This window comes from Neophocaena asiaeorientalis, unplaced genomic scaffold, assembly GCF_003031525.2.
Source record: "Neophocaena asiaeorientalis asiaeorientalis breed wild unplaced genomic scaffold, Neophocaena_asiaeorientalis_V1.1 scaffold212, whole genome shotgun sequence".
In the NCBI taxonomy this organism is placed as follows: Eukaryota; Metazoa; Chordata; class Mammalia; order Artiodactyla; family Phocoenidae; genus Neophocaena; species Neophocaena asiaeorientalis.
In genome coordinates this window covers 3482753-3554841 of record NW_020174046.1, presented here as the reverse complement: position 1 = coordinate 3554841, position 72089 = coordinate 3482753, and positions in this window count along the sequence as shown.

Genomic DNA, 72089 nt, shown 5'->3' with positions numbered 1-72089 from the left:
CATGGTTGGTCTTTCTGATATGAGGGCCTGATCTGTTGCATTAGTGTAAGCCCTCTAGGGGTCTACCATCAGTCTCCTTGCTAGTATAAACTACCAAGTGTGGTCTGAAAGGCCAACCATAAATACCAGAGACACTCCATCACTCAGGAAATTCCAAAGGTTTAGAGGTTCCCTCCAAGTAACCAGGACAAAGCCCAGCCAAATTCTATTTTATACAACACTGAGGAAAATCAGGACGTTTTCTTCAGGAAATCAGCAGGAAGCAGGATCACAGTCAAGACCTCTCCACTGGAATGGCTGTCTTAGGACACACCTGACACCTCTGCAGACTTCCCTGGAATTCTCCACTGACATTGCCACAGCCAGCACCATACTCACTACACCCCAACAGCACTGATGACACCTTCAAAATGAATGGATATTGTCTAGCTCCTTTGCATCGTTTCTAGTTTCAAAACTCCTCGATATGAGTCTTTCACTATCCAAGTTTAGGTCATGTGCACACACCTAGCTCACAGAGAAATAGGAACATTTATCCCATGGGGGCTTTTAAGGTGGAACTATCTAATCCTTATTTTGAATCTCCAAATAACGAAGGAATCCCCTAACTTAGGAACTTGAGACCTTGGGCAGCAAAAATATGCCAAGTATCCCTATACTCCACCTATTTCATAACTAAGATCCTTATACACCCTTCTTCTCCCCAAAATCTGCTTCTGTAAAATATAATACTATCACTTGTATAATTAAAACACACTTTTCTACTCTTGGAACATGGAGACCATCCAAAGTCCTATTATGTGCAAATCCTACTACATGTCTCAGATCTTTGGATACCATCCCTTCCTTCTCTAGTTTTGCCTCCATTCCACAGAAATATCCCATATAAATACTGTTCAGCCTCTGGACTAAATATGCCCTATATATAATAGTGGGTATAAATGAGCAGGAAACCAAAGATACATTAGTTAAATATGTAATGTATATATAATGCCATATACACATGGAGAGAGAGAGAGCAACTAAGATCATATAAAAGGGACTACAGTCCCTGTTTATGCAAAACCATATCAACAAATATGCCTCTTCCACTACCCACTGCATGTTCTCTTTGCCATCAGCCAGCACGAAAGCTGGTTGAGTAACTTTACCTAGGATACTTCATACCTTTCCTCCCTAAGAGTTCTGTGTCCTGGATGATCCTACTGTATAAGATTGAAGTCACCTTTAATCTTTTTTTTACTTCTAGAAATGGCTATACAAAAATCTCCACCCCTACCCTCAGCTTAGCTGGTCCTGTCCACATTCTTTTCTGTCTCCATTGTGAAGTAACAACTCCATTTTTCCTTCTGTGTCAGGATTAATCACCCCAGACAGCACCATAAACCCTCTTTTCGATATATTCGACTCATGGTGAAGAACCTAAAAGGCCAGTGGCTGTCTCAGCTTCCAACTCAAAAGAACCCTTATTACGATGCCTCATGGGTACATTCATCCCTTGCTTACCAAATCCTCAAAGCCAGAAGTGTTGGAAGTTAGTACAGTTTTCTGGAGTACATTATGAGTAATAATGAGTAATCTTGAGTCACACCAAACGTTCTGTCATTCACTCTTCCCTAGATTCATCTATTCCGTCTATGAGATAAATGGGTCTTCATATTGTTCTCCTGAACATGCACTCCGATCTCACACACAAGATCTCCTGGCTGGGACCCAAGGGGAGCCTTCCATAGGCCGCGCAACCATTCTACAAATGAGCTGCTTTAGGATGATGGCTACATGATAAAACCAATAATCCCATGAGCAGTAGCACATTGCCTGATTTTACTCACTAAAAACCAATTGTGTGGCCAGAGAAACGTGGAACACAATCTTCTGATGAAGTAAAGGGCATATGTTAAGTCCACAATCAATGGTGCTTTCAGAAGTATAACAGGCAAGAAAAGCAAATCCGGGTACTGAATGTTTATTGGAAATTGCCCAAGGTAATCAACCTGCCAGGACTCTCACCCATGTCCTAAGCCCTTTGCTCAGCATGAACAAAGTCTACTGGAAAATTGAGCCCTCTGCAATGCCAGCAATAAAATAAGTCTAATGTAGAGAAGTCCCAATTCTTGGTATATTCATTCCTTAAGTGCCGTAATAAATTACCACAAACCTCGTGGTTTACAAAACAGAACTTCATCTCTCACAGTTCAGAGACCAGAAGTTAGAAATCAGGGTGTCAGTAGGTCCTATTCTTTCTGAAATCTCTAAAGGAGACCCCTTCCTTGCCTCTTGTGACTGCAGGTGTCCCTTGGCTTGTGACTGTGTAACTCCCATCTCTGCCTCTATATTCGCATGGCCCTCTCTGTGTCTGTGTCTTCTCTCCTCTCTCGTAAGGACACTTGTCATTGGATTTACAATCCACTCAGATAATTCAAGGTAATCTCCTTAATGTAATTACATCTGCAAAGACCCTTTCTCAAAACAAGCATATTCACAGGTTCTGGGGGTTAGGACAAGGATATATTTGAGGGGGGACAACATTCAACCCACTGTAATAAATTCCATCACTATCACCATTGCTACACCACATGAGACTACTAAGTCAACACTGAGGAGAAAGAGAGAGGAAGCTGACTGACATTCAGAGAGTAGATCATTTTATCTATTTTGACCTTTCAGAGAGTCTTGATAATCATTTGAATGGCATACTAATATTTTCCCACCTGGATCCATCCCAAAAGGTTTACCTACATACCTCTACCAAAATAGTCTTATTACTTTCAAATTTCTGACCACCTGCTCACACCACTAACCACTAACTGTTGGTTTGTGTTATTACTTAACTCAATCCATGACTTCTTCCAGGCAAATTAGACAGGAGGTACCTCCCTTTAGAAACACCACTGAAATGAATGGTGCAGTAAGGTAGCATTAGATCCACCTACTATTGATCCCAGAACACCAGGAAGAAATGAAGAAATGTGTGTGTGTGTGTGTGTGTGTGTGTGTGTGTGTATCTGGCTTCTCAAGCTGCTAAGTGGTCATGGGAACCCCTCCATGAGGTCATTCCCATGGTATTGAGAAAAAGCAGCAGTGCAGCAGGAAGACACCTCTGGGGAGGACGCACATCCTCCTTGTACAATTTAACTTATGCATTCAAGATTGGCTTGGGTCCATTCCTTATACGGATGTATCTCTGAATGTATATTCCACTTGATGGACTACACTGGGTATGCCTCGCATTATGATTTGGTGGATAAGCTAATGACCAGTTCATGATGGGAAACTCAGTTCACGAAATCAGGCATTGAGGCTCTACTGAGGTCCAGTGACAATTCAAGAGTTACTTCTCAAAATAGGAATAGTTACTTGCTGAAGAGGCCATAGCTTATATTTCAAAAACAATAATAGGGGTCTTACCTGTGAATTTACTGTTGGGGCTCCATAAGGAACCCCAATCTGCTACAGACTGTTCAAGTTTCATTGGATCTGCTGGGTCCTCTGGGCTGCCTGGTAGACCTGGTTGCACTGCAGCCTGGACTGATTGCCAGGGGCTATACTGATCTGAGTTAGTAAGGAAACAGCATCTGGAACAGCAGCTGCACTTGGAGGCTTCACCTAATTAAGCTTATGATAATCCACTCTCATTCTCCAAGACGCATCTGTCTTCCCCATCAGCCTAATTGGAGAGTTAAATGGAGCTGTGATAGAAATGACCACTCCCTATCTTTCTAGTTGTTGATGGTAGCACTAGTCTCTGGGATTCCACAGGAATGTGGCGTTGCTCTTGGTTTGCTCTTTTAGTGAGGAAGGTGAGATCTAGGACTTCCATCCTTGGTCCTTCCCCTCATAATAATTCTTATTCTGAGTCGAGAAGCAAATGTCAATATCAGGCCATTGCCTAGGATATCTTTTTCCCAGAATGCACTCAGGAAGTGGAGGGGAAAAGAAGAGGATGGTCTGCAGGCCCCGCTGTGCCTACTGTGTGCGGTACCTGGCTCAAGATTCCATTCATCACCTCACCACCCAAAGCTTCCACTCTGACTGCTGAACCACGGTGCCATTTTTCTTTGCCAGGAATGTGTTATTTTGGATCCATTATCCAAAAATAGGTGAAAGGTCTACTTGTATTCCTTTCCTCAGAGTATATTTACACCAGAAAAATGACCACAGGTCTAGAAATAGAGATAATGACTGCCTCCCTTTTGGTGAGCTCTATCAAAAGACATGGATTTTTTAATGCAAATTTGTTAGGAACTTTGTGAGCTGCCCATACATTTCCATAGACTCAACGATCAATAAACCAATGTGAAATACCCATGTGCCTATTAGAGAAAGCACAACCGTCTAGCCTCTGGAGCTTAAGTGCCTGACTTAGCTTCTGCACCTGCCCACCTCCACCAAAGAACTTCCCATCTCTGTTGTAATCAGGCAGATCAGTTCAATATTAGTGTCTCCCCAAAATATCCTTGAACTACAAGAAAAACCACAATCACTTTTTAAAGATACCAGTGGTTCCCTCTTCAAAGTATTTCTCAAGGCTTAATAAGGAGAGGGTTTTCTATGGCTATTTAGGGAACACTGAAAGTATGTAGGATTCACAGTATACATCTAGTCTGTTGATTGCTTTCTGTATATTATGGCAAATGATTTATGGCATCTTAACCTTCTTAAGCATAATCACCATTCAGTACAGCTTTCTGTCCGCCAACCTACCTAAGAATTAAAACTAACTTGCCTTCTCAAAGAATGCAGATAATTGCACTTATGTTAAAAAAAAAAAAAATCAGGTTAACCTGAAACTATACTTTTTCTCTCTTTAGGATGTTTGGAATTTAGTCCCATATATTTTCCTCTATGTATGTTATAATATAAATTGCTAAATATATTTATTTCATTTTTATTTATTTTATTTATCTATCACTAAGGTAAACAACATAGTTGAATGTTTTGAAATCTAACTCTAGTTATCAATTTGAGATGAAGATTGGGGAAAAGAGGCTTAGGACCTGAGGAGAACTGGCTCAAGCGAGGCAGGACTAGCCCACTAAGACCAAGAAAAGAATCTCTATGAGCTACTTTGGTTGCATCCACTGGTAAAGGAAGCTTAAAGAATCTGGGGTTTGTGGATATTCCAAGCCCTTCAAATCCTCCCATAATTCTTATGTCAATATTCTAGGGCTTACTCTGTCCCATTAAATACTTTAACTTTCCCAGAAGAAACCTGGAGAGAGCGCATATTAAATAATATGTTAACTTCACAATCCATAGCCACCCTTTTCCTTTGTTTGTTGGGTACCTCAGCTCTGCAGCTGTAAGAGTCAAAAGATTCTACCAACATCATCAGATAGAGTCTCCTGGGTTTAAGTTGGTGACTTGAGAGTTTCATATTTAATCTTGTTATTCTCTTTTTTAAAAGCCACCTTGTGTGGCTAAAAGCAGCCACTCCCAGCCCCACTTGAATTCTTTCATGTTGTTATGTAACAGCAACAAGTTGATACCCAAAGCCTTATCTTCAGTGTGCACTTGATTCCAAGTGACAGCAGGAAAAGGAACTGTTTCACCACTGCTTACCATAATCTGTCACCTTTCTATCGCTGACAGAGACTGAACTTTCACTAATTTTAGCCCAGTTAGGACAGGTAAAAATCCTAGATTTCCTTCTTTTTTCAGAGGTCTGATACAATAATCTACTCCTGGAAACAAATTCCATACCACTCAAGGCTCTTGATTGCCCAGAATACAAATGTACATATTTGTTAATATGTAGTCTTTACATGTTATTTAAAGATGGAGACTTATATATAGTCTCTTACATGATATTTTGCCCCTTTATCACTTCCTTTATTATCTTTTCTTTCAGATAGCATTCAAAAAAAGCTAGCAGGCTTCTACCCAATCTTGTTTGACTAGTAGGGGCAAATGAAATTGAATGCTTAAGCCAAAGTACTTTTTATTTTGAGATTGAAAAAAATTTTTAGGCTCTGTTTAGAAAATATGTGCATATATATATTAAGGAAATTGAGTCCACAAACAGGTAAAATATATAGATGTGAAGACAGTAATATTCTATTCTCTAATTGTATATTTTTACCAGGTAAACGTAACACATTTCAGAGTAATTTTCCTTGTACAGTGATTATTGATACTATTCTCTTAAACACTAGGTCTTTTCAAAAGTGTCTGTTATTTTAATGCATATTGATCTAAACTGATTAACTTGTTTTGCATTTTTTTAACTTAGTTTGCTTTGCTCCCATCACCTATTTTTTTTTCAGAATTAATGACTGCAAATCTTGTGCTTGCTTTCGCTCCTTAAACTAATTTGTTTTTCTTAGTGTGTCTTAAGACCAATTGGCACACATGTCCCAATATTTTTTATCTTTCCAAGCATTCCCTACACACTTAGAATGTGTCTATTTTCAGTAACTTCATTATCCTCCTAACCACAGGATATATTTCTTCATTGTTTTTCTATTTGAAACCCGATTTTATTACTTAGGCTCTCTCCCGCAATTAATTTACCCTAGTTGAATTGCTGTACTTCACCTGGTGAGAGCAGCATGCCTCTGGTGGTCCAAGTTATCTCTTACCAAAGCATGCAGTATGGGGCCTTGGAGTCATCAAGTTAATTTATTTACAAACATTTGGAAGCTCCTACTGTATGAAGTACATTGCATATAGCACTCCAGAGGGGATACAAGAGAAATAATCTTCACTTTTAATAGATTTGTAAATTCATGAGAAAAACACCCAGAAGAAGTAAAATCAATCCTTCTTTAAAATGTGAATCAGCCCCAAATGGCATAGTTTATTCATACAATGATCCAGCAAATTTTAATCAATGCCTACTATGCACCAATCCCTGGGCCAGATTCTAGGAATGCAGTAAAGTCATGGTACCTGACCTCATGGCCTTTGAAGTGTATCCTGGAAGGCTGATGGTGAACGGAAATTGCAAATTACAAAAGACAAGCATTGAATGATCTGGGAACAGGCAATATGGAAATCGAATCAAATCACGGAGCTCAGAAAAGGCTTCCTTGAATTAATGCTTTTTACACTAAAAAGATTAATAATGTTGGATAGGTAAAGGGGAAGGAGTAGAGTACAAGGGCTGAGTGGGTATTGACTAAAGGATTTAGTGCAGAAAAGACTTTTGGAAAGAGATAAGCCCTGAGATAGTATGTAAATCGATCTGAAAAAAAAAATTTTTTTAAGCATTAGCTATGTTCTCTATAAAAAAAATTCTGTGTACTAGGAAGAACACAGATTAATGTAAACCACTGATGAACATATTCCAAGTGGAAGGAACAGCTTAGCAGAGAATGAAAGGCAAAATTATGTGTATGGATTGGCTTGATCGTAGAAGGAAAGCTGAGGAGTAACGTGAAATGAGGTTGCACAGAGATGAGGAAAGTCAGCAGAATATCTTCTAGAGCATATTTCCTTCAATATCTAAGGAAATATGCTCTAGAAGATAAATATAAAATAAATGAGAGTACGAAGAATTAGAGGCTAGAAGGGGAATCCTTGGAACAATGGGAGTATTCTTGCTTGGATTAGGCAGTGCACCAGATGCTCTTGGTGCCCTGCTCAAATCACTTTGGCATCACCAATCCCGTCTCCACACACACCACCTGCTACCTACCGCAAGCATCTGTGACACTCTGCCCTAGGGCTTTCTCTGGTCGCAGGAGCATGCCTGGCCTATCCAGGGCACGGGCTGGACGTTTTGAGGAGTTTATGCTTGTAAGCAGGACAGGATAGAAATGTAGTGCATCAATACCCCGGTTCTCTCGCTCCAGCAGAGGGGGCAACTCCAGGGCAGGTTCTCCTCAGTCTTCCAGACTGCCAGCAGAAGGGAACACTGAGTACCTTCTGGTAGCTTTCTCCTCTGTGTTACTTCCCCACTCTCCTACAGTCTTCCTGGGATCCCATGCAAATAAGCTGCTTGTACCAAATCCTCATCTCATGGCCTGCTTCTGGGAGAACCCATAGTGAGCTGTCAGTTACTGAGGAGGCTGAGGAAGAAGTGTTTGAACATGGTGATAAAGGGATACTCCCTTATTGGGTATCTAACCTATGAATTAGTCGCCCATCCCCATAAACTACAGACAACTCCATTTTCTCCTAGTAACAAAGATCTTCTAAATCACACTGTTTATCCACTAAATGTAGAGTTGTGGATCACCAATGCTAACAGTGACAAAGAGACATGATCCTTAATTTACACAAATTTACAAAAGTATATTGTTTAGTGCTTTACCTAATTCGGTCCCGGTTACTGATCTCAGGTTGATTTGGTTACCACCCCACAGAGAATGAGCGCCCATGGAACCAGGACATCTCTGCATTAATAAAGACCTAAAAGACACTTACTTAGAACACTCATTTTACAGGTAAGGCAACTGAGGTGCAGGGAAGAGAAATGTCTTCGGCAAAGTCACGCAGTCGGTGAGTGGAGGCCTGTGAATAAGATCTAGTTTCTCTGTCAAGTGCAAGCAGCCCCACAGCTGTCTGCCATTTGGGGGTGTGGGCAGGGGGAACCTTCAAAAATAATAGGAAACTGTTGTTTTAGCATATATAGGGTAACGGACTAGACAAACCGTTTGAAGGCAGTTGCTCTCAGTGCTCATAAAAGAGTAGATTTTAGACACAAAAATGACGATTCATAAAATTCTAAAACTTGTCCTTTTGCCGCATATGTTTTTTTCCCCCTGAATTGAAAGGTTATAGAAGTTAATGTGTAAAAGAAGCAGTTCAGTACCCTCAGGTAATGATAAGGTATATCTCTAAGTGACCTGTGTTATTTAATACAAACCAGACTGTTCAACTAAGACAGAGAGTAGCTGTTAGTTACTTCTCAAAACACCACTGACCAGAATTCAGAAATGAAAATCAAAAAGGGAAAGATGGGATCGAGCTGAACACACCTAGAAAAAGGCAACAGGGACTTCCCTGGTGGCACAGTGGTTAAGAATCCGCCTACTAATGCAGGGGACACGGATTTGATCCCTGGTCCAGAAAGATCCCACATGCTGCGGAGCAACTAAGCCCACGTGCCACAACTACTGAGCCTGGCGCTCTAGAGCCCGTGAGCCACAACTACTGACGCCCATGCGCCTAGAGCCCACGCTCCACAACAAGAGAAGCCACCGCAATGAGAAGCCCGTGCACCGCAACAAAGTGTAGCCCCCGCTCACCACAACTAGAGAGAGCCCACACACAGCAACAAAGACCCAATGCCACTGGAGTCTGGTGGATGTTAATACAGTCGCCCTGCGGAAACTGATTTGGGTCCACAAAATCAGACATATAAGTACATCATTTTTATTAATCTGTAAGCAAAATTGCTTTCCATATGAAGCTCAGTCTCCCAGGTGACAAAACTTAATTTCCATCCAATTATGACCTTCTGCCAGGGTTGCATCTAAGTTTGTACGGGCAATGGGGGATGGGGTCTGACAAAGTACCGGAGCATCACTGAAAGTGAGTGGCCGGTGAGATTTGGATCTTGGTTATTGGTCCACACATTTTCCTGCATCTGCCTCACACTCACATCAGCCTACACGAGGCCGGCTGGCTTTCTGTGCACGTCTGCATCACTCTGGGCATCAAGGGAAAGTGGTCTGCTTTCCTCACACCAGCTGGGGAGTGTGGACCCTGGGGAACTGACGCAGGTCCACCTGCCTGGACACCACTCATGACATGTCTTGGGCTCCCGAGCCATGCTGTTTCCCAAGCCCTCCTCGGGGAAGGTGGCACCAGGCTCTGCTCTGTCTCAGGTTTCCAGCCTCTTCCAGATCCCAGGCCTCTGACCAAAGAATACAGGCAGGAGGGTTTCTAGGGAACAATCCAAGCTCTACTGCTCTCACCTCCCCCAGGCCACACACCTCCTCCAATCTAGACTCTCTAATTGGGAAAACTAACCCTGAGTGATTAAAACTTCTATCAAATTTTGCCTTATATTTTGAACTTAACTTTTGAAGATCCCAAAAGCCAAACTTTTCACTCTTTTTTTCTCTGTTGTTCGATGTCCCATGGATTAGTGGCTTGAATAGAGAAAGGATCATGAAACAACAAGTGCTGTGGTCAAAAAAGTGAAGAGTAATTACCAATTAATGTATAAAAATGTCTCCAGTGACACTGACACCAGTTTTAATCCTCATTCTGCCTTCTCATGTGTAATATAACATTTAAAGTGTGATTAAAATTGAGACTGCTGGATGATAGTGAGTCTGCAAATCCTGGGCCATTTCCAAAACAGTATGGCAACAGTTAGGAAAATCTTGGGAAAAAGCGCTCCTCAAAATCTTCCACTGATAAAAGAGAAGCTTAACACTGCTCAACCCACCTCCCCACCCTCCACCCCCACCAGTGAGCAGAAGTGCCAGCTCTACTCCGCTAATTCCTGGGAGGCTAAAGCCCTCATGATCCCACCCACTGTGATCTACCTGTTGGGTTGAATGGCCCTTGCTGATTCTTTCAATAGGATCATTTTACTGCACTGACCTTTAATACGGTCTCACCCAGATCCACATCGGTCCTCAACTTTTCATCGTCACAAAAAGGTCAGAAGGACAAGTTTCAGCCTCTTGATTTGTGATGTCCAGGACCCAGAACCACGAAGCAAGGCAGTGGCAAACCTGGGACTAGAGTTCAGGCATCTTTTTAAGTCATGTGTTTGGCGTTTGTTTTGTTTTGTTTTGTTCACGCTTTTTCTTGTTTTTAGACACTGGGCCAGGCTGATTCCAGTCTTAGTCTTCATCAGAGACTTAAGCCAAGTGTACCTTAAACTTGAAGCTGTTCATTCTTGACTTCTTGATAAGAACTTGGTAACTTCTCAGTAGATGCTGACATTAGATTGGAACTAAGAAAACTTTATTTGAAATTTATGGAAATACATGTTTCTCCTCAATATACAGCAGCAGTCACTGGATAGAGTTACTTTTCCTGTATATCTAACCATCTTATTTAGCAAGAAATTATTTCTTTTTCTTTTTTTTTTTTGCATAGTGCTTTTGTTTTTTTTAATTTATTTTACTGAAGTGTAGTTAACTTACAATGTTGCATTATTTCTGCTGTACATCAAAGTGATTCAGTTATACATATATATATATATGTACACTCTTTCTCATATTCTTTTCCATTATGGTTTATCACAAGATACTGAATATATTTCCCTCTGCTATACAATAGGACCTTGTTGTTTATTCATTCTACATATACTAGTTTGCATCTGCTTATCCCAAACTCCCAGTCCTTCCCTCCCCTCCCCGCCTCCCCCTTGGCAACCACAAGTCTGTTCTCTATGTCTGGGAGTCTGTTTCTGTTTTGTAGATAAGTTCATTTGTGTCATATTTTAGATTCCACCTATAAGTGATACCATGTGGTATTTGTCTTTCTCTTTCTAACTTACTTCACTTAGCATGATAATCTCTAAGTCCACCCATGTTGCTGCAAATGGCATTAAAGAAAGTATTTCTTAGAAAATAATTTCTAGACGAGGGACACAATTTAATTAAATAGAAGCCATTCAATATAATAGAAGCTACAAATAATTGCTCTGTGGATGTTCTTCTCTGGTCAAAAATAATTTGATAAAACACCTTCCTGAAATTATATCCATCTGGGGTCTCACAACATCATGCAATTGAAGGCCAAATGCAATTCTGATGAGTAGGCTGCTGCTAAATGATACAACATAAAAAGCTAAATGCCAAATAACTGATGAGCAATTAAAAGCTCAACTAGTCTATATACCTTAAGCAAATGAATATACTTCAAAAACAATGATGTGATATCTCGTTATTAATCTGAAACGTAAACTCTAGAACACTCAGGGTACCGAGGAAAGTTTTTCTCTTTGTGCCCAAACACCCTCCCTTGTAAACTTGGAGAAAGATTCGTTCTCACTTATTAACCGGTATTTATTGAGCACCTACTTGGAATGAGTTACCATGCTAAGCATTATAAGTCCTTTACAGGGATAATAAAAGTGTCCCTTCCTTAAAGTAGTTTACTAGATATTTGTTAAAGAAGATGTGTTTTTAAAATGCTAAATTTCTAAAAATAAGTTCTAGATCTAGCCTAGATGTTAGCAAGGGCATCTTGATAGACGCGAAAGCAGCCAACCCTTGCCGGCACCAATCTTCTCCCCTGATGTTCTTCTCTGGCTACCAAAGCAGTTGCTGCACTCTGAGTGGAGAAACTGTTCTCCGTTTAGCTCGATGGCCCAGTTCTGGCTGTCTTATCTTTTCTTTAATTACTCATAGAATGACTGAAGTAAAGCCTGCATATTTGAATGTGGTTAAGTAGCAGTTAAGGGACAACAAAAGACAAAATAAACACACACACGCACACACCACGGCACAAGATCATGTGCCCGGGAATGTATATGTATTTACCTTCAGCTTGGGGGTTTCCTCCCTGCTACTCTTACTCTCTCTTCACCTGGAAGGGGCCACTTTCAAGCTTTACCTCCCTGGGAGCACCCTCAAGGCCTTTCAGAACCAGCAGACAATGAACAGAATGATCGTGATTATGAGCACTGAGGTCAGATAGATGAGTTCAAATCCCAGTTTGGCTACCGTGCCTGCATAGATTTAAACCAGTAGATATGTATTATCTTTTGGACAATAGCATGAAGAATACCTTCTTCATCGGGTTGCTTTTGGGATTAGAAGAGATAACAAGTACTTAGCACACTGCCCAGCTTAAATGCACAATACATGGCAAGTATTATCATCATCAAAATAATAATGATCATTTAAAACCCATAAAAGTTAGCAAGACCCAGAGTGAATGGAGTTCCCTCTCTATTTACCTAAAGCCTGACATCTCAGTTTTCATTTTCTGTCTCAGAACCTGCCTCAGCCTAACTAACGGGCACCAGCAAAATCCACTCCCATCAAAAAAACTATGCTTGCCCTTGGCGATAGCCATATTAACAGGCGTGAAAAGGACAATTCACTCAATAAAATACACCAAACACACAATCATACATGACATATACTGATGGGAGATAATTTAGTTACAAGTGCATAAAAGGATGAACAATAATTAATGTAAGTGATAGTTCAAGGCTCCAAATGATTAATTAGCAAACATAAAATATATAAACAAAAGAGAGAGAGAAGTGTTGATAAATGTTATGCTTTTGAAAAAGGCTCTTTGGTCAAACAAGTTTCAGAAACCCTGATTTTAAAAAGGCAAAAAGTTTATTAGTGCAAGGTTCATCATAATCTATAATAAGCTATGGAGCTTAAATAGTGAATATATAAATCATACTATTTCCCTAATTTATGTATGCTGGACTTTCACAAGCATGTCAATCTTTTTCTATGATGACAGGGATAGTTGAAGAATTTGTTTTCTATGGAACATTGAGAAATACTGATAAATTCAAAAAAACATTATTATTCTAGAAGGCAGACAGCTCTGTGGGCTCTAAGAGGCTGGCAAGTTTTAATGGGAAAGAGATTTAATCTCTTTGAAGAATGGATAGGATAAAGCATTCGATTCCTATTAAGAGGAAAAATAAATAAACTGATACGTAGCTACTTAAAGATGGTTTTTACATATTCACTTATTTATATCCTTCCATTTTTATTCACTCATAATTTTAATATCCACAAGGGATTTGAGGTGTCTCCCAGACACGTTTACACCTCCCTACCACTTCACTGCCACTTCAAAATAGTCCTTTCCCCTGCGTGATGCACTGCCGTTTACAAATTCTTCATCTGCAGGGTTCCAGAAATATAATGTGCTTAAGATTGATAGGGACCGGGGGAGCAGTCTTGTCAGTAATACTGATTCTCAGTGCAAATACAGATTCCTGCACTTTTAGCTAGCATCTCAGATGACTCCGGGCAGGTAATGTAAAACTGTGCTTTTTGAATGTTGTTTTAGATTAATGTTATTTAGAAAAGAGATCTAATTACAAATGTTAATCTCTAATCACACTCTAAAAACACAGATATTTCTCTAGAGAGATGATGATACATAGAGAGATGATAGATAGATCCCAAGAGTTTTTTTAATTGAAGTACGGTTGATGTACAATATTATGTAAGTTATAAGTGTACAATGTAGTGAGTCACAGTTTTAAAGGTGTTACTCCATTTATAGTTATTATAAAATAGTAGCTATATTCCCTGTGTTATACAATATATCCGTGTAGCTTATTTTGTAACTAATAGTTTGTACCTCTTCATCTGTTACCCCTAGATTACCCCTCCCCCCTTCCCTTTTCCCACTGGTAACCACTGGTTTGTTCTTTATATCTGTGAGTCTGCTTCTTTTTTTGTAATCTTCACTAGTTTGTTTCATTCTTTAGATTCCACATATAAGTGATGTAAGTATTTGGATCCAAAGAGTTTTAAAAACAAAAATTATGAATAGGAATAATTTAGACTAGAGATTTCTAATTCTATGCCGGAATGATCTATCCTAGCAAGGAGGTGGATGACTCAAACTTCTAACTAACTTCTTTATTTCAAAGTTAGAAATAAAAAAAGGAAGAAGGGAAAGAAGAAACGAGGGAGGGAGAGGGTGGTGAGAAGGAGAGAACAGAGCCGATAGTTGCAGTTAAATATTTCTGATTTCGTTAAGATGGTTACAAAGGAAGAATTTACCCTATATAATCATGGTTAGTTATAATAAATAGTTTGATTGAGCGCCACTGAATCCAATGCCTGTAGAAAGTAATAGTTAAATCTCGTAGAATCTCAGAGGTTTTGTTCCATTAGTTTGAGTAGCTAACCCTTCCCCCTCATTTTCCAAATGGAGTCCGGGCACAGTTATATGCTGAAGGTCATGGAAGCAGGGAGTTACAGTGACACAGTCAGTCTTTTATTGTGATGGTTGTGTCCTGGTTGAGTCTAAGAACAGGGGGGAAAGGAGGTGTGTCTGAAACAAAGCCTGGGGTGAGGGATTGACAACTTTTCTATGGCAGAGCCTGCAGTTGTGAGCAACAGCCCATGTCCTCATAACTAAAGAACAGGTGCAGTCAGCTGACCCTGCTGGCAGCCCCATCTCTAGGGTTCTTTGGAGGCGGGAGCCTAACAAGAATCATCCACGGGTAAAGAAGGTTTGGGTTAATATCTATAAGCTGCATTAGCGACGCTATTTTTCAATATGATTTATTGACAATTAAGGGATAACAAAAGGGAAATAAACACACACAAAACCTGGCACGTTATGGTGTAGCTTGCATGGTCCTTGAGAAAAGGGGCCCCTCCCTGTGTGAACCAGAACCCCCAGCTGTCAATTTCAGCCTATCCCAGCCCCATCCCCCCTCCCACAAAGATCACCTGCCTTGTGTGTTGTCAGCCGAACCCATCTGGGCACCAAGGACTGACTCAGCCTAGCAGAATTAGAAGCTTTCCCCTGCCCACTTGCAAGTGGGGTCTGGAAGCTGTCCATAGCTGTCTTAAGTCATAGAACCTGGAGGTCAACAGAATCCTCTGGGCCACGAAGAATAATACCACCTGGCCCTTCAGTTCAAGTTTGCAGTGTGTGGTTTCTCTTGACAATATGTTCCTCATGGTGGGGAATCAGGAACCTGATTCTGAACACCAGCCAGCCAATTCAGGAGTTGGGCCTTTCTTTCTTGTACGAGGAGAGTAGGAAGATGCGAGAGGATGGGAGAATTTTAATCCCCAACGAGAAGGAGGTGGGAAGGCAGAAGCGTTGGGAACTGAGCTAAGCAGACTGTGGTTTCAGGCAGGGGCCCAGTCACAGTGAATATCTGGACAGTAGAAACCCACACTACAGGGCTTAATAGATAGCTAGTGGGAAGCAGCCGCATAGCACAGGGAGATCAGCTCAGTGCTTGTGACCACCTAGAGGGGTGGGATAGGGAGGGTGGGGGGGAGGGAGATGCAAGAGGGAAGAGATATGGAAACATATGTATATGTATAGCTGATTCACTTTGTTATAAAGCAGAAACTAACACACCATTGTAAAGCAATTATACTCCAATAAAGATGTTAAAAAAATAAAACCCACACTACAAAAAAGCAAAAATTTAAAAATCTATGATGAAGATTGCAAGGAAGCCCTCAGTTTAGTGAGAACTGGGACCCCTGGGTAATTTACCTAGATGTATCAGTCACCAGGCTCAGGTCTGTAGTGAAGAAGCGTTCATTAAACTCGTACCTAGGGCAAGGTCATACAGGAAGCAGATGTGGCTGTATCTAGGAGATGGAGATCCTGGGTACTGTTGAGAAGAACTGGTAAGACTGGGACTGACTTTCACGGGTGGTATTAAAACAGCAACACTTTTCATTAATTATTCTTTGAATGTTGACATGTTTTCTCTATCATTTTGGCACATCTTCTTCTCACTGCTTTTTCAGTGTGGTGACTAACGCACATCATGTTTAGAAGAAAAACATAAAACTACACCATACTGGGTTCATTTTTATTGCAGCCTTGACATTTTTTAAAGTTTGATGGAATAAGACCATCAGTCCCTGGCGTGTTAGGCATAATAGTGCCTGAAAGACATAACACAGTAATTAAATTTCCAGAGTTCCTGCTCCCAGAAAAGGGCTTTAATCTCCTTCACCGGGAAGCCAGCTCTGGCCTGCTTTGCCCTCACCTCTTCTCTAAGGCATTCTTCAGCACTTCCTTTAGCGGTCTCTGATGGTTCTAACCTTTTGCTTTTTCTATATCCCCCCCCCCCCAGCTTCCTTTCCCTCGTTAAGTCCTCCAAGTTTCCCTTCTGGGTACCTCCCTCCTTTCACTTGCTGGTTCTTGTCTGCATGCCGTCTACTCACAACCTCGCAGACATCTCTGTGCATGATGTTAAGATCTCTCTGGAATAGTTTGACATTTCTGTCACCAAAATTTCTTACTACCTAAAGCACAAAGAAAACAGATCTACTCCTTTTTCCAGGCACAGAGCTCTGTGTTTTTAAAACTCTAGTCAACATTCTCTCTCAAAGCATGGTTTCCTCCATGGATGCATTCACTTATTTATTTATTTTATTGAGATATAATTGATCTATAACATTATATTAGTTTCAGGTACACAACATAATGATTCATATTTCTATATATTGCAAAATGATCACAACTATAAGTCTAGTTAACATCCCTCATCATACATAGTTACAATTGTTTTCTCTTTTTGTGATGAGAACCTTAAAGATCTACTCTCTTAGCGACTTTCAATTATACAATAGAGTGTTACTAACTATAGTCAACATGCCGTACATTCTGTCCCCAGGACTTATTTATTTTATAACTGGAAGTTGGGTGTATCCATTTGTTTATTGGCTTCATATTCGTTTGGGTCTGACTATCTCTTGCTTTGCCTTGGTGTAATGACCTCTCCCTCTTTCTTCCAAACTTACCTCGGTACCTCAGACGTATGTCATTAATATGTTTCAGATATGTCTCATTACCGAGCCCCAGATCCAGTAGCTCCAGCAAGGCTGTTGTGATTACAAAGTTTGGAGGCCGTTGACTGACCTGATTACCAAAGAGAGAACTTGACCTCACAGGGTGGAACACCTACCCCCTCTCTCCCTCCCCCAGCCTCAGGGAGACTCTCCCAGTGATGCATCAAGAATGATGAACTTCCAGAAAATATCTGCTGACTCCACCTGCCCAATCAAGGAATAATTTCAGAATCTCCTGTTTACGATATTCACATCCAAAAAACCAAGGAACCCATAAAACGTTTCCCGGTCAAGTACTCCTCAAAAGAACAGCGAGGAATAAATCTAAGTATTTTCTATCTAGTATTAAAGAAAAAAACTCATCAGAACTTTCAGTTCCGTATGTTTTCCAACTATAATTATGGTTGATGAAAACCAAATTTTTAAAGTAAGAAAGCTTGTTTTTTCCAACTCTCACTTACTGTGTTCAAACTCCTCCTTCTCTACTCTAACCTCCACCTAAACCCACCCCTGGCCCAAGCTGTTGGGAGAAATCCCTGAGAAGCTCCATGGTCCAGACTCACCTACTCCCAATGCATCAGGCCCAGCTCAATGTTTTCTTTTCAGCAAACGTTTATTGTATTGGGGTGGGGTTGTGTGTGTGTGTGTGTGTGTGTGTGTGTGTGTGTGTGTGTGTGTGTAAGAGAGAGACAGAGAGAGACAGACAGAAAGAGAGAGAAAGAAATGCCCTTCCTTTCAAAGCATTTACTGTATAGTAGAAATGTAGGAGTTGACATTTACTTAAGTATCAAATATTTGCTATACACTGTGCTAGGTTATTTACATCCTTTACATCACCTAAGCTTTGTAGCTTTTTAATATTATTATTCCCACTTTAGAAATTAAAAATATAAGAACCTGAGACAGAGAAAAACTAAATAACTTCCGTCGTCATATAGCAAATTTCAGGAAGTGGTTTTGTTTTGGACCCCCGTTTGCCTGGATTTTCTCAAACAGACCACTTGCCCACCACCATTTCCCATCTTTCGAATTCATCCTCTAGTACCACTGTTCCATCAATCCTTCAGCCTACCTGAAACTGACAGTCCATTAATCCTACCATTTTTTTCACTCTCCCTCACACCTCTTCCTTCCCTCCTTCCCCAGCCTAAAACCCACGGTCAATCATCATGAACATCCTTAGCACACACCTCCAGTTCCTTTGTGGTTTGTCCCCTTTGCATGCTCACTTGGCAAAAGCCCAACCCTAATGAGACCCAACCCTCCACCTCCTCTGTGTCTGCTGCCTCCCAGCTGCTTGCTCAAGGTAGGAGAGAAACACACAACCAGGAGGACTGGTCTCTTGTGAGACAAAGACCTTAAGTCAGCCCTTAATGGCGGGCACTTTTACAATTGTGGTGACGTGTGTCTAAATGACTGGCCAGAACATAAAACTGAATGAGATAAGTTCTGTAACTTCACAAGTGCTTCCCAAGACTAAGCCTAGCTTATACATAGATTACTAATCATTGGCTGAAACTGTATTAATTGATAGGGGCTATTTCTCCTACTCTCCTTAAGCTCTCTTTGTTCTTCCTAGTGACATATGAAGCCTACTTTTCGAATCAATGTCCCCACCTTTGCTAAATCCATAAATAGAGAAACTCAAATGGCTACTACAGAAGTGGAAATAGTCTCTCCTGGCCAACAGTGTTGCACACAAATGTCATCAGAAGAAAACAGGCCGGTGGCAACCTGTTTTCCAAGTTGACACTTGGAGGCAACCTGTCCTCACAGCCAGAGCATGTTTACCCTCAGCCTCTCAGGCTCAAAAACCTAATGTTTTCAGGTCACCAAGAGCAAGTATAAGCTCTCAGTGTAAACTCACAGTACTCAAACTTGTAAACAGATGTATAAATCCAGAATCCAACTACAAATAGGTCTATTACAAAGCCTGCAACATGGAAATTAGTATAACCACTATTCCTCTGCTATATAGCAAGCCAAATCATAAGCAGAAGTTTGGCTGGTGAGTTTATAATCAAAAGGAGAGAAATTACCTTAATTGAGTGTATGTTGTCATTAGTTTAAGGTACCCAGGGCCTCCAGTGCCACAATATCAATAGCCTTGCCAATAGGACTGGAAGTTCATCATCAGGTGACCCCCCACTCCCTCTCCTTGACATAGTGTTTGGATGAACCCTTGTCAATGTTGGCCTCTGTGATCCTCCTTTTGTAATAATGAAAATATCTCTCTACAATAACATCAATTCATTCAATAACATCAATTCATTCAATAGTCTCATAGACCTAAAACCATTCTGCCTACAATAACTTGACATAACTTTGATTTTTCATTCATTGTTTTCATAGGTGAATTCTCAGAGTTCAATTGTACACCATAAATTTAAAAATTCTTGGGAATCCCATTCTGCAGCCTCCACAGGACGTCAGTGAGGGTTCCAGAATAAGTAGGGAGCAATGAAAATTTGAGGTCAGTTTGGGAGATAAGAAAAATCAGGTAGGATGCTTACGATACTTCATCTCCCTTCTTCACCTAGGTACAAAACTGGTACCTCTTGATACTCGCCAGAAAACCGATCACAGAGAAAAATTCAATGAATGGTAGCAAAGATCCCTTCAAATCGCTCATATGTCTCTGATATTTTTTTCAAAGTGTTATCATCACAATGAAATGTTCCTATTTAATCCATGTCATCCTTGTGCACCAGAAAATCTGTAACAGCAAGGAAACGATTTTCTATTATATGGGCTTTTCAATTCAAAGCAGTCTAAACCATCTTTATCACCAAGAGCATTTGTGATATCCATTTTACTGCTGTGTAATAAGCAAGATATCAAAGATATTTCCTCTGCTTTGTCTTTTCTGCACTCTCGATTTCTTTTCTTTGAAATCCGGTCAAAAGAACATAGCTTACTGCCTCCAAACTCATTATTAGTACAATAAGATAATTTTCACAGAAAGCAATAGCTATTGATGGAATTCAAACTACTGATGTCTATATGAAGATCATATTTTTCAACTAAGAGTCTTTTCTTACATTAATCACGGAATGCCAGTTAATTCCTCTGAGCATTTAGATTTTTTTTACCCTAAGTGATTAACTCCTCTGACCCTCCTTAGCAGTGTGTCAGATGTGCTTTCTCATACTTGCCACACACAGATGCAGATCTCAGCCCCAGCATTCTGACTCCTAAATGGAGACGTGCACGCCTCAGCTGAGACCCCCTTCTTTGGAGGCTTCCCGCACTTAGACTCCAATTTCGGAAGAAGATGCCACCAAGGTGATCTTCACCATCTGTCCAGCGTTTCTGGGGAGGCATCATGGGCACATGTTGGAGGGAGGAAGACTTGACGTTTCCCTCACGTTGGTCTGTGCTATTTTTTCCACCCACAAAGCCAGGAAGCTGCACAAATCTCTGGCAAGCAGCCACTTTCAGTTTTCTCAGAAGCCGAGAGAGTGGTTCCCTGTATTTTAAAAAAGGCAAATGCTGCCTTATTCAACCTAATCATTACTTGGAGAACAATCGCAAAAGAATCCAGCCTTTTATGCCTAAAGAATAAGCCTGGGCGGCATTCTAAACGCTTCCACTTCTCTTTGCCAGAAGACACAGAAAAGTCGTGTAGAAAACGGGCTCTCCACCAGGGGGTCCACCCACCTGCTGACACTCTTGAGTATTAGAACGTGTTATTTCTACTCCATCCTGGAACTCCCAACCGGAATGGGGCCAAACCCTGGTACCAGGTGACCCTCCTAGAAAACTACAGAGTTGTCGTCCACTTCAAGCAGGATGCATCGTCCACTTGTAACAGAAGCAGATCTGAAATCTCTGACTGTTTCTTCTGCCATCAACGACTGGGGTTCTAGCGCTGATGTTGAAGTGTGGGCATTTGGAGAAGGCAGGCCTGGGTGTGGTGTCAAAGAAAGAGGATTGGGGCACTGACGTGAAAGAGGATTTGAAAAAGAGAACTCTAAGAGCAAGGAAAGAAGTTCCCAAGGGAGGTGAACAGGGACCAAAACTAAACCTTTTATGTAGAAGTGTCTGGGGAAAAGTTACTGAAAATTCCCTTTGCAATGGATCTTAGGTAGTTATTTTTCCACTGATACTTTAAGATACATGGCCGTGACTTTTTTTTAATATTTCGCTATTGAGCTTACATTTTAACCCGATGTTCCCAAAATAAATTTGTTGTCCACTCTTATTTCCAAGAGACAATTTGTTATTAATTTATTTATTTAAAAAACTATATTGAGTAACTGCTCTCTGTGAAACACTTTGCTATATGCCATGGTAGATGGGAGACTCATAAAACACTACAGATTTTATTGATATATTGAGATCATTAAAATATGATAAGAAAACTCAACCAGGAATAAGAAAACAGAAGTGAGAAGTGTTCTTAGCACAATCCTTTTTTCTTTGTAAACCTTGTCTTCTTAATTTATAAAATAAGAAAATATGTTAGAAGGTCTCTAAATTTGTTTATAGGGTTAACATTCCTTCATAGATCTTTCTTTCTTCTCCCTTACTAGCTCTGCTTTCTTTAGGGCCCTCTTTTTTTTTTTTTTCCTTCCATAAAACACTTTCTCCTTCTGACCCTATATTAGTTCATTGGGCAATTTCATCAAATTCCCAAGTTCCCATAACTTTGATTTCCACTTATAGACTTATGATTCCCAATTGTAAATAGATAAATGATAGATAAAGGACAGGTAGATAGATAGATAGATGATAGATAGATAGATAGATAGATAGATGATAGATATAAATGAGCAAACTTATCTCCTGGTCTCCAAACCTGATGTTTAGCGTTCTACCAAATGTCTCCAACTGTATGTCCCAAATTCATCTCACACTTTCATGTGTGAAATTGAATATCTTCTATTTTTGTATCTATTGCAATAAATAATAATATCTACTCAAATACCAAAACCCAAAACTGGGAATTTGCTTCAATAGTTTGTATCGCCATCCAGTTGGAACCCAGAACAGTCCATTCTTCCTTTTCCATCCCCAAGCCTTCAGTCCATCTCCCGAGCCACCATCAGAGTGACCTTTCCAAATTCCAGTGATGGTAATACACTCCTTTTCTAAGTTTGAAACATTTAACCACAAGTTTGTTGCTACCACTACCTTCTTCAAACCCACCATTGGTCCCCCATCCCCAGGTGTGCTTCTCAATCTGGAATATACATCCCTCCAGGAGTCCTGGCACTGTGCCAGGGGAACTGAACACCTCAGGATAACATCTTCTGGGAAATTCAATTTTACTTGATGGCAAAAAATTTAAAATATGATTTTAGTATTGAAACCAGTAGAGTACACAGTAGAAAGCAAAAATATGAAAGGAGACGTCAAATAAATTTTTTCGCTTGCAATGGCCCACTTCAGACGATTCACTAAAAGCCTGTGGTGGGAGGATATTCTTCTTTCCTCTTTGGAATACTTTGGAACAGACGAAATGTTTGAGAAGTACTGACAATGAAGAATAGAACCAATAAACAACTAGGTCCTACTGTATAGCACAGGGAACTACATTCAATATCCTGTGATAAACCATAATGGAAAAGAATATGAAAAAGAATGTATATATAACAATCACTTTGCTGTACAGCAGAAATTAACACAACATTGTAAATTAACTATACTTCAATAAAATTTTTTTAAAAAGAGTAGAATCAAGACCTCTTCTTGGTGTAGCACTTGCACTTCATCTAGTCCACATCTATTATCTCAACAACCCCATGTTCTTCTCCCACTTCCCTCCCACCCAGGGCTCCAACTATAACAAGTTACCTTTATCTCAACAGGCTGTGTTGTTTCATGCACAAAGCCATGCGTTAGACAGGGGTATAGAATATGGGAGAACAATGAGTCATTCATGACGGCGTAAGCTTAGGGGTTGGGAGTAGAATGAAATGAGTTTGGAAGAAAGTGGGGAAGAATTATTGGGGCCAGCTTGTGAAGAATATTGTCTCCCACAGTGAGACTTACCTTGTAGGCAATGAGGAGTCCCTGAATGTTTTGAGACAATGTCAGGATCACCTGTCTTTCAGAAGTGAGAGCTCTAAGCTATAGCACTGCCTCTAATGGTAACATGGTGTATGGCTCAAAGACTGGAGTGGAGAATTCGGGCGAGAGTCCAAGTGAAAGATAAAATTCTTAACAATCACTGAAGAGTTGACCCGTGGGAATATAAGTGACACTTTTCAGTCTAGGGGTTTGAGGTTAAAAACAAAAAATTCAACCACAACAGGAACTGCGATAATGATTCACTTGTTAAACATCTGGTAGTAGATGTTTCAGATACCCCTTTTAGTGAAAGCACTTCAGCTTTTCTAACTCCAACATATATAAATTAAAAACAATGAGACAGATGACAAGATGTGCCATTTTCAGGCCTCTTTGGCATTGTATGTTCATTCTGTGCCCGTTGGTAAGGATGCCCTTACCACCCTGGACCTTATTCCACCTGTGGAACCCTTAACTCTATTGCAAAACCCAGGCCAAAAGATACCCCCTTAAAGAATGCTTTGTCATTGCCACCTGCTGTGGTTGCATCAGGAACCTCAATCTTTATGTGCCCAAAAGTTCTATGTCCACGTGGTCCAGATGGCCTCACCTCGCTGTAATACAAGTATGTTTCTGCATGTTCATCTCCACTTTAGACTGTGAGCTCCTTAAGAGTAAGGTCACACCTTCTTCCCCTTTGAATCACCAGCATCCGGCCCTAGGACTGGCACATGTTAAACATAGTTAATCAGATGAGTACACCGAAGAATTAAAACTCAGAAAGAAACTTTGTTATACCTCATATATACACATATATGTCAAAGAAAATGCAAGGATGTGTAAGCTCATTTCAAAATAAATGCCTATCTTACAAGACTAAATGTACCTTCTATGAAATCTGACTGTTCAACAGAGAAATATTTTCTATAAGTAGTAAGAGCATTAACAAACATTTTATATTTGAGGGAAAATTGAGTCACGATCGTGCAAATGTGCGATTTAAGTTGTCTAATTTAATTTTCAAATAACATTCTGAAAAGTAAGCAGAAGAGTTTTAATATTCCTACTCTAGAGATTCAGTAGCTGAGAATCAGAGTGGATGTGTATATCCGAATTTTGCTGCCAACCTTCTCTTTCGTATACGCTGTTAAGAAATTTGTACTTAAAACAAAATGCCAGAATAACAATATTTAAGGGGATGAATATAAGTTTGATCTTTTGTCTCTACTTTCATGGATATACCTTTCCTGCTCTAAAGGAGAGAAATACTTCCCGTAAAAGGATAACTTTTTTAATTGTAAAAAGGAAATAGAAATAAGTTGTTATTAATAGATGAAGATCTTACCTCACCTGTACTACTTCACAAATATATATAGACAGGGAGAAAGATCGATTATAACAGATGTATGTATTTTGGTCAAAGATGTTTTCTAACTCTTTTCCTCTTTATTTCTCCTCTGTCTTTTGTAATTGCAGCCACTGAGATACTACATCACTTCGAGTAATAAATCTAAATCATAACTACTAAACTTTTAAAATGAACATAGGGAAAGGCAGTTTCTGTATGACAACTGTAACATTTATTGAATACTTCTTGTGCAGAACAACTGAGATAAACTCTTTACATGTGTTATTTAATATAAACAATATTTAATATAAACAATATTCTGGTTTCCCTTACCAGCACCTACTACAAATAGTTGCATGTGCTTTGTAACATGAATATAATGCCTTGGTGATTTATACCAAGTGTCAAAACAAGGGGAATGAAAGCCTGATTTTTGCTTTAGTCAACAGGGTTAAAATAGCCTCTATGGCCCTCAAAGCTGAAATGCATCTGCCTTCATGAGTTTGGTGGTAAACACCCCCAGTAACTGTCTCTTTAAAAACCAGGGAACAAATGGTCATTTAATCCATTTTGGTTTCTTGCATCTAAACTATATTATGTCACATTTGAAGATTTTTTAAATGGGTATATTTGTATTTAAATACATATACATACACACTCTATAATACTCAGGAGAAGACTTGAGACCTACCTCTGTCTCCAACATTACATGCCATAAATGTAAACCTTTTCAGAAACTCCAAGTAAAAGAGACAGATATTCCAGTTAAAATCCAAAATCGGCATATATGTGTGTATGTATGTAGGTAAAATCCAAAACATATATATATGACACACATATGTGTGTCTATATACATATATATATAGACGTATATATTTGCATTATATGTATATAATGGTCTTGAGCTGTGAAAAGAAATTTTAGAAAGATACCTCTGAAGCATTTTTCAGAATTCCAAATAAGAGCGGCAAAACCTGAAAAGCTTAAGTAAACATACTGAATGGTTTTAAAATGTATGTATAGCCAAACAAATTAATGACTTTTCCTTTTTTGCATTATGACTTCTCCTTTCCTCCAGTAACCGTTCTTATTTCTGGCATAATTCTGTTAGCTTTTGAAATCTGTACAGCTTTTAAATGTAGCCTCATACATTAAGGATTGGACAGTATCAGTTATTGGATATTTACAGTGTGACATGCAGTGTTTTATGTGATTTGCCAACAAAACCTCATTTTAATGAGGTAGTTGTTCTTATACATGCTTCACAGATGATGAAAAAATAAATCTACTCGCTTAGGTTCACACAACTTTTATAATTTGCATAGTTCAGCTATGAACTCAGATCTTTCCAATTCTAAAGCTTCAATTGTTTTATTTCTCTGTCTTCAAATAGAATACTTAGCCAGCTGAAGGATCTCAGTATACTTTTTAAAGTCATTTTTAATTGAATATTATCATGTTTTTTCAAACTACAGTGTGTATTTAGAAACAAAGGTATTGCACTTAATTATTACAGATGCCAAATCTCCATGGGCAAAATATGCTTCCAGAAGAACTGCTAACAATAGTGCTTTTTTCCATTGCTTACACAATACCCTCCCCAAGGCACTCTTACGTTCTTCTGGCTGTGGATATGTGAAATAGGCCTCTGCAGGTCCTGTTGCCCACCGCAGGAATACTTCTCAGGGTATGTAGTGAATGGAGTAGGTCAAGGTTGCCAGGCCACGGGATCAGATCGATAGAGGAACCTTTAACAGGTTGCAGAGTCTTGTACAAAAAGGTCTTGTCCCACTGATGGCTGTAGCTATTCATGTATTCAGGTATTCATGTGAATACCAAAGGAGTAGCTTCATCAAAGTGTGAGTCTGTGATTTGTTCATTTGTTTTGTTTAATGAGTGATCCTTTGTCTATAGGCTAGGTTCACAGTGGTCTAGTCAAGTACCAGGGAATCAAAACTCCCTGACACTAAGCAGAGGAGCCCTGTTGTCTTTGACAATGATCTTGGTGAGACTGTGTACTCTGTCATTTAGATCTGCCCCTGGAAAGAGAAAATGTGATTCTATAGCAATTGTTGTCAGCCTACCTGGAATGGCACAAATAAAAATTCTGAAGGCCTTTTGCTTTAAAAAGTTTCTGAAACAGTGTTGTAAAAATACTTTTGGTTGTCTAGGTTCAACTATCAGAGGTTGGAAACCCTCAAATCTGGACAGGACACTCTTCTTAGAATGTAAAGAAAATTTCTCAAAAGGTTTTACTGGGCATCTTTTAGAGTCCTAGAATTATGGAGAGATGGGAGAGCTTGAATAGGTATGAAGACATAACAGGAACTAGTTTCTTATCAGTCTAGTTCAAGCCATGGGATAAACTTACATGAGGCAATAAACTATCAAGGTCAATTTTTTGTGGCAGAAACTGAAACTGCCAAGTGGATACATAACAGGGTCCCTTTCAAAGGATCATGAACGTCTACTTGACCACAGTTATCAATTTGGAAAGAGTAAAGCTGTTCAGAAATGTATTTCCATATCATCTTAATCGTCTGCACACTTTGGAAAGGTAGAGCTTTACTGTTGCTGCTGTCACTATTATTTTCGTTGCTTAATAAGCCATTCTCTACAAAGCCCATAATGCAATCAACACTGCCTCCATCCTCCTTTCCACTCTACCCACAACCTCTTCCAATGTTAACATTGGTCTGAAGGAAAATGACTACTTACAAGGTAAAGTAAATTCGTTTATGTTACTCACAGATCTTATCACATTGTGAATTCATCTAACACACACAGCTTCTAGAATTTTAACATCAATTCTTGCTATTATCAATTCAGACCAAAAAATTAAATTTCTTTGGAATATTTAATAAGTTAGGTGCTTTCTGCCAATTTTTCTCCAGAGTATACAGACCTAATGTAATAATGAAAACCAATAACCAAATCAGATTTCCTAGACAATAGACCATTTTCATTCACAGATTTAAAATTTTTGATTGAGACGATTTGAAAGCATATAATAATAATTTCTATTTCCGAGGTTCTATATTGAATGATGTGTACTCTGAGGATGGTATGCAGAAAAGGGGCTCTTTGTTAGGAGGGTCCAAGCTGGCTGCCAAGCTTCCGTGTCCACTCTACCTGGTTTCCCGTAATTTCAAATTTTGGTCTTCATAGGATATATTTCCAAAGATGACATATATTGTAGAAACACAACTTGGCATAGACAAGCCTGAAGACCCCCAAACCTTTATGCAAAATATGACATAACAGGAAAAGCATGCCCTTTGGAGGGACAAGGTTGAGTTCAAGGCCAGGCTTCCAATATGACTGTCCTTATGACCTGAAACAATCCTTTAACCTCTCTGGGTCTCAGTTTATAAGTTTGCCTTACCTCTCTGGATGATGGTTTTGTTTAGCAAATAAAATGATGCGAAGTTGAGAATGAAATAAGGCATTGTTACAAATATCCAAGAGGTTAAGGGAGGATGTGGTGAGTGATTCACATATTTCTTCCTCCTCTTTCTTCTCTTAGAGTTTAATGCTTAGCAAAATATCTATTGAGTGTCTGCTAAATTCCACTGATTAACCTCAGAGATTCATACATAAAGCAACTTGGTCCTTGCCCTGAAGTAGTAACAATGTGACATGACCTGACTTTCATGTACAAGGATCACTCTGGCTGCTGTGTTGAGAATGCATGATAGGGAAGTAAAGGCAGAAGCAGAGATACCTGCTTTATAGACCCCTGTATCATTCTGGGCAAAAAATGATGCTGCCTTGTGCAAGAGTGGTAGCAGTGGAAGTAGTGAGAATTCAGATAAGATGAGCGTTGATAACTGCATCTTGGATTTAGCATGGCAAAAAAAGAACCAGTATCTTTGTGGCAGAGACAAAGTTCAAAGCAAAGCAACTGAGAGAGGATTACTTAAAAGAGAATGAAAATTTCATAAGCATATTGGAAATATTTGGGAGAGAAGCCAACAGGAGAAGGTAGAGTAAGAGGGAAAAAGCATCAGGTTTAGAAAGTCTTGCTTTGGAGGGCAATGGATAAAGACCTGACAGACATGAATATGTGGAATGTCCATGAGGCTAGATCAATGGGGATGTGGTTCCTCTGAATAGAGCTCGTCTCAGGTGTGAAAGGGAGAAAATCTTCTGTGTTCACCATCACTCATTTTCATGCAAAATCAGCTGGTTAGGGGGCTAAAATAAACATGGTAGAACCGAAGAGGTCTGAATTGGAGCTAAAAATATCCTAGTCCTTGAATAAGGTCTTTGCCACGTAGTTGAGGAGGTGAAGCATATATAATTATGTTTGTTATGTATTGAGTACCTATTCTGTGTCTGCCACATTAAACTCTCACAACAAAAACCTAAAAGATAGATGTTATCATCTCATACTAGAGATGAGAAAATTGCATCTCAGAGAAATTAAATAACTTACTCATCCACCCATCTTCCCACAGTGAGTGACAAAACTAGGATTCTACTCTCTCTCCCTCTCTTTGCATTACACTTTGAAGTGCCGTGGAGACACATCTTTCAGTAGGTGAAGAGGTAGGATTAGTTGGAAACACAACATGGGATACAGTGGGGAGACAGGACTAAGAGTCTATATAAGAAATAAAAATAGAGTTACCATATAATCCTGCAATCCCACTTCTGGGCGTATAGCTGGAGAAAACTATAATTTGAAAAGATACATGCACCCCAATGTTCATTGCAGCACTATTTATAATAGCCAAGATATGGAAGCAACCTAAATGTCCATCAACAGATGAATGGATAAAAAAGATGTGGTATATATATACAACGGAGTACTACTCAGCCAAAAAAAGAATGAAATAATGTCATTTGCAGCAACATGGATGGACCTAGAGATTATCATACTAAGTGAAGTAAGCCAGATAGAGACAGACAAATATGCTATCACTTACATGTGAAAAAAATAAAAAAGATACAAATGAACTTATTTACAAAACAGAAATATATCCACAGACATAGAACAAACTTATGGTTATCAAGGGGGGAATTTATATATATGTATATAACTGAATCACTGTGCCATACACCTGAAACTAACACAACATTGTAAATCAACTATACTTCCATTAAAAAAGAAAAAAAAGAAATGAAACTGAATTGGGGTCAGACCAATCTTCAAAGCTTCCTCATGTTCAGCCACTGGTTGTTAGTGGCTCGCAGGCTGCTCTCGGGGACCTATGAAAAATTTGCCAAGTATAAGTTACCTTTTAAGTTTGGAATCTAAAAGAAGTTATTATTTTAGATGACTTTCCAAGTGTTAGTAGGAGTGAATAATTTTATTTAATTAAGACTCTTATCATAGGCTCCTACCTCTTCCAAATTCTCACCCTTTTAAGTCTGACAAGGAATAAAAAAGGCTGTTAGCATGCATCACCTTCACCGGTACTTCCCTACTTTTACAAGAAGCTGTGCACACCATGGGACTCAGGAAAACAGAGAATTACTGCCAAGCACAGTTTGGACCTGGGAACCCTGAATATTCAAAACCACGAATAATGAGTCCAGACGTAGAGGATATTTTTTTTTGGCCAGGATTTCACTCTTCAACAATGTATTCTTCAGACCACTTAGGGACATATTGCTTATTGTATATTTTTACCTTAGTTCAAAGCCTTTGTTCCTGAAGGCTATCTCCCTATAATTTCACACAAGGATAATGCAACTTTGATGATAAGCTCCAAGAATTCAGGAAGCCAGGAGTATGGCAACTTTATTTTTGCTCAAAATATACTGCCATCCCAACTAGCAACTCTAAAGAAGCTTATTTGTTTCCTTGTTTGTTTTATTGTTTTAATATGTTACACATTATCACATATTTTAGCATGTAAGTTTCAGATTATAAGGATTCATTATACTTAACTTTAAATGGCTACATGTACTGAGGGTTCTTAATATTTGATAATGGAAATTTAAATGATATTCAAATTATTCATTAAGTGTGGAACACTACTGTTTGGTTTTCTTCATTTTTCTGTTTGGCCTATTTAAAGAAGACTATGAAAACTGATAAAGTACAAAATGTGATGTTTACATTGAAAAAATAAACTAAGGGGCACAGAAAAACGAAGACAAACTTTGTGTTAGTTATCAAGTGTCAGATTTGGGGGAACAGTTTTGATTTTGAATACTCTGTTTCACTGTTTCCATTTAGGTCAAATCAGACTGTCATAATATACACCCTAGTTTTAAATTCAGACAATATAGACACCATACTATAAATAAAAAGTGACAAAGATCTAGAATCAGACACATTAAATTCTCATTCAACCTCTGCTACTAATTTCCATGTGACCTTGAAAAGGGGACTTAACATTTCTAAGTTTCACATTTCCTTATCCATGAAGTGGTACAATTGGTCTAGATGACCTCTGAAATCTCATATTATCTATATATAATACTTTATGGGAAAATAATACCTAAATGCTATTTCAAGGATTAAAGAAATGTAACCCACTGTTTTAGACATGTCCAGCTTTCACTGGTTTGCTTTTCCAAAATATATTATTTTCATTCCAGTCCAACTTGTGACTCTTTTTCAAGCTGTCTTGAATGTTTCCAGTATATAATATAGTTTCAGAATTTTCAATACACAGTGCACAAAGTATGACAAAATGCTCTATAGCAAACTGTATAAGAGAAATATAATATTCCTTAGACATGGATAGTTATGAATTTCACCCAAGTAGACAGGTAAAATAAACTTAGGGAAAAGAAAACTGACATTTAAAATTGGTAGAGATACAAGTATTTTTGCAGAAATAACATCTTATACTTCCACAGCATCTGTCTTCTTTTCTTTCTTCCAAACACATGAAAAAAGGCATTTCAAGTTACTGATTAACTTCAACATGCTGATCTTTGATTCTGTCTAAGGTCCATGAAAATTGATTAGATTTCCTTCTACCAGAGAGGAAAAACTAAAAAATTGAACACATTTTTTAAAAGGTTAGATTCTTTGTTATTCTGATATATTAGCCTAAATCTCATTTGGTTGGACTATATTTTTATTTGTTCCTTTTCCCCAAAGAAATTGGGAATGTCTGAGAGCTATTTTCTAAATATGACGCTGTATTTTATTATCAGAATAAACCATACATTTTTATGGGTTATCCTCTTTCTCTTGATACTTTCCACTTTAGAATGAGAAGGATAGGATTGTGGGGAGTTGATCCTATAACCACTGGGGTTCTTAACTATTGTTAGCCTTGGCTATAGATGAAGATAAAAGGGGAAAAACTTTAAGCAGGGAGTTGCTTTGACTAAAAATGGAAAAACTTTGACCAGGGAATCAAAATGAATATACCAAGTGAAAATCAGTTATCATGTATGACTTTATAATGTTAAAAAGACGAAAATATGAGGAGGTATAGACCATGTCTACCATTACTAGCCAACTACTCTGTAAGAGGCAGCATGGTTCAGTCTGGAGTAATACAAAAGTGGACAAGGCAGCTTTTTTCTCACAATTCATGTGAGATAAACCACAAACACTCGTTTAAAGCACAACATGGGTTAGTGCTGTGTTAGAGGTACAGTACTCTGTAGGAGTACAGATTGCTGATATTTGAGCCATTCTTGAGATTAAGAGGATTGCAAAAGGTACGAACAGATGGGAAGGGTATTCCAGAAAGAAAGAACAAAAGCACCATTAAGGCTGTGAAGAGAGCCAATTTTGAGGAAAGGCAACTGATGCCATGTAGAAGGCATGGGAAAGAAAAGACTTAAGGAAAGAGTAGCATTGAAAAGGAAGGGCTTTATACTATATGTAATAAGGAGTGGCTTAAAAGAGTTTTGAGCCAAAGGATGATGAGACATGATTAGACAAGTACTTAATTAGGACAAATAGTCTGAGAGCAACAGGCAGAAAACCTTGGAGTGGGGAAGACTGAAGGCAAAGAGATCTGTTAGGAAACTATTTCACTAGGATTGTGAGTACACTGGGAAACAAACAAATGAATATTTTTGCTTCCCAATCCTTAGCAGCCCAGGAGAAAAGTTAGCCTCCTGTGGGTCAGGTATGGTACTGTTACTGTGTCCAAGCTCGCTCCTACTTCTTACCACACAACAGGCCAATAAACCAAGAGACAAGTTGTTGGGGCAAGGAATAGTGACTTTATTTGGAAAGCTGGCAAACCAAGAAGATGGTGGACTAGTGTCCCAAAGAACCATCTTACCTGAGTTAGAATTCAAGTTTCTTTTATACTGAGAGGGGAGGGGCTGTGTGGCTGGTTGTTTCAAACTTCTTGGTGCCGGAATCCTTTGTTCTTATAGCTGTCCACATAGATCAGGTCAGGATGTTCCTATAAACCTCCAAAAAGACAAATGTTCTCTGTTCTGCAACTTTTTATCTCTACATGAATGGAAAAGTGTTATACCTTTAAAGGTCAGAGCCTTGAGAATGGGCTATCATGTACATTTCAGGCTATAGGCAGCATTCTTTGACAAAGGGGCAGAGCCAGAATGACTAAGCACAGGTAACAGAGCACCAGGGTTAGAGCTAAAGGGATAGATTCAATATGGAGTCAGGTTTGTTCTTCTCAGACACAGAATATCCAGGAATGAAAGTTAGGGTCCCTTCTTCAGTCTAGTTGGAGAGATACGGGTTGATCTTTTTTGTTGTTGTTTTAATTGAAGCCCCTGGCTTTTAGCAATGATCAGTTGCTAATGATTTTGTAAAACTCCATCCCTAGTCTTTTGCCCAGTACAGACTCCTATCCCTCATTGTCGAATGGACATGTCCACATAAATGTTCCACAAACTTGTTAATTGGATGCATCTAAGATCAAACTCATCTTCCTCTCTGCTAATCTACTTCTGTTAGTGTTTTTCATTATTCACTCAGTCTTCCAAGCCAAAAATTCCAAAGATATCTATCCAAACCATTAGCAAGTCCTGCCTGTTCTTGCTCAGAAACTTCTCTTGAGACTTTCCCTCCTTTTCTTTCCAAGATACTGCTTTTTCTTGCTTCAGATCTCCATCAACTCTCACCTGGATTATTACATTGGTTTTCTATCTGATCTTTTTTGCAGTTTCCTCCTCAAGGCCATCCTCCACACAACTTCCAAAAGTATCTTCCTTTCAAAAAATACATTCCCATCATTCACCTGCTTAAAATTCCAGATATTTATATGTGCCTGAAAAACAAAATTCAAGCTCCTGATTATGGCATGAAAGGACACTTTAAATGTGGCTGTAATACAACTTTTCAACAGCTAGTCCACATACTCCAAGTTCCAGCCACATTCAATGAATTGCCACAAAGATTATCCTTCCATGGCCATTGCACATACAATTTGGTCTGCCTCAAATGTCCCCTTTTTCTCTTCTAAGCTTGGACATCTTTTTATCCTTTAAGAACCATTCCAAAACTTACTTTTTCTTCCCCAACACTACCTGACAAAATGAGTTTCTGCCTATAACCATAGAGTAAATTGTTTCTACCTTTATTCCTATTTTATTGTAACTTCACCTGCTTATATATCAGAGCTCTTCCAACAGACAACAAGAGTCTCAAGGGATGGGATGGATTTCAATTACCTTTTTATCTCCAGGTCTCAAATTAGCCTGGTAAATGGAACGTGTTCAATAAATGTTTGTTGAATGAATGACTGATTATCACTATCACTATTGAATGTGGTACAAAAAAGTAATTACCTATTAGGAAAAATTACAGTGTAGTCCACAACTACATGCAATACTTCATGGAAAAGAGATAGGAAATAGATCCAATGGAGATTTAGAGATTCATCTACAAGGAATGTTTCGAAAAAACATAACTATATCTTTGTTAACAACATAGCGTTGATAGCAAAGAATCAAATAACACCGTTAAGGTAGGGTGAAATCAAGACTCTGGCTATGGAGGAGAACTTAGAGAGAGTCATTCTAGTCCTGGGTATCTTCTTTGTAGAGGTGGTAATTGAAACTTTGGAATAGGATGAGGATATCAAAGCATCAAGTGTAGGGAGAGAAAAGTACATACATAATCCAGGATGATGTTCAAATTCTTCCTGAAGTTGCCACAGTCAAAACATTTCTATTTCTGAAAAATGATTGTAGTGTTATGTTTTAGTTTCTGCTTAATTCTGTTATGTTATGTCATTGATATTCACTAAGTTGTATGCAATCAAGGAGAAGGTCATTTAGGAGTAAGAATGCTTAGTAAAATTACAACAATATTCATCGTAAATTCAACATGTTCTTCATAATATTTATCCATTGTACTAGTTATAAAGAACTGGTTATACGATAGTTTGAGAGAAAAAAATTCCAGAATCTCAAAATAACAAAGCGCTCCCACTCTAGTATAACTTTTCATGCATTGTGTTTCCATTGACCTAATGGAGATTTAAAACAGAGAGTTCCAAGCAGCTACATGCTACAAAGTACTATGGTTCCAATATGTAATGAAACTTGGGAAGAGTTCAAACACTAGGGAAGTGGAGGAAAAAATATTTCCTCTCTTTTGATCTCTATTATTTAGCATCAGTTAATCACATTGCGTGGTAGGATAGATTGGTTGGCTTAACAGTGTGTTGATTTTTCCCATATAGAAAATTAGAAGATCCTGGATTTTATACATCTCACTAGCCTGGGCATCAGAAATCCTGGGATCAGGGATTCTAGGATCTAGGAAACATATTTATATTGTTCATTCCTTTATTCCCAGTAGGTAGCCCAGGGCCTTAAATAAATTCATTTTTGAATGAATAAATGGTCAAACCTCTTTTATGTTTCTGCAGATGGTCAACAGAAATGTTGATTACATTGTCTTATTTATCAAGTCATTAGTGCACATACATTCTGAATTATTGGGAGTTGCGTGAGGTAGGATGAGAGTATTTATGGGAACATGATACCACACCTATGACGGATTCCCTCCCTAGGGTGAAAGATCAAAGTTACTGGGGAAGATTTTGTTTCTTAGGGGAAATACACAATAGGAGAGAAGATAGGAGGGGCAGCTAATGTCTCAGTTGTTCATTACATAAGGTCCTCTTCTGGTAAAGGAATGTTGTTCCTTACTCCACAGATGGTAAACATGGGAAAGTTAAACCAAGAAAAAGTGCAGGTGTACATAATACAGAACTGGTGACTGCTGGTCAAACCCACATGGTTATGGAGGCCCACAAAACAGCCACACTCAACTGGATCCACTGCAGTATGGTTAGCAACATAGAGGCAAAACTCCAAAGCTGAAAGGAAAGCACGGAAAATTGACAGAAACCGATCTGTTTGGGGGATGTCTTTACATTGAGGCAGCTCAGCATTGACTGCCCAACATAAAAGGGGTGGAAAATAACTGCTCTGAGCTTTTTGGACCATAGGGAAGTCCATCTTCTGTTCCTATTCCATTCAGGTCATATACATGAGAAGGCCTTACTGGATCCTAGAGACAGTTCAAGATCTTTAGCCCTTAACATAAGAAAATGTCCCTCACCATCACTTGGAAACTGTCTTTGTCGTGTTGGGGAAAAGCTAGAGAGGAGTTCCCAGGCAACTCCAGATTCAATGAATATGAAAGTCTATTAACTATGCTGGGATGCATCAACTGTCACAAGAGCCTAAAGAATTAGGTTAAAGTTCTCAGTAGATTTTGATAGTTCCACCCACAAATTACTAGATATTACTTGTAGCACCTATGGTTCCATCAACTCTGCACGAAGTCATGCTCTGTAATAGAAGAACCCAACTGTATATTATTTAAACTATTTACAATACTTTTGTTCACTTATAAAATGATACCCTTCCTTGCCAATTAAATTAAGCCATTGTAAAATTTGCAAAGCACCACAAAAAAGATCCAGATGTTTAAAGAAATAAAAAGGGTAGGGTATTATGTGCTTGTTGCCTTCATTTCTTGGATTATTTGCTTAAAAATACTTTTTTTGCTTGTTAAATCAACTGGGGTTAGCAGTTTCTTCTCTAGGTTTTATAGACCAAGAAAGCTATTTCTAAAAACAGGATTCACTTTTGTTAAATTCAACTGTTGATTCACTCTATATTGTTGAGTTCTTAGTCTGTGCCAGGCACTGTGCTAGTTTTGAGAATATGTTCAGGAACAAGACCAACATGATTGCTGACTCATAAAACAACATATTTTTCTTTTTACTTAGTTACAAACAAGTTTTACACTTGTGCAGACTTTATACACTATTATTTTATTTGGACTATCAATTTTTCTCTTTTTTAATTACTACTATTTTTTTAATTTTTATTTATTTATTTTCTTACTAGTCATTCACTTTATACATATTAGTGTATATGTGTCAATCCCAATCGCCGAATTCATTCCACTCCCCCCACCCCCCACCACTTTCCCCCCTTGGTGCCCATACGTTTTTTCTCTACTTCTGTGTCTTGATTTCTACTTTGCAAACCAGTTCATCTGTACCATTTTCTAGGCTCCACATATATGCGTTAATATACGATATTTGTTTTTCTCTTTCTGGCTTACTTCACTCTGTATGACAGTCTCTACAAATGACCCAATATTGTTCCTTTTTATGGCTGCATAATATTCCATTGTATATATGTACCACACTTCTTTATCCATTCATCTGTCGATGGGCATTTAGGTTGCTGGCTATTGTAAATAGTGCTTCAATGAACATTGGGGTGCATGTGTCTTTTTGAATTATGGTTTTCTCAGGGTATATGCCCAGTAGTGGAATCGCTGGGTCATATGGTAATTCTACTTTTAGTTCTTTAAGGAACTTCCATACTGTTCTCCATAGTGGCTGTATCAATTTACATTCCCACTAACAGTAAAAGAGGGTTCCCTTTTCTCCACACCCTCTCCAGCATTTGTTGTTTGTAGATTTTCTGATGATGCCCATTCTAACTGGTGTGAGGTGATACCTCATTGTAGTTTTGATTTGCATTTCTCTAATAATTAGTGATGTTGAGCCGCTTTTCATGTGCTTCTTGGCCATCTGTATGTCTTCTTTGGAGAAATGTCTATTTAGGTCTTCTGCCCATTTTTGGATTGGGTTGTTTGTTTTTTTAATATTCTTTATTTTAAAGTCTATTTTATCTGATATGAGTATTGCTACTCTAGCTTTCTTTTGATTTCCATTTGCATGGCATATCTTTTTCCATCCCCTCACTTTCAGTCTCTATGTGTCCCTAGGTCTGAAGTGGGTCTCTTGTAGACAGCATATATATGGGTCTTGTTTTTGTATCCATTCAGCAAGCCTGTGTCTTTTGGTTGGAGCATTTAATCCATTCATATTTAAGGTAATTATCGATATGTTGTTCCTATTACCATTTTCTTAATTGTTTTGGGTTTGTTTTTGTAGGTCCTTTTCTTCTCTTGTGTTTCCCACTTAGAGAAGTTCCTTTAGCATTTGTTGTAGAGCTGGTTTGGTGGTGCTTAATTCTCTTAGCTTTTGCTTGTCTGTAAAGCTTTTGATTTCTCCATTGAATCTGAATGACATCCTTGCTAGGTAGAGTCATCTTGGTTGTAAGTTCTTCCCTTTCATCACTTTAAGTATATCATGCCACTCCCTTCTGGCATATAGAGTTTCTGCTTAGAAATCAGCTGTTAACTTTGTGGGAGTTCCCTTGTATGTTGTCATTTTTCCCTTGCTCCTTTCAATAATTTTTCTTTGCCTTTAATTCTTTTTTATATTTTATTTTATTTTATTTATTTATTTCTTTTGCGGTATGCGGGCCTCTCACTGTTGTGGCCTCTCCCATTGCGGAGCACAGGCTCCAGATGTGCAGGCTCAGCGGCCATGGCTCATGGGCCCAGCTGCTCCGCAGCATGTGGGATTCTCCCAGACCGGGGCATGAACCCGTGTCCCCTGCATCGGCAGGCGGACTCTCAACCACTGCGCCACCAGGGAAGCCCCTGCCTTTAATTCTTGTCAGTTTGATTACTGTGTGTTTCAGCATGTTTCTCCTTGGATTTATCCTGCCTGGGACTCTCTGTGGTTCCTGGACTTGGTGGCTATTTCCTTTTTCATGTTAGGGAAGTTTTCAACTATAATCTCTTCAAATATTTTCTCTGGTCCTTTCTCTCTCTCTTCTCCTTCTGCGACCCCTATAATGCAGATATTGTTGCATTTAATGTTTTCCCAGAGATCTCTTAGGCTGTCTTCATTTCTTTTCATTCTTTTTTCTTTATTCTGTTCCACAGCAGTGAATCCCACCATTCTGTCTTCCAGGTCACTCATCTGTTCTTCTGCCTCAGTTATTCTGCTACTGATTCCTTCTAATGTATTTTTCATTTCAGTTATTGTATTGTTTATCTCTGTTTTTTCTTTAATTCTTCTAGATCTTTGTTAAACATTTCTTGCATCTTCTCGATCTTTGCCTCCATTCTTTTCCAATGTCCTGGATCATCTTCACTATCATTATTCTGAATTCTTTTTCTGGAAGATTGCCTATCTCCATTTCATTTAGTTGTTTTTCCGGGGTTTTATCTTATTCCTTCATCTGTTTCATAACCCTCTGACTTTTCATCTTGTCTATCTTTCTGTGAATGTGGTTTTTGTTCCACAGGCTGCAGGGTTGTAGTTCTTCTTGCTTCTGCTCTATCAAATTTTCTATGTGAGTGAATGTCAAATCTCTCCATGTCTATCTGAAATTTTAATGCAATTATAATCAAAATTCCCATATGACTGTTTCAGAATTATCCATTGATTATGAAGTTTTTCTGGAAAATAAGTGTGGGCAACTAACTAAACTATTTTGAAAAGGTAGAATAATGGGAGTAGACATGCCCTATGATATCAAAATACAACACAAAATTCCAGTAATTAAAGGTGTGGTAGCGGTGCAGGCCCTGATGACTAGAAATATCTAGGAATAAAGATTCCAGAAACAAATTTGTGTACTTTTTATAAAAGATAGTGGGATTCAGATACTTACTCTGCTCTTTCCTATGAAAATTACCAAAACATCTGAAAATCAAAACCATAAACTATTTGAAAAAAAAACAAACTAAAAATATAGAGAGGGCTTCCCTGGTGGCGCAGTGGTTGAGAGTCTGCCTGCCGATGCAGGGGGCACAGGTTCGTGCCCCGGTCTGGGAAGATCCCCCATGCCATGGAGCAGCTGGGCCCATGAGCCATGGCCGCTGAGCCTGAGGGTCCGGAGCCTGTGCTCCGCAACGGGAGGGGCCACAACAGTGAGAGGCCCGCGTACCGCAAAAAAAAAAAAAAAAAGAATAGAGAGAATATTTATCCAAACCCAAAGAAAATACCACAAGTTAACTTCCTGCCCTCCAAATCTTGGTTAAAGTATAGATTTCTCTAAAAAGAAAATTAGAGCACCCCAAGAGGCTAGCCAACATTTTTTTAAGTGTAACTACAAGAACTGGGATAATGGGTGGGGGAGGGAGAGAGTGAAGGTCAAATTCTACACTGTCAAGTGATGGGGGGTCATAAGAGGATAAAACCTATGTAGAAATACATATGAAATACCACGTAGACACCCATATTAATTCTCTCTGTACTCTCACCCAACTAACACTAGAAAAATAGCTTTCAGGTGTGGAGAGGTAAAGCAGAGAAGGGAATCAGCAGGCAGAATTAATTAAGCAGAGAGAAATCACCACATAAATGACCTGTGAGCTATAGGGCTTCACAGTGGAACTTGGTGACCTCCTACCTGTGTGATCTGCCCATCCTGAAACGTAAGCTCCTGAAGTGAAGAAGTGAGTGGTGGGGTCCTCAGACAGAGTAGACTCTGGCAGAAGATTGTTCTGAAACAACAGACCCAAATTGAAGCTGTTTCCTAGTTTCCCAAGATCATGCTCCCCGGAGTTATAGTATCAGCCGATAAAACTGCCCTGCCTCTTTTCAGTGCTCAGCATGACTAATCATCAGGGAAATTCAAATCAAAACCACAATGAAATATCACTTCATACCTGTTAGAATGGCCATCAACAAAAAAATAAGAAATAACAGGTGTTGGTGAGGATGTGGGAAAAGGGAACCCTCAGGCACTGTTGGTGAGAATGTAAATTGGTGCAGCCACTATGGAAAACAGAATAGAGATTCCTCAAAAAATTAAAAATACAACTACCATATGATCCAGCAACCCCATTTCTGGGTATATATCCAAAGGAAATGAAAATAGGATATTGAAGAGATACCTGCAATCCCATGTTCACCGCAACATCATTGTTTACAATAGCCAAAAATATGGAAACAACCTAAGTGTCTATCAACAGATAAATGGGTAAATAAGATGTGATATATATACATATATGAATATTATTCAGCCATGAGAAGGAAATCCTACTGTTTGTGATAACATGGATGGATCTTGAAGGCATTAGGCCAAGTGCAATAAGCCAGACAGAAAAAGATTAATATTGCATGGTACCACTTATATGTGGAATCCAAAAAAAAAGGTCAAACTCTTAGAAAAAGAGAGTAGAAATGTGGTTTCCAGGGACTGAGGGATGGGGAAAATAGGGAGAGGTTGGTAAAAGGGTACAAAGTTTCACTTATAAGAGGGTTAAGATCTGAGGATCTAATGTATAGCATGATGACTAGAGTTGATAACACTTGTGTAATTCAAATTTGCTAAGAAGGTAGCACTTAAATGTTCTCACAAAAAAAATGTGTGAGGTGATGGATGTACTAATTAGATGAGGAAATTCTTTACCAATGTATACGTATATCAATTCATCACAGCTTATGCTTTATCTAACAACTTTATTTATCAGTTGGACCTCAGCAAAGCTGAAAACAAAACTTCCTCTTTTCAAATCTAATATTGACTCCATTAATAGACCCAGGCATATAAATGAGACCTAATAACCTGTTACAATATAGAATGTAAGTGTTACAAACCATGAGAACTAAAAATATATAAGAAAAAAATGGAGGACTAGGAATGTGTAAGGAAGAATAATTGTGCTAATTTCTTCTTTTTTATGTTAGAGAATTAATGATGTCCTGTAAAGTTTATATGTCAAGGAAATTAGGTTTAAATAAATTAGTGTTATAAAAGTAACATTAAAGACTACATTACAGGCTGCAGAGTTTCCAAGTGACCCAAAAGGTGGAGGAGGACTAAAAAGAAAAATAACACATAAACCAAATAAGAAAAAAATAAAATCAAAGGAAGCATTAAAAACAGAAAATATAACATTATATTTCTTTTAATGACTATATGTGTTGTATAAGCTTTCAGTGATAGCAGGTTACACAAATGAGAAAAACTGAGATAAAATATTTTAAAGAATCTTTTAACAAACGGTATTGGAGAGGTAATAGTATAATGACTTGCTTTCCAGAGAAATCTAGAATATGAGAATGCAGAGAACTAAGGAAAATACTCAAAGCCATTTTTCTACACTATAATCAAAATTAATAACAAAGCATGAGTTCACCAGCAACTGAAACATAATGAAAGAAAGACTTATTAGCCCAGAAGTTTCATCAAAAAATTACCAGAACAATGCATCGAGAGACAAAAAGTTGGAAAACGCAGAAGAAAAAGATATAAGACTTATAGTGAGAAAGTTCCAGAATAGGAGGAAGTTGAAGCAAATGCAAGATTTAAGAGATAATGACTGAGAAACTTCCAGAACTGATGAAACATGTTGGATTTAAGAATCAAGTTAAAAAAGAAAAGAAATCCACACTTGAACACATTTGAGTGGAACACATTTGTGGAAAACCAAAGAGAGAATGCTTGAAAGCAGCCAAGGAAAATAGATAGATTACCTTCAAAGAACAACTTAGACTGAGAACTGATTTCCCAAGAACAACAATCTTACTCAGAAGACTGTAGAGTATTTCCTTCAACGGACTAATCTGAATTCTATCCACAGCAGAAATATCATTCATTAATAAATTGAAATAAAGACAATCTCAGAAAGTTAATAGACAAAGAGTAAAGAATTTTTTTAAAAATTTTAACGTAAAATGTACTCACCCATAATTCTCCAATCCTAGAAGTTCATCTTAAAGTAATAATAGGACAAACATTAAAATATATATTTACAAGATGTATATACATTTTTATTGGTTTCCTTATTTTATCAAAAATATGGCAACAAGTGAAATGTACATTAATAGGGAACTATTGAAATATAATATGATGCATTCATAATTTGCATTAAGATTTCACAGATCTTTGTGTATTCACGTGGAAATATAATCTCAGTATTACAATAAGTAGGAAAAAAAGAAAAAAAGCATACTATGGAGAAGCAGCTTTCATATGATTCAATATAGGTTAAAAATTATAAATTTCTATTTGTTATAAGTTTACATATCCAGAAAAGTCGAAAAAGTTGAAAAAGGCATATATATATATATATATATATATATATATATATAACTATAAATGGGGTGTGGAATGCGAGGGAAATTTTTCACATTTTGTTTTATTCACTTTCTTTACCACCAACATTTTCATTTAGAAAAACAAAGAACAAAAGCTTTTCAGGAGTATCACATATTTATTGAGACCTTTACTAGAAATATTACATTTATGCAGCTAACGGCACGGTGTTTTAGAGCTAGCCTCGTTCTCTCGTTTGGGTAGGCCACGATGGTAATAAAGCCTACTCTGAAGTTTGCTTCCTGTGTAGGTCAGTTAGCTCTGCACACAGAACAAAACGACTCTTTTGCGCATTATCCATCAACCAAGGAGGCAGGCTTTCAAGTCCTTACTTTTGTCTCATGGTAAGAGAATTTGTGTGGATGTTACAAACCATAGAAAATGGAAAACAACTCAAACCATGTGAACCCAGAAGGGGGGCAGTTAGTGTCACTTTCACCTACAAAGAAGGACTCATATCTTCCTTTGATATTCCCAGACCACTGCGTTTCCCAGGTTACAAGTCCAATCAAAACAAAACTGCATTCAGCAAGAAACTCTCATTTTTTAGAGCTCCCTTTCCATTTGCCTCATTGCTTTCTCCCACTTTCTCTGCTCAAGAGAATTTCCCCATATTTACCATATTCATTCTCATAACAAATGACCTCAAGAAATAGAGGCTGACCTAACCACTCTCCATGGCCTCAAAAAAGAATTCTAATTTTTTTGCATTATGGTGAGGAACACCAACAGCTGGGGGATTCTAATCTCACCATTTTCTGGCCTGCAGTTTTACCCCTCAACTTTACACCAAGTAAATCCTCGTAACAGTTTTTGGAAGTTTACCTCTTATGAAACCTGCCATAGAAACATACAGCTTCATTCCAATCTGAATGTATCATTGTCAGCTTATAACCCGAATCATGGAAGGAATTTGAGCAGCTAGTTGGAATGTTTATACTAAATACCTGGAGAGTTGGGCTTATACATTCCAGCATATCATTGTAAATGATGTACTAGGTAAAATTCTAAGCAAATCATTTTAGAATTCTGAGTATTGGTTTGTTTCACTGGAAAGAATATTGAGGATATGGATACATTGTAAGGAGGAAGGAGATCTTACTGCATTATCCATGTTCCTTTTGTAACATGTCCTGGGCCTTTTGTTAGCAACTAACAACTTTTCAGTTGTCTTTATTTTATGAAAGGTGTTTTACACTTTTATAACAGTCATACTACCAGTAGTGCTTGTAGGGCAATGTTTTTCTTACAAAACCTATTTTCTAACATTGATATTCTGATAACCAAGAAGAGAAATAAATAAGTTCCCAGAAATTTATGATTTGGGTTTTTCTCTTAGAAATCCCTGGGTATTTGTTAAACATTTTCTTCTAGGGAATATGGAAGAAATATATATGGTAAATAAAATCATTGTCAAGGTATTTTTTTTCAAATATTCTGATTGCTAGCTAGATAATTAATATAAAGCCATAAATTTCCATAGAAAACTACTCCAGAGATGAACGTGCTAAGTGAATTCATTGTCAATCAATCATATTTATTTTTGAAACACTTCCTGCTGTCAAGATTGGTTAAGACTTCTTGCTACAGAGGATTTTAATTAGGGTGAACATACATCTGGCTTCTGGAACAGTCCTGATTGGTTTAAGTCCATTGCCCCTGTGTGGGGGCACTAACTGTTGATAGTGTCCCTTCTCATTTTCAGAAGTCGGAAACAAGAATTACATGATCACTCTATTTTAAGAGTTTGATAACCCATTTTTACAGCTTTCCCTTCATTACATCTCTTGATGTACACTCCTCTGAGAAAGTCAAGATAAATGAAGAATGCAGAAGCACTACTACCCACCCTGGTCCTCCGCCTAGGGCATCTGCTGAGGCTCAGTCAGGCCTACCTTGTTGCCCAGTTCTCAGGGGTGCCCTTCACACCATGATCTGTATGACCAGTGGCCCCCACTCCTTTTCTTGGACTTATCCTGTTAGGGGAAACATGTATTTACATGGATTCAGCTAAGTTAAATAATCGTTAACTCTATATCTCTTTCTTCTTTCTCTATGTGCAACTGTGCCCCAGCCCTCAACTCGATCCCATGTGAACAGAGTTTATCATCTCTTTTTAACTAATCTCATTTTCCAAATGAAAAAGCCTTTGCAAATGTCATGTTAATGGTAGAATCTGGTGTCACGTGAAAAAGTCTGGTGTTCGTGTTTGGCTATTTTTTATTCTAATTTCAGTCCAAACTAACACTGTTTTGTGTACATAGACTATGTTCCTCCATTCTAGTGATATTTTAGTAATCACTTACTTAGGTACAACATTATCTTAAATACATGACTGAATTTCGTTGTATGAGAAAATCTGAATAACATATTTCTATATACATAGTACAAACAAGGTTTAACTACGGTATCCTCTTTCTAGCACACTATATATGGATAAAATAGTCGTAAAAGATGTCTGTATAATGTAATACACAAAGTTCGTAATAAAAATTGTCATGGGGCTTCCCTGGTGGCGCAGTGGTTGAGAGTCCGCCTGCCGATGCAGGGGACACGGGTTCGTGCCCCGGTCCGGGAAGATCCCACATGCCGCGGAGCGGCTGGGCCTGTGAGCCATGGCCACTGAGCCTGCGCGTCCGGAGCCTGTGCTCCGCAGCGGGAGAGGCCACAACAGTGAGAGGCCCGCGTATCGGGAAAAAAAAAAAATTTGTCATGGATGTTTCTAAATTTATAATTTAAAATAAATAGGGCTTCCCTGGTGGTGCAGTGATTAAGAATCTGCCTGCCAATGCAGGGGACACGGGTTTGATCCCTGATCCGGGAAGATCCCACGTGCCGCAGAGCAACTAAGCCCGTGTGCCACAACTACTGAGCCTACGCTCTAGAGCCCACGAGCCACAACTACTGAAGCTCGTGTGCCTCGAGCCGGTGCTCCACAACAAGAGAAGCCACCGCAATGAGAAGCCCGCACACCGCAGGGAAGAGTAGCCCCTGCTCGCCAAAACTAGAGAAAGCCCACGTGCAGCAACGAAGACCCAGCACAGCCAAAAATAAATATGTTTAAAACAAATTTTTTTTAGTAAATAAATAAAATAAATGAACATCTAACTTGTGACCAGTGAATGAGCAGGCAGGGGCCAGGTTATGCGGTGCCCTTTAGGCATTGTGAAGGAAGTTGGATTTTATTCTAGGTGCCAAGGAAAAGTATTGAACAGTTAAGAGTAAGAAACATAGTTTGACTCACACTATTGGATTCACGTGGGCCAAATACATAGCAAGGAGTTCATTTAGGAGGTTGTAGCAGTAATTCTGGCAAAAGAAGATGGTGGCTTGGGCAAAGACATGGAGATGGAAAGTTTTGGAAGAATTGGGATCTTTTTTGGAGTGAAAACTGGCAAGACATGCTAATGGATAGGCTGAGAGCGGGGAAACTGTGGAAGGACAGTTTATCTGGCTGTTCCTGAGTTATATTCTTTCATAATAGAGTGATAATCTAGTAAAAAATGAAGTAAAATAAATGAGCATCTAAACATCACACACACACACACACACACACACACACACACACACACACACACACACATCAAAGGCAGAAGCCATAAAGGAAAAGGTTTATATGTTTGAATAAATTGATTTACTTCCAGTTAGACTTGGCCAATGGAACAAATGCATTTTTTAAGTACCCAACCCCCCTGAAAGCAGATTAAATGGATTTTCTTTAAGGTATAAATCCATACATACATAAAAGAGAGAATGACAAGGACTTAAGAGTGTAAAAGAGACCGTAGAGGGAAGGGGAGGGTTCTGCAACAAAATAGCCAGGTCTCCAAGAGCTGGCCCCATCAGGCAGCAGGTTCTAACCACACACACGTGTTCAAGGCCTTTCTTAAATATAAAGTTTTAAAGCTTTTCTGAAATTTGAGGAAAGCATCTAATTTCATAATAAACAGAGACCCAAACGTACAAAAAGGAACTCAAAGGAAACAAAGATATGATAGGATTAAAAAAAAACATTAAAGGTCCTAAAATTATTATCCTCAGAGTTTTAAGGAAAGATATTGCATCCGTGGAATAATTACAAGATACAAAAGAGGAATAATCAAAGAACAATTTTATTTTTATTGTAAAATAAAAATAAGGTTGCTAAAATTAAAAAGTCAACAGAAGTGTAAGGAGATAAAGTGGGTCCCAGAAAACATAATAAAAAGACAAATATACGAAATATTGGAGCAGAAAAATAAGGTAATTTAAAAAATGGTTTAGGAGATAAAATACCCAATAACTTGAGTTCAAGAAAGAGAATATATCTGGGGGGAGGGGGGAATAAGAGAGAAAGACATTATCAAAAATTATTTCAAGAAAATGTTTCCAAAATTTTAGAATATGAGTTTGCAAAATGAGTCTCAACAAAATAAATTTTAAAATACCCATTTTAATGTGCATCTCCTTGAAATTTCATCCAGAGCACTAGAGATAAGTAAAATACTATAAATAAATTTTGAAAAAAGTTTCTGCGATCAGAATATTACCAGACAACACTACAACCACATTTGAAGCTAGAAGATGATGAAACAATGCCTTCATATTTCTGAAAGAAACTTTTATTAAACCTAAAATACTGTTCTCAACCAAACTATCAGTCTATGTCAAACCAGCAATCAAGTATAACAGTATATTAAAACATTTATAGGGCTTCCCTGGTGGCGCAGCGGGGGACGCGTGTTCGTGCCCCGGTCCGGGAGGATCCCGCATGCCGCGGAGTGGCTGGGCCCGTGGGCCGTGGCCGCTGGACCTGCGCGTCCGGAGCCTGTGCTCTGCGACGGGAGAGGCCACAGCAGTGAGAGGCCCGCGTGCCGCAAAAAAAAACATTTACAGACATGCAAGCCCTAAAAAAAATTATCTCCCATGCACATCATTTTAAGAAGTTCCTGGACAATGAGGACATAAACTAAAATAGAGGAAGAAACCAAATCTTCAAAACAACGGACTCAGAACAGGAGAAAGGAGAAGTTCCAGGTTGACAGCTTTGTGTTAGCTCTGAAGAGAAACTAGTCCATATTGGAGCAGAAGGATGAAGAGCTCCAGCATGGACGCTTCCAAGGGCTGGGGGTAAAAATTGATAAAGCACCACATGTTTTTGACCATATGGAACCTGGAAACCAAAAGGGTCTTATTGATCAGTTGGAGAGTGTGATATAATGATTGTGATACATATATAAACCTAGGCAAACAAAAATAAAAACAAAGTTATTATTAACTCTAGGTAAAACAAAAATTGCACAAGATGGAAAATATAATTATAATATTTGGCTCAGCTCTGAACAACACTAACATAGTCATAGTAAGATAAATACTGATCATGAATTCAACAAAACTAATTGATAAGACTATGTATATTGAGACAATAGAAAAAAATATGAAGTGAGGTAAGAGCTCTAAATCCTCATCTCACAAGAAAAGATATATAATAACTAAAACTGACAAGTTAAGAAACAGCACTATATGGGCTTCCCTGGTGGCGCAGTGGTTGAGAGTCCGCTTGCCGATGCAGGGGACACAGGTTCGTGCCCCAGTTCAGGGAGATCCCACAGGCCGCGGAGCGGCTGGGCCCGTGAGCCATGGCCGCTGAGCCTGAGCGTCCGGAGCCTGTGCTCCGCAACGGGAGAGGCCACAACAGTGAGAGGCCCACGTACCGCAAAAAAAAAAAAAGAAAAAGAAACAGCACTGTAAAATAGAAGAAATTAAATGCCAAAAGAAATAGCCAGAAAGTTTGTGAAGGAGAACACAGGAATAGGAAATTTGGGGCTTGGGGAACTATTTTTCAATATCAGTCTTGTAAAGTTATTTGACTGTTTAAACTACTTATGTTTATTACTCAGAAAAAATAAAAACAATATTTCAAATAGAAATGATTTAACTTAGAAGGAAGGAAGGAAAGAAGGAGAGAAGGAAGAAAGAAAGAAAGGGAGGGTGATTCCCTCCATGTATTTCATTGTATCAATCAGTTAAAAGAGATAATATGAATGGTCCGTTCTATAGATGCTGAAAAAAAATTGATAACATTCTGTACCCATTGCTGATATAAATAAAAGAAGTCTCATAACAAAATATCTTCCAGAAACCCACAGCAACTGCTATGATATTAAAATGACAGACAAATGAGAACAGTTGCTCTCAACACTAAAATTCAACATTGTACTCACAATCATAGCCAATGCCACAAAGAAATTTTTCATGTTGTCATGAAAAATGGCCATAGTAAATTGTTAAATGGAAAAAAAAGCCTTAGTATGCTCCCATTTATGTGTGTGTGTGTGTGTGTGTACATAATATTAAGAAGAGATATGAAACAAAATTTAACAGGTTATCTCTGGGTAGAAGAATTGTAGGTGACTATTAGCTTTTATTTGCTGATATATGTATGCATTTTTTCTACTATCTCAGTGTTTTCTAAATTTTCTACTATGTGCTACACATAAAAATTACATTTTACACATACAATTTTTATTAGTACCACCCTCATTTTAATTATAAAAACTTTCTTATTTTATTACTTTCTTGAAAAACGTGTTCTTATAACCAATCTCCTTCTTCTCTCTTCTTTCCATGTTTGTTACTAAATAACTTAGGATTATTACCAAAACATTGAATTAAAATATTTATTTTGACATCAGTTCTTTATATTGTTCTGCATTTTGGAGAAGGATTGATCCTGGGAGTAACTGTAGAATAAGAGAAATTTGTTTTCAGTGGCTCCCTATCCCCCCTTTATTTCTGTCTCTCTTACCTCCATTTCAGTTTTCCAGGGTTCTCTTGTACTCCCCACTATTTCCTCTCCCATCCTAACTAAGCAAGACCAATTCTACTAAAGCTATTATAATTTCACGTTTCGTTAAGTTTGTTGTTGTTTACACTTAGTTTTTTAAGTCTCTCTCATCCCATAGTTGATGCCTCCGAAGGTTCTGACCTGAGCCCTACGTAATCTAGTATCAATTGTTCTGAGACTCTGTGCCCATAACATCTCATGCATACCTTGGTTTTAGTAACGAGGAAGTTTTCTCAATGAAACTCCAATAATATACCTAAGCTAAATGATTGATATTATGCATGCCTTTGTCAGATGTAATGGCTGATGTCCAAAGCATGCTAAAATCTCCCAGCTTTCAGCTGTTCTCCAGTATAACCACGAACTTCTGTTCCTACCAGTTGGGTTGTATGTTTCCAAAAACTTGATAACATTTCTTCCAAACCAGTCGTCTTTGCTATTTTAATTACATAATTAAATTTGATGTTGGAACTAATGAAATACTCTATGAAAAGAGAGTTGTTTTGTGATAACATATGTGCATACTTTTAAAAGACTGGATAAAGTTGAGTTGTTAAAAAATAATACTGTTGAATTAAGTATTAGCAAGGTAACTCAAATACTCATTTACAAAACTAATACAACCCCAGGAGGATCTGTGCTCATTACTTTGCATGTTTGTCTAGTTTCTCATTCCACTTTAAAAAATACAAACATTAAACCACATACCTTGCATTATGTATATGGTTTATATAAGAAAAATCATGAAAAGAAAAGGCTTTGACATATCAAAAGATCAGTGAATGTACAATTTTATCTTTTAAATTAAAATATTAAAAGGCACTTTAAAATTCCCTCCTACAAGCACATTTTTATTTGGTTAATAAATCAATTTCTAGACCAAATTGCATTAGATAAAAGAGCTTCAACTGAATATAAAAAATCACTTATTTGTGTATCCGCCTCCCCTAGTGGAATGTTAGCTCCTTGAGAGCAAATATCACAACATCTTATTATTCTTTGTTCTCTAGGACTAATGAAATGCCTGGGCAATTAATAAATGTTTCCCTCTTAAAATTTTTCAATGGATCTTCCTCAAATGAATACTGTGAAATTTTTTATTTTTACATTCAAGTGTCCCATGAAATTTTTAAACTCCATAACCCAAATTGAAGCCCATAGGCCAACAGTTTTTGCTTGACTTCCTTCAAAAATAAAAAATTTAAAAAACAGCTATTTATCTGCCTCTCCTCATGTGGTTCTTCTACTTGGAATGCCCTCACCAACTTCAATATCCTATCCAACCCAAACCCTAATGGAGACAATCACCCAGAATGAATGATTCCTCCTCTTAGAACACTTCCTTGACTCCTTCCAACTGACATGATGGTTGGCTATTTTCATATTTTAGTATTGAAGCGAAAGTCATGATAAGTCAGGACCTGTAGAAAATTTGGGGACTGGCTGATGACCCAAACACTGGACTGAGAGAACCGACTAGGCTCAGAGCTAAATACAGAAGTTCAGAGATGCCTGGCAGCATTATAAGTTAAATCATATTTCAGACAAGAACCAGCCCAAGATGTCCAAAAATCCCAGAGCATAGCAAAGACGTTCATAAACTAAGGAACACAATAATGAACCTGGATGGAAGGCTGCCGTCATCCCTTCGTTGCCTTGTGAGCTTACAGACCTCAGTAGGAACTCAGACCCTGTGCAGGCTACAGGACCACGTAAGAGGTGTGACCTCTCTCCTCCCAGCCTTCACTGGGCAGGGTTACCGGCCCAACTTCGGTGCTTAGAGAGCAGTGCAAAAGCCAGATCAAAATTAGCTACACAGGGGCTTCGCTGGTGGCGCAGTGGTTGAGAGTCCGCCTGCTGATGCAGGGGACACGGGTCCGTGCCCCGGTCCGGGAAGATCCCACATGCTGCGTAGCGGCTGGGCCCGCGAGCCATAGCCGCTGAGTCTGCGTGTCCGGAGCCTGTGCTCCGCAACGGGTAAAAAAAAAAAAAAAAAAAAAAAAAAAAAAAATTAAGCTGCACAGGCCTGTGAGCCGGCAGACAGCCAGGACTTGAAGGTAACATGGACACATAGTGGGATCCCAAGGGAACACTGGATTTCAGGTCTGGAGCCCAACAGAAATAACGATTATTATAAGAGCTCAAATAACCAACCAGATCACCAGGTCCCATGTGTGGAGTAGTGACTAAAGCATAAACCAGAAAGAATGGGGAACTAAAAAAGAGGCACTGAAGCTATAGATACTACTCTCTGTATTGGAAAACGCACAGGAAATGGCTGGAACATACCTTGCATGGAAGGTATCTGTCCTGCCACATTTTATGACCTTGGAAGAGATGTAGATGGGGAAAATAGCATTGCCTCACAGTTAAAAACACTTTAACCTAGAAATGGCTGATGTTATTTTGTAGCATAGCTAACCCAGAGATTAATGGGCCAGTCTTCTAAAGTATATTTTAAAATACAGAAGGTTTTAGAACCTTTGAACAGGTTTTGGTGGTAAGAAGTTGGGTAGAGGGACGCATAATTCTACTGAGCTGAGCACCTTTCAAGAAGTTTCTTGATTCACCAAAATAACTTTTAAAAATTTGTCAGTTACCAAACCAGCAGGTTTTAGAACCACGTGTCTGAATTCCTAGAGAATGTCGTTTCCTGTGACTTGATAAAAACCTAAATCAACCACTTTCAGGTTCTTTAGCTATTAGTTAAGAATGGGAAGGCAGTCTTTCTAAACTTATTGCACTAATGTTTTGAGTTTTTTCATTCTCAATTTTAGAATTTTGTCACCCCAAGTAATTTAGTAAAGGATATATTTTAGCACAATTCCTACATATACAGCAAAAACCTACCTTCTTCCACAAAATACTATCTGGTTTGAGGCATGTTTTTAAGACCTACAGATCAATTTCACTTATTTAATCAAAGAATTGGAAAAAATATATCAACACTACAGCTTGGTCCTTATCTTTTTATCTTGGTTTTATTATATCTGTTGCTTAGTGTTAGTTGCCTCAAATCTTTTTAAACATAGGCGGGTGGCAAATAATAATGTAGTTAATAATTATTGGGCATTTATGTGCAAGAATTTATGCTGGGCACTTTACATTATTAAATCTAATCTATACAAAATTTCATCAAATACACACTCGTATATCTGCCATTTTGCAAATGAAGAAACGAAGGTCCATGTAGGTTAAGTAACTTGCCCAGGATCACACAGGTGGTAAGAGGTAGAGCTGGGATTTTTAACGCAGGTCTCAAATTTTTAACTTGTACATTTAACCACCGCAGTGCATGTGCGTGTGCGTGTGTGTGTTCAAGATACTAAAATGTTCTCTCTTTCCTTCATTTTTTTATGTAAATTTTATTTTCTCTCACAGAAGTTTACTGAGTATTTTGTGCACTAGCCAATATACAGGGTATTCAATAGGAGTCAGAAAAGGTTAAAAATCAGTCTCAGTGCTCAGAAGCTTATAGTAGATATTAAATATTTTCCAATTAAAATGACAGCTTTTTAGTTGGAAAAAATAGAGAGGACTGAATGTTTGGCCTTCAGAGTTAGCCTAGGAGATTCAGATATCACAGGAAGGAAATTAAGTGGCTCTCACTGCAGTTCACAGAGAATAACTTGAACATTGTAAAGAGCAGAATCCAGTATCTATTGAATACAAATGGGGTTTGTGTCATTATCCTTGGCTGTGGAACATATTTTTAATATGTTTGTGTGTGTGATAAGATTGTAAGTTCCTTAAGTGTTGAGCCTCTTTTTATACTTCCACACTGCCACAAAGCCTGGTGTGCTGTTGTGTCACTCAAGATTGTATTTAATTAAATTGAGATAGGATCTCTTATCAGTATTTAGTGCATTTTCATGAAATACTTGGGAAATTTTTCATCTTTCTTTCTTCCACAGCACTTAGGCCACTGCAAAGATAACAAAGCTAGAGTTTGCCCACAATTCTCCTTCCCAAGGCAAAATTAAACTCTGCCCCTTCTCTCTTTCTTAAGGAAGTGATTCATATACTTTTTTTTATATGACCCTTTCCCTGGATTATAACGGGCCTTTTCCATTACATTGAGAATTATGAATCCAAAAGATTTTCTGACAACCCATTTTGATAAGAAAGTAGACGTTTGAAAGATTACTATTTGAATTTAGGGACTCTGCCTTTCAACAAAATGATATATAATCTCCTTACTGTTATAATATCACTACCAAAAATATTAACATTAGAAAACTTCTCACACAAAATATGCATCATTTTTTAAAATATACATTCAATTTTGTAGTGCTTTATTTTTCTTTCTTTGCTAATTACACATGATTGGTGATAGATTGGCCACCAAGAGTTCAAATCCTTGAAGCACCATATTACAGCACTCTGAATGATCTGTTTGCAAGATTATGTTACAAGGTTTTAGAGCCAATTCTCTCTTGAGATTTCAACGGTATACTTTGGACAGATTTTACAGCAAAGAGACAATCTCTTTAATGTATTTGATTCTACTAACCGAAACTTGTAGGATCACATTATTACTGTGAAAAATATATATATATACATATGTTTTTCAATGTGTCATACCTCTTGACCTAACCAATGAGGGTCTTGAATTTGAACATTCATAATGTCAAAAGAGAATTAACTTTTTTGAACTTAACTAATAGCTGCATTTATTTCTTTTTCTTTTTCTTTTTCTTTATTCTATAAATTCTTTATCCTGTGTTTTTGTTCATTGAGCTTAAGGTAAAAAAAAACATCCGATTTGGGGGTTTGGGGATGGCAAAAGTGGGTGAAAGGTCAAAGGTACAAACTTCCAGTTATGAGATAAATAAATTCTGGGGGCATAATTTACAGCACGGTGACTATAGTTAACGATACTATACTGTATATTGGAAAGTGGCTAAGAGAGAGAATCTTGAAAGTTCTCATCACAAGAAAAAAGTGTAATTATATGAAGTAATGAATGTTAACTAAACTTATTGGGGTAATCATTTTGTAATATATACATATATCAAATCATTATGCTGTATACCTTAGACTAATTTAATGTTATATGTCAATTATATCTCAATAAAATTGTAAAAAAAAGAATGTCTAATTCAATGCGGAGTCAAGATCTGTAAATACCTCCGACAAACATACTTATAATTCACTTAATCTCTTGGAGGACAACAGAGCCGCATAGCAGGAATTATATTTTCTACTTTTCACCATAGGCTCAGATGGCAAAGTGAATGACTTTGAATTAAGAGATTCTTATAAGATAAGAAAAGAAAAGTTAAATAAGCATATGCCCTAGTGGTTTGAAAAGTAAACAGGCTGTCACTTGATTTGAGGATGCATGGAAACCTCTTTCTAGCATTTCCTGCATGACCTGTCCTGAGGAACGAGGACCATTGTACTTCCCTGTCCCATACTGTGTGCCGTGTATGATATATAAGGTTTGCAAAGCACAAAAGTTCATTAGTTCGTTATATTATTATTGGCAAAGAGGCAGATGCAAAATGTTTAGAAACTCTTGAAGACTGGCTTTAGATTCTTAACTGTTCTGGGTTTTGTTCTAACGCACAGGGTTAAATGAGTGACCAATGTGCTGTGTTGTACTTTGTTTTGTTTTCTGTAATCCTATGCATGGTGAGCCTGCTGTCTCCCAAAAAAAACAAAGTATAGCTTAAACTACCACTTACCACAGACTCTTTCATTCTCATTCTAGAATCAACACTTTATATTTTCCTTGTTAGAAAATTAGCAATGCAGGTCCTATCCCTTGGATCGGTGGATGAAGGGAAGAGAGCATGTGTATAGATTACTCAGTTTCCTGTGGGGGAATGCAAACACAAAGAGAAGTGAAGGATAGAGAAGGAAAATACCAGAGCAGCCAGAAATAAATGGGCCACTCAAAAGTGGTTGCCTGGAACGTGGGGAATGAAAGCCTGTGGTAATTGTTTGAAACTGAATAAGTCAATTGTTTGATACCATTTTAAAATATTTGAAAGTTCATAACCTCTAAGTAAAGTCAATGTTTTTATAACCAAGATAACCAGAGTAGTGCAAAGCCAACACTCTTTCTAAAAACATTTAAAATATAATTATTATAGTTAGTTTATAAAATATGTTGTGTAAAGCATCCATTGTCAATTTTTTAATGTATTCTAAAATAGGAAGTGGCCTCTAATGGGGAATGAAAACAGGTGAGACCTTCTTTCTTGACAACTATATTCTTAGGTTGTATCATGGTTGGCTACCATTATATAAACTTGAAGATCTGGGTAATGAAATAGATCATAACCAAGAATAGGAAGAAAAGAAAGAGAGAAAATGATCTCTTCAGTATGACTATTTAATTCAGATGTCCTATGAACAAACCTGTATCTTGTGTCATCTCATATAAGACACTACCTATGAGATAACTGGGAACAGAGTTCACATTTGACAGCTCTTTCCCACTACTGTAATATTAAAATCCCTACAGTCTGGAGGAAAGACTCATCCTTTTACAACCACCATGGCCCTTCATCCTTAGTGTAAGCTTCAAATGCAGCTAAGCGTGTCCTTGCGTTCTGAGACCAGAGTTTCAGTCTCTAGAATTGTTTCAATTCTGTTGAGTTCTGCTATAAATGATATAGAGAGAGAACCAAGGCCTTTCTCTCTGTCCACGTGAGGGTCAGGAAAGTTACATGGGCAGGTCAAAGGAAGTTAATCCTTAATCATACCTGGTTAGCAAAGCTTTGTGTGTTTGTACGGGTCCAAGAACATGTTTGCTGAATCAGAGCCAGTCAACATAGTTTTTTAGGTAATTTTTTTCTTTACTCAGTACACTTGGGTAGAAAGAAGGTCTCACAACTCAGAGCCCGCATGACTGACTGGACCTCTCAAAAACCTCGGTCTACATGTCACCTTCCCCCAAAGCCTAGTAAATCTCAGACGTAAACATTCCAGTTGTCTGAAAGAGTTACTTTTCATTTCACACCATATTTGTTCATAAAGAACTTCATCTGACAACATTTTCTGATGCAGTAAAATCTGCTGGTTGTCTTAATTATGAATTTATTACACTGGCTTAATTTGACAAACTGTATTTACTGTATTCATTCCACTCTGAGTAAATTTGCCGTCAGTCTATGCCCCCCAGGAATTTACCCTCTAGCTGGTGTAGATGACCATGAGGGAAACAACTTTATAGGATATTTACACAGCAAAATATAACCAAGGACCAAAAACTATAGGGCAGCTATGTCAAGGTCAAGGGAAGTTCACTTTCTAAATATAACAATCAAGGATAAATGGGAAGATAACTCGATGGTCATTTTCTGTCATCAGCGTATGCCCAGTGATTTATTTTAGACTGGCTCTGGCTTTGTAAAAAGCCCAACAGTCAAAGGGCTGGAGAGATTCCTGAAGTTTGCAATAGCAGTAATAAACTTTAAAGAAGTTGCTAGCAAGATGCTACAGAGACCAAAGTAGCCCAAATATCCCAAACATGCAGCAATGGTTGTGTAATCATCCACCCAACCACAAATTCCTGAAGTTCCTCCAGATGCCACACAGAAACCTGGGTTTCTGAATCATCCAAGTAATAGCCAGCCTCATACACAAAATAAGATCTTCAACGTGTTTTTAAATCTGAAAATTGCTTAAGATTTAAAGAAAAATGGAAGTCATTCAATTTACTCCTCAAAACTACAGAGAATTCACCACAAATGGTAGGGTGAGATTTCTAAAAATCTAAATAATTTTAGTGGGAAGGATTTTGTGGTTGACAGGCTTTCAAACTCAAGGGGAAATGAATTGAGAAGAATGATTTTATAATCACTTATAAGAAAACCAAGAAGAGTTCTTACAGGTATTTTTATATTTACTAACAAAGTGTTTTTGAAATGATAGCTATCATTTCAATGTTCTCCATGTGCCAGGCACTTGGCATACATTTTCTTGGTTTTTACAATGACACCAAGCAACACCGCTATTGTCTGGATGAAGTTTTAAAACCTGCCCAAAGTCATACATACAGTAAATAATAAAACTAGGGTTGTATCACTTCAAAGCCCATTCTACAGGAGAGATGATGGGAGCACTGCAAGATTTCATATAATATACTTCCCATAATATCTCCATGCTCTTCCGGAGTTTCTTCCGTAAGCTTTTCAGAAACAACGTCCATGTCGTCTCCATGTCTTCTTTTGAACGTCTTTCTGCATCCAGTCATTCAAGCTTTGCTTCTTCTGAGGCTCCACCTATGTGCTATTCAAAGTAGAGTCTTCAGGGACTGAATATTGATAAAGATGTTTTAAAATTGGCAACTGCCTCGTATATCATTCAGTGGGAATGGCTGGGTGATACTGCAGCTCTCTGCCCCTGTAACCTGACTGCTGGGTCGGCCCTCTACCTTGCAGTCGAGTTTCTCTGCCATAATTAATGTCCTGGGTCCTGTGAGTAGGAGAAGGGCATTTTAAATCTTTGCCAAGGAGAGTCACTTCCTGCTTATACTCCACCAAGCTGAATACAGATTCTCACATTGCATAGAATCATAACACTTCCTGTTTTTCACCATCATACATCTCAATGGCGGCTGCAGTTTATCAGCATTACCTTTAACTACCTTATGCTAATAACCAGGTTGCTTGGATCCTAACAGGAATCACAGTGAATCATAAAGGTCTTATTAAAAAACTTTTTGTTGGGGAATTGAGCCTTGATTTTTACTCTTGGTGCTATTAATTTGTAAATCTGAGGAGGGAAAAATCTCTCTAAAAAGAAGTAGTGTTCCATCCAAAATTCATTTTGTCACCGTCTTTTTTATTAATGTTAATTGCAGTATTGTTTAAAACAGCACATTATAGAATCTCAATGAATCCTAATGAATCAGAGGATTTATTTCAGTCTAACAATGGCTAAGTACTTTTCCTTAAATTGAAGTATAGTTGCTGTACAACATTATATAAGTTACAGGTATACAATATAGTGATTCACAATTTTAAAGGTTACACTCCATTTATAGTTACTGTAAAATATTGGCTATATTCCCCGTGTCGTACAGTATATCCTTGTAGCTTATTTTATACCTAATAGTTTGTACCTCTTACTCCCCTACCCCTATATTGTTCCTCCTCCCTTCCCTCTCCCCCCTGGTAACCACTAGTTTGTTCTCTATATCTGTGAGTCTGCTTCTTTCTTTGTTATATTCACTAGTTTGTTGTATTTTTTAGATTCTACATATAAGTGATATCATACAGTATTTGTCTTTCTCTGTCTGACTTATTTCATTTAGCACAATGCCCTCCAAGTCCATCCGTATTTCTGCAAATGGCAAAACCTCATTCTTTTTTATGGCTGAGTAGTATTCCATTGATTATACCATATCTTCATTTTTTTTTTTTTTTTTTTTTTTTTTTTTTTTTTTTTTTTTTTTTTTTTTTTTTTTTTTTTTTTTTTTTTTTTTTTTTGGCGGTACGCGGGCCTCTCACTGTTGTGGCCTCTCCCGTTGTGGAGCACAGGCTCCGGACGCGCAGGCTCAGCAGCCATGGCTCATGGGCCCAGCCGCTGCGCGGCATGTGGGATCTTCCCGGACCGGGGCACGAACCTGTGTCCCCTGCATCGGCAGATGGACTCTCAACCACTGTGCCACCAGGGAAGCCCCCATATCTTCTTTATCCATCCATCTATTGATGGACACTTAGATTGCTTCCATATCTTATTTTTACACCATCTTTTTGCATCTGGTCTTATTCCAGGGTGGAGAGAGCAGAGGTTCTCGAGCAATAGATTGAAATCTGCAACCTATGAACAATGACTCCCAAGCCAATTTTCTCCAGCCAGATCTTACCCTCAGCTCTAGATTTGCGTTAGTATTTGCAAAGGTATATCATCTCCCAGATACTGCCATGCATTCTTCAAACTAAATATACTGAGAAATAAATGCCAAAATCAACTAACTACCTCTTGGTGTCTTAATAGAACCTCATCTAACCTATTCATGTGAACCAGAAATCTAAGTGTTTAAATAGATCATTAAGTTCTATTCTGTCATTCCCATCTCCTAAATAGCTTTCAGTTAAATCCCTTCCTACCTTCTGCCACTTCTTTTGTTGGCAATATCATTACCGAACATGCGAGTCATGCTGCCTGCCACGCCCACACAGACTTTTCCCACCCTGCCTCTTTTATGAAAGAGGTATTAGCCCCTTTTTTGAGCAAGGGCTGCCAGTAAATGGACCAGAGCAGACACACCTGTGCCAAGAGTCTAGCAGGTGATTAATGAGGTCACTTAACTCAGAACATTCTGTTCAAAAAGAGGCAGCAGCATCTAGCAGATTAGTTCCTGCCATAATTTGGATGTGGACCCTGGGAGGAACTGACCTATCAATAGAAAGAGGAGGGCAGAGCAGACATTGCTGAGTGAAGCCAAGAATTTTGTGTCAGAAGAACAGAGCGAGATGTTGGTCCTTAGAGGTGCTGTATCATAGACAGATTGACGATTGCAAATCTGGCACACAAGAACACGTCAATGAGCACTCATTTGTATTAAGGTAATTAGTCTTTTATTAAGGAAATAGTTTCTCTGCCTTGCAACCAAAAGAAAGTAACTAACACCACAAATAGAGGGGTCAGGAGTATCCTTGCAGTCACAGTCCCTTACAGGGGGTGCGGATCTGTTGGTAGGGCTGTGGAAGACTGGACAACCTGTTCCAGGATGGAGGAGCAAGCAATCCATGTGTGGCAAAGGTAAAGTGGATTCTGTCCTGGCCAAAGCAAGGCTTGGTGCTTTTGCTTTGGAGAAATTCCAAGGAAATGGGAAACGCAGGTGAAATTCTTCCTCTCTCTGTATCTTTCTCCTTGTACTGACCTTTCTAGAAGAATAGGCACCAAGTTGTTAAAGGTGGTTACTTTTGGATGATGGAAATATAAGAGGCTTTTAAGATCTTTCAAGTTACCTGTATTTTTCCCCAACAATGTACATGCTCTGATTTTTGATAAAGAAATAAGAAAGAAAAAATGAAAAAAAAAAAAGAGAGAAATGAAATTCAAGAATCCCAGAGCTGGACGACCGCCTCTCATACGATTAGACGGTTGCATTGGGAAAGCACATGCTCTGGTCCAAGGTTGCCTGGTTGAAAGCAGATAAAGAAACACAGGGCCACCACATGACTTGGCTTCAGGAAACCCTTTCTATGTGTAATCGGTATTCTGAGACCACTTAAAATCAGATCCAAAACTAATAGTATCCACTGCTGAATTGCAATGTCAAGCTGAATTGTCTGACTTGCCAGGTTTCTATGGTTAAAATTAATGCCCTGCTTGGCAAAGACTGTCACACTAGCAATAGGAACCATCTGAGAGGAGCCAACGCAGTCTGGATTTCCCGACTCCTGGGTCCCTTTGAATTATACCTCTGCATTCATCTGCTTCCCCCAAGAGTGGAATGAGGTAGAGGCCAGTCATAAGGATTCAAACACAACATTAGATCCAGTGGTGTGCTAAATCCGAGTGTGGGAAATAAAAATACTATCAAAACTATTATAGGAGTTGTCTCAGGAGTATGGGGGAGAGCTTCATGAGAATACGTAGAGATGCATTTTACATTTGCTTAACCAAGGGGTACAAAACATTGTCTGAGAAGATCTAGCCAAATTCATTCCAAGCTTGAGATGAGAAAGGAAGGGGATGAAGGGAAAGCAGAGGCAAATGGTTTCACCTCTCCAGGCACATGTGGAGCTCTGTGGTAGGTTGTGACCAACACAGACAGAGGGCTGAAGTACGCTTGCAGACAACAGATCTTTGGAGGAAATGTGAACTTGGTTGCGGGGTTGTGGAAGACTGAGGAACCTTGGGGACAGTGCCTACCAAACATTAGGTTGGGATCTGCCATCTATAGTCAATGACTCCTAAGTCAACTATCTCCAGCCAGACTTCTACCCTGAGCAAACTTCTGTGGTTCCAAAGGTTGCTGGGATCAGCTGAGACCCAGCCAGTAACAGTGAAAAGCCAGACCACCAATGGTTCGTGTGAAAAAGGTTTACAAATGATGCAGAAGACAGGAATATTTGAATGCTTCTCTATCTTTGTGTCCTACTGAACTGCTCCAAACTAGGCTCCCCATTTGGGCTGGAAGACACACCCTTCTCCGAATCATTAAAAAGAGTATAATAAGAGAAACCATCTTGGCAGTGAAAACTACTTTCCTGATGAGGCTTCACAGACAGGGAAAGGAGACAGCTATTTTAAAAAACCAAATAGATATTTTGAGTAAATCTGCACTAAATAAAATAGTAGCACCCAAGTAGGTATGGCATTCTGGTGCTGTAGGATGAAGCCTAAATCTCATTTGTCTATGCTTTGAGATCCAGGACTATGAAGAATCCAAATTAAAAGAAAGTTCAATGAAGATCATCCTTGTAGGGAAAAGACTAATATGCAAAACATCTTCTAGAAATTGGAGTAAAGAAAATGGGAAGAATGGGCTGTTCCATGGAGAGGGAGAGTGTATAACCACAGAGAGAAGGAGAAACTTTCAATGAGATTGAACTCATGTCACAGGCATGAGATTAGCCTGTCTTGATGGTTTCTGTGTTCAGTTTGCTTATTAAGACATCCCCCCTTTTTTTTGAAAAAGATCTGAGTGAGTCTGATTTGGACAAACCAAAGATCCAGGCTAGCATCTGTCATTAGGTCTTATGTAAGCTAGTCTTAACGTTCTTTTATCTTCAGTCTTTTCCCACTCTACCTGCCATGTAACTTCTAGAATAATATTCATCAAAAATAAAAATCCAGTCAGGTTATTCTGCCTTCAAACCCGTCTATGACACTCAGTATGATCCTGCAGAATTTTCCCATTCCTACTCTTCACACATCATCACAGAGGCTCTTGGCTCTAGTCACGGAACCATCTCAAATCGCTTAAGCGTATCAACTCTATTGCCTTGGTAAACTTAGACCTAGCTTTTCTCCTCTCCTGGCTTCAGCTCCTGCCTGATTCTCCCAGCCATGCTTGGTGCACACTGCATGACACAACACTCAGTCCAGAAGATCACTGCCTCCTTACAAAACCCTTCACCGACTAGGCCTAGAAATAAATGTTTCCCTTCTTCTGTTCTTCTAAAGCTCCCTTCACTCTTGTTAATGGCACCAATTCCATTGTGTCTTTGTTTACCCTCGTGCTTCTCCCACTGCAATGCAATCTCCTTAAGAGTGGGAAGAATCCCTTTGAATCTGTAAATTATCTTTAATTATCTTGAAATGCCCAGCACTTGGCACAGTTACTAGGATGCTATAATGTTTATTGAAAGAATGACTAGTGATCATTACCTACCAGATGTCCCCAAAAGGCACAGGCAATGTCCTAGACAGAGCTTGGGGTTGTTAAGATGAAGTCTCTGTGTGGAGTTCAGGGGCAAGCACCCCACCTCAGCCCCGTCTATTGTATCCCATCCTTTTGAGAAGCTCAGTGACTCCTCAAAAGTGGATTAAATTTGACTTCCCTTTCCCAAGGCAGACTCCTGTGATTTGGAAAACTTCCTATCTGACCATTTACTCAGGGCTTGATTGTCCATCAACATGGTCATGACTCTCTTACCTAATTCATTTATTTCATCTATAATATTGGGCAATGGAACTAAAGTGCTTGAGCCACCAAGTGTGGAGCAGATTTGCAGGTCCAGTGCATCCTAATTCTGCTTATGTGTCTATTTTTGAAATGTGACATTTTTTAAAGCTCCCTTTAATATTTCAGTAAGCCTTTATTAAGAGTGTACTATATGCCAGGCATGATTTTTATTGTCACAATTTATTGGGCATATGGCAGGGCCAATTTACGCACTACCAGTCAGGTGTGAAAGAAATGTAGTTTATTTTCTACATCTAACTTAATTTTGCTCCCAAGCTATCGCACTGCTGGGTACTGAGAGAAAACATGACTGTTGAATGACAGTATATAATCTCTTTGGGGCAGTCACATTAGAGTAAATCCTCGGTCCTTTTGTTCTCTACCCTCATTCCCAGGATGGGTTCTGAATGTATGGGGGATTTTCAAGGCCATGAGTTACTGGGACAGAAGACACTTTGAGACCACCCCCAGAGATCCCGGGAATGGATGACTTGTGGTCCTTATTGACTTCTACAGTAATGTCTGCCAGTCATGGGCTGTCCTATGGGCCCATGGTACTGATCTCCTGACCAAGCACACTTACTTCTGGGTTTCTCCCATGGCCCATGCACGTGGAAGGAGTTGGAGGAGAGTGAGGAGTCTGACCTCCAGCCCTCTATCTCACCCCTCGCTCAGCCACTTGTAACGTTTCCTTCAGGACATCACTCCTCAAACTATAGTGGATTCCCACCCCTGCCCCCAATCCACAGCAGACCCATATTTTTGTAAAGTACAATAAAAATCAATTACTAGACAAATAAAATAGTAAAAAGGCACACAATACAAGCCCCAGTTTTAAAAAATAATTATTTGAGTCAAGAGGTATAATATCAGTTGTCTTAGTCCATCTGGGCTCCTAAAAGAAAAATATTATAGATTATGTGGCTTATAAACACCAGATATTTGTTTCTCACATTTCTGGAGACTGGAAGTCCAAGATTAGGGCACCAGGAGGGTCAGTTCTGGTGAAAGCCCCCTTCCAGGATGCAGACCTCCAGTGTCTCATGTTATCTTCACACGGAGGAAAGCAGAGTGGAAGCAAGCGCTCTCCTGACTCTTCCCAAGGGCACTAACCCCACTCATGAGCTCTCCACCCTCATGACCTGTCTCATCCTAATCGCCTCCCAAAGGCCCCACCTCCTAATGCCATCACATTTGGGGATGGGATTTCAACCTATGAATTTGGGGGGGACACAAACATTCAGTCCATAACACTAGTCTATCAAATTGGTATAAAATTTCTAAATGCTTACTCCCCATTTCAGAACTGATCTCAGTGTGGACTGGAGGCCAGCACCTTCTCAGGACCACACTTTGAGTAGCACAGGCCTAGAATGTGCCACGTTGGGCCAAGAACTTGTCTAAGGTGGTCTTTAGTCTTAGGCAGTGCCCAGGGAAGGGAAGAGCAAGTCCCACTACACCAGAATTCTGCACAGTTTCTCTGTTTTATTTTGTCTATCAGCCTTCAAGTGCCACGCCCAGCTATACTTACTTTCAACATGCCCCAGGGTTTAGCCTCAGGGGTAAGAGAGGACACCTTCTTTCCTGACCCTGGTCCCTCTTGGCATCTGCCTCTCTGACCAGGAGCCTCTCCATTTTCTCCCCTTGCTTTCCATCTGCTTGGGGCTGATAGACAAAACCCTCTGTCTTTGCTTTTGATATGTGACCAGTAGGGATTTTTTCCCCCTTCTCTTGTTCTTCTTTCTTTCTTGTTTTCTTTCTCTCTCTCTCTCTCTTTTTTTCTTTTTGGCATTCTAGAAAACACTTTTCAGTCTCTAAAAGGCTCAACCCTCTTGCTGGAATTTTTTTTTAAGTTGGCTTTGGAACTCAAAGCTGATCAATGCCCTCTTTGTTCCAGCTGGTACCCGCCCTCCTTCTGAGAGGACAACTGCCATTGACAAAGTGGGTGGGGAGCCTCGGAGGCAACAACAAAAAAAGTACAGGGTATGAAAATATTTCATAAAGTGCCTATTACACTGACATCTGGGTGATACAAATAGGAGTAATTAAGAAGGATTTTAAAACTCTTCATCAGATCAACATATACACACTACTATATATAAAATAGATCACTAATAAGGACCTACTGTATAGCACAGAGAACTCTACTCAATACTCTGTAATGACCTATATGGGAAAAGAATCTAAAAAAGGGAGGATATATGTATACGTATAACTGATTCACCTTGCTGTGCTGCAGAAACTAACACAACATTGTAACTCAACTATACTCCAATAAATTTTTTTTAAATTAAAAAAACTCTTCATCACTATTACGTGATACCTGATTGATAATTGCATAAAATGATGCTTTCGATGCAAACATTTATACATTCCTTTACTGTACCCTCATCTCACAACAAGACAGGAGGAGTTTTCAGGATACATATCTTTATATGTATGAAACCAAAAGTAATAGCACTAGTAGAAAATACAGTAAAAATTGTAAAAGTTATTCAGTGTGTGTGTGTGTGTGTGTGTGTGTGTGTGTGAACAACTGGCAAGAGAACCCATTTTTAACTGAGGGATCTTTATGCACTCTTGGGATTTTAACTCACATACAAATTAACCTCTGCTTTACTCTCAGGAAAACTGAGTTGCCCAAAGAAAATTGGATGGTTCCTCCTGGATATTCTTATATTTCAAAAATTATAATTTTGTAAATATGCCTGCAAACTTACTTTATAGAATTCAAAATAACCATCAAAAGAAACTAGACAATCTAGACAGTGTTTGTACATTTTTTTCTTCCTATTATCAATTATTTATTGTGACCACATAAATAATTCTAGTCATTATTTCTATTTCAATAGCTATTACATACTTGAAAGTGTTGTAAAAACTAAATTCCAGTTTCCTGAGATCTTATCTCTTTAAGACTTAGAGATGAACACGGGTCTCATTCACTGCACTATTTGAAATTTTTGCTCAGGGCCTGGAATAGCAAAGAAACCAAATAAATCTTCACCAAATTAATTATTAGAAGTGAAAGCTCACCTTCCCGTAACTTCTACTGGAAACACTATCCTTCAATGTGTGCACATTTTAAATTAAACTAACATTTTAAAAGAGGTAGGAAACACAATTTTTTAAAAAAAATTCTAAACAAATGTTGCTATATATATCTACAGTATCTTTCAATAATAGTATTAGTCAGAGTCTAGGTAGGAAAGAGATGGCACAGTCAAACTGTATATTTGGGGAGAATTTAATTAAGGGATTACTTTCAAGGATGTGGTCTGGATTTAGGGAAACTACAAAACATAGTGCAGTACCACAGAGCTAGTTACCAGGAGCATTGCTACCATCCTCAAACTAAAGAACCCCAGGGGAGCTGAACCCCAAGACGGAGAAAGCTTCATAAACTGACCATCCTCTGAAGACTCCAGCAAAAAATGGAGAAACCAAGCTAAAGAACATAAACATACATTTCTGTTACAGATACAAGTAGCATTTTAAACAACATGAACATTTAGGTTGTTTAAAGGTCCATCATCAGATGAATGGATAAAGACGATGTGGTACCTATATACAATGGAATATTACTCAGCCATAAAATGAAGGAAGTCATACCATTTGCAGCAACATGGACAGACCTAAAGATTATCATACTAAGTGAAGTCAGAGAAAGACAAATAACATATGACATCACTCATATGTGAAATCTAATTTTAAAAATGATACAAATGAACGAATCTACAAAACAGAAACAGACTTACATATATCAAACACAAATTTATGGTTACCAAAGGGGAAATGTGGGGGGAGGGATAAATCAGAAGCTTGGGATTAATTTACACACACTACTATAGATAAGATGGATAACCAAGGACCTACTGTATAACACAGGGAACGCTACTCAATATTCTGTGATACTCTATATGAGAAAAGAATCTGAAAAAGAATGAATATATGTATAGGTATAACTGAATCATTTTGCTGTACACTGGAAACAAACACAACATTGTAAATCAACTGTACTCCAATAAAATTTTAAAAATAAAACAAACATGGAGTTTGTTCTTCTTTCCCACTACTTACTGTCACCTCTCATTGACAATATTGTAAACATTATGTGCCTTTGGATCGAGGGATGCAACCAACCCAAAGTGATCCCTGCACCCTGCAAGAAAAGAGCCTGGGGAATAAATATCTGTCTTTACTCTCCTTCTTCCCTCTGATGTCCTGCTGAGGGTTCCCACTGGAAAACTCGACCAGAAGTCAGGTTAAGGAAGTTGCTACCTTCAGTCAAAGTCCTAGTCTCCAGAGATGGGTGGAGGAGAACAGAAAGTGAAGATTGAGGGAAAAACACAAGACGTCTAACACACTCAGTGCGCTGTCTTGCAATGTACACATGGTTGTGTTTGTGCTCTTTAAAATATTTTGTACCTGATATGTGCTTAAAAAGTGTGAAAGAGCTAACAGAAGGATATAGGCATACTTATCAAGAGTAACCTAATTTATCTCATTTTCTTTTCATAATACCTGTGGTAACAATAGTAAATACGTTTCTTGAGCTATCATTAAGTCCCAGGTACCATACATTTTCGGATTGTAGTAGGTCTGTCATGCTTTGTAGTCACCAGCCATAAAAAAATCTCCTTAAATGTATGGACTTTCCCTCTTTGTGAGTCTTGTGGTCAAAGCCAGGGCTGAGTTTCTCAGCCTCAGTCATGGAGCCCAGGTTAGGCTAATCAGACTTCTCCAAGCAAGACTGGGTTTGGAAGAGAGCAAAGAGAGAAGGAGACTGCACAGGCCGCCCCGTCCCCGGCGCTCATGGTGTGTCAGGGCACAGAGGCGAGAGGAACAGGGTTCATAGCAGTAAGTGTCCTTTGCTCAGCCTGGTAGCATGGACTGCTGGGCCCTCGCCCAAGCCGGGAGTGAATTCAATATTTTTCTTGGCTATGAGGCCGCCATGTCTGATTTTCTGGCCTTTCCAAAGATTCTGTAAACCATCTTTAATAACTTTCTTCTCTACTAAAACTAGCTACATTATGTTCTGGTTTTTGTAAATGTTTTTTTAAAACATCTGGCGGATACAAATTTTCAAAAACATTTTAATACAGTCTTATGAAATGTTGCTGCCAATAAAGAAATGGGAGCTTGGAAAAGTTAAGATTATACAATTCATAAGCAGCCAAAGGGCTGACCACAGAAATCCACTCCCCACAGTGGCCTCTTTGCCCCCTGTGCCAGCTAATTCACCTGCAGAGTCAACGACAGACTCCACAGAAGAAGGGAGTCCTGAAGGAGATGCTTTAGAGAGAGTTAAGGAAAGCAGATAATTAACAGTTGAGAGATCAACTTGTCTATGAAAAAGAAATAAACGAATCATTATTTTTCAATGGAAGTAGGAAAGGAATGTCATCCGGGAGTGACAGCCACCTCAAACTGAAAACATTAGAGTTTCTTTTGTCTGTTTGTTTGTTTTCTTTCCCCTCTCTTTGAGTATCTTAGATGTCATCCAGACTCCTATTGGCCCTTGGAGCATAACATATATTTGGTGTCATCTCCATTCATTCAAATTGGCAAAATTGTCCATAAAATTCTGTTCCATTCACTCTGTTCTGGTTCCTGAATTCATACATGCTCACTCTGTACACAGAAATCACCCCCTTCACCTGTTTTCACTACTCCTTTTGTTTAAAAAAAAAACTTTATTGGAGATCTGTGGGCACATTAAAGGGTTACATCGTGTATCACGCAAAATTTTCACATCTTACCTCCTTTATTTTTTTTTAATTTATTTATTTTATTATTTTTGGCTGCGTTGGGTTTTTGTTGCTGCACATGGGCTTTCTCTAGTTCCAGCGAGTGGGGGCTACTCTTCCTTGAAGTGCACGGGCTTCTCACTGTGCTGGCTTCTCTTGTTGTGGAGCACAGGCTCTAGGTGCGTGGGCTTCAGTAGTTGCGGCACGCGGGCTCGGTAGTTGTAGCTCACGGACTCTAGAGCGCAGGCTCAGTAGTTGTGGCGCACGGGCTTAGTTGCGCCGTGGCATGTGGGATCTTCCCGGACCAGGGCTTGAACCCGTGTCCCCTGCATTGGCTGGCGGATTCTTAACCACTGTGCCACCAGGGAAGCCCCTTACCTCCTTCATTCTTGTCCTCCCTTCTTTCATCCTTCCTTCCCAGATTGCCCCCAGTTCTCCAAATTATGTTCCCTTCAGGAAAAAAGAGAAATGAAGTCATTCCCTTACAACAAACATTTATATCCAGACCCATTAAAATGTTCAGCAGAACAAAAGATCGTCATCCACTTAACGAAACCCATGTCCTCAGAAGGCTAGAACAAAAGTCAAAGAAATCAAGCTGAAGAACACAAACATACATTTCTGTTACAAATACAAGTAGCCTTCTCAACCATTTAATAAGGATGCATTAGCAATCACCAGGATTTTCCCTCAGACAGAAGAGACCAAAAGAAAGGGAGAGAATCGAAATCCTAAGGGCACTGGGGCAGCGGGGGAAGTGGCCGGGATTGGAGGCAATGTCTAAGCTTAAAATCCTGGCTTCCTTCCACATCTTTACTAGCTCTTTAAGAAGAAAGGTTCCTTAAAAGCGTTTTCAATCTGATTCTAACCTAGAAGCCTATCTATGTTGTGTGTGGGTCTGCGGTAACAACATTTGAGAGGTGACACCAAGTAGTGGGAAATAAGAATAAGCTTCATGTCAACAAAATTGGTTTTCTTTGAACATCTATGTATTTTAAGACGTTTTCAAATTATATGGAGGAGTCTATAGATTTTTCTAGCTGCCCCAAATGTCCTCGGCGTGAAAATAATCTCAACATCGCAACTTTTTTTAACGAAAGGCATCCAAATGCAGATAATAGCTTTGCCATTGAATTGGCAACTTGGACCCATTTTATAAGTGTGTCGAACTACAGAAACACAAAGTAATGAAACCTAGCTCGTGACACATACGGAAACCCACGTCATTACCTTGTAATTACATCTCACACTACGTGAAGCCGAAACATAATAGACATTCATAAATCATATTACAGAGCGTCGACACCTTACAAGTTCATAATATCTTTTTAACGGAGTCAGTGGGGTTTTTAAGATATGCAGAAAGTGATTTTTGTAAAGTAAAACTAGGGGCTGTATTAATACTGGAAAGGGAAGAACAGGCATCCTAGACTAGTTTAAACTGTAACTTCCACTCCTGGGAGTTTAACATACTGTGTTTTTTAAAATACATAATGTCGTTTGTAAAAGGAATTGAACTGGAACAACCAGTTAAAAGCAACCTCTGGGGAGGAGAGAGGATACTAACTGATTACTTGGTTTGAGTTTCTTGTAGGTCCAGTGTTGGTAATTTGCTACAGTTTTCCTTTTTCAAAAAGAAAGGATTTTGTTTTGTACACTCATTTTAATAGCAGCAGTATTCACAATAGCCAAAAGGTGGGAGCAACCCAAGTGTTCGTCGACGGATAAACGGATAAATAAAAGATAAAAAGGAGGACGGTTTTTAAAATAAAAAAGAAATTAATCAAATAATTCAAAAGAAAATGACACTGAAAATAAACAAAGAAGATCTAACAGAGATAATGGGAAATCCCTATAAACCACAAAACCAAGTAAAGAGAATCATGCTTAAAAATTATATTTCAAGAAATCTACCCTCCGCCTAAAAAGAAAGAAAGGATTAAAATGTAGTCAATATCCCAGGTTCTCGTCTTGATTCGTTCTTCTGCTCTCTGGGGAAGGACACATCCCTCAAGTGCTCATCAGTTTGCTGCCTTCTGTTTACAAGTCTTAGTTATCAGAAGTTCGAGTGTGTCTGTTGAGGTTTGAAAATAGACAACGAACCGAAAAGCCCTGATGTCCAGTCGACATAGGTGATTTGAAGTGAAAGGGGAAAATCTCAAACCTTAACAATTTCTTTCAAAAACTGGAATCATAAAAATTCAAAAGAGGGAATTTAAATCATTTGTTTCTCCAGTGGAACTGGTGAAGATAAAAATTATTATTACTGGGGGAGTAATATTCTACAGTTTCTATATACCAAGTATCTGCCCTCAGTTGGCCAGTCTGACACTCAAAGAGGTTCTGTCTCAAGGGTGTTAAGGCATGACGCCCTGGTGTGAGTCAGGGGCTCTGCACCTCCTAGCCTGTCCTCTACACAGGCCTGTGGACAGAGCTGGGCAGCCCCCCCAGTGAGAATTTCTTCAGGGCCATCCCGGGAAACTCCGAGAACACTTGTCTCCTTGTAGCAAGAGACCTCCTGAATCCCAGATGCAGAAACATGTGCCTCTCCTTAATCTGAAAGGAATTTGGCTTTTTGTGAGGCGAGCATCTGCAGCTGGAGAAGCAAGAGCAGAAACGAGCCCCTCCCAGGAAGGCATCACGAAGCTCGGGAGCTAGATTGTTAAACACAAGCGGGAAGAAAACAAATGTAACCCAACCGAAGACAAAGGTTTTCAAAGCTTTGGGTATTTCTCTCCCGTGGCATTACGAGTGGACAAGAAGAAGGAAAATTCTATCTTGTGGTGAAGCA